At 37.7% G+C, this 60,948-nt stretch overlaps 4 protein-coding genes and 1 long non-coding RNA gene across 31 annotated transcripts; 3 read left to right on the top strand and 2 right to left on the bottom strand.

Annotated features, from left to right (window-relative positions):
- The first annotated feature begins 7,629 nt into the window (after positions 1–7,629).
- Positions 7,630–9,876, top strand: LOC112189570. The gene is made up of 6 exons (XR_005807513.1): positions 7,630–8,167; positions 8,356–8,425; positions 8,728–8,788; positions 8,909–9,014; positions 9,321–9,426; positions 9,523–9,876. It is a non-coding gene; the product is annotated as an uncharacterized LOC112189570 (long non-coding RNA).
- A 6,315-nt stretch (positions 9,877–16,191) lies between these two features.
- Positions 16,192–21,178, top strand: LOC112188398 (beta-galactosidase 15). The gene is made up of 15 exons (XM_024327507.2): positions 16,192–16,366; positions 16,445–16,720; positions 16,823–16,915; positions 17,021–17,164; positions 17,296–17,381; positions 17,462–17,567; positions 17,659–17,862; positions 17,957–18,118; positions 18,202–18,398; positions 19,509–19,612; positions 19,702–19,796; positions 19,904–20,125; positions 20,236–20,447; positions 20,541–20,817; positions 20,902–21,178. Exons 1-15 carry the CDS (start codon positions 16,193–16,195, stop codon positions 21,007–21,009), a joined length of 2,460 nt encoding a protein of 819 aa, XP_024183275.1. The 5' UTR covers position 16,192; the 3' UTR covers positions 21,010–21,178.
- Positions 21,179–22,063: 885 nt separating this feature from the next.
- Positions 22,064–23,116, bottom strand: LOC112187893 (ethylene-responsive transcription factor ERF017). The gene has a single exon (XM_024326856.2). The coding sequence runs from the start codon at positions 23,018–23,020 to the stop codon at positions 22,388–22,390; it is 633 nt and encodes a 210-aa protein (XP_024182624.1). The 5' UTR covers positions 23,021–23,116; the 3' UTR covers positions 22,064–22,387.
- Positions 23,117–36,826: 13,710 nt separating this feature from the next.
- On the top strand, positions 36,827–37,546 carry LOC112183617 (vegetative cell wall protein gp1-like). Its single transcript, XM_024321988.1, has one exon. It carries the CDS (start codon positions 36,827–36,829, stop codon positions 37,544–37,546), a length of 720 nt encoding a protein of 239 aa, XP_024177756.1.
- Positions 37,547–43,118: 5,572 nt separating this feature from the next.
- LOC112185232 lies at positions 43,119–47,086 on the bottom strand. 27 transcript variants are annotated; one of them, XM_040515731.1, is made up of 10 exons: positions 46,691–47,086; positions 46,474–46,551; positions 46,096–46,288; positions 45,918–46,014; positions 45,404–45,472; positions 45,066–45,184; positions 44,899–44,938; positions 44,330–44,442; positions 43,973–44,093; positions 43,119–43,509 (listed from the first exon to the last, which is right to left on the bottom strand). In XM_040515731.1, the coding sequence occupies exons 5-10, from the start codon at positions 45,424–45,426 to the stop codon at positions 43,311–43,313; spliced, it is 615 nt and encodes a 204-aa protein (XP_040371665.1). In that variant the 5' UTR covers positions 45,427–45,472; positions 45,918–46,014; positions 46,096–46,288; positions 46,474–46,551; positions 46,691–47,086; the 3' UTR covers positions 43,119–43,310. The 27 variants fall into 27 exon arrangements, 24 of the variants coding, with proteins under 24 accessions (XP_040371665.1, XP_040371670.1, XP_040371659.1 ...); XM_040515736.1 differs by having other exon boundaries at positions 45,391–45,472; positions 45,918–45,961; XM_040515725.1 differs by having other exon boundaries at positions 45,404–46,014; positions 46,096–46,154; positions 46,224–46,288.
- Between the last annotated feature and the right edge of the window lie 13,862 nt (positions 47,087–60,948).

The following is a 60,948-nucleotide window of genomic DNA, read 5'->3' as shown; positions in this document are numbered from 1 at the left end:
CTCTCTACTTCTCAAAGTCAATTGTGATATTGTGGCTCAACCAAAACCTTCATTGGTTGATTATAAGGCCAATCTTTCGTTCTGTAAAGCCTGTTTTTTAGGATCGAGACCATCCTATGCAAAAGACACTAAAGAAATAATTCCATTCTTACATAGAATCCAAGGGGATTCTGTGGATCGATTCAACCAACTTGCGGACTGCTTAGATGTTTTATGGTGTTGGTTGATGTGCGGACACGCTGGTCACGTGTCGCGCTATCGTCCACTCGTAATACTGTTTATGATAAACTCATGTCCCAGATCTGTTAATGCTTGGATCCGTTGGGGATCTAATTAACGTAAGTAAGAGAGAGAGGGAGAGAGTGACACGAGATGTATAGTGGTTCACCTCCCGCCTTAGCGGGAGACTACGTCCACTTGAAAGCTTATACTAGTGTGTCGAGCCTTGCGGCCTAACAAGATTACAAGAGATGTAATGGGATTATGTTGAATGGTGTTTAAGTGGGAGGAGACATTCCTTTTATAGGTGAAGGAATGCTTCTCCTTTACATTGTTTTTGATGTGGGACAAGCAACCATAACTATTCTAGTCTAGAGAGCCTATTTGTGAGGGCATGTTGGCAAGGCCGGGAAGGTGGCTTCCCGGCGACGGATTTGCGACTTCCGGATACCGTAGCGTAGCTTGAACATAGGGCTACAAGATGCATGTCTCTGTTGGGCCTCACCATGGCTTGTGGGTCTCTCAAAGAAGGTGTTACTTATGCTTGGTGATGTAGAGAACTAGCTTGCTAGTGTAGGTATAAACAAGTCCCCGAAGTTCCCGAGTAAGAGTAGCTTCTTGGTTGGGGAGTTCAAATCATGAAGTCATCAAGCATAAGTAATACCCGAGAGGCGCACGGCCCCTACAAGTCCCCGAGCTCCGCAAGCAAGAAGGGACTCGCTATCCTGTATCACAAAAGACAAAAATTCGTATATGTAGTTACATCGAAGGTGCACTAATGTATGAAGTGCATGAGATAATGGGGCGTCGTCCTGCCGCATGGCGGTAGGTCGCAGACCATAGACTCGTGGAGCCCGGAGGCTAGATCATATGTAAGAAGACATGAAAAAGTGTGGTGCCCGGAGGCTAGACCACATGTGTGAAGCATTGTGAACCGAGAGCGTAACTAAAGCATGTTGGATAAGTGGAGCGAGTTAGGTGTTCGAGCGAGTTGGGTGTAGGCGCTGTACGAGCGTGCGGGGCGTAGCCCAAGCGAGTCGCGGCCATGCTTTGATACCCAAGCGAGTCGTAACCGTTTCATAAGCGTTTATCCGAGCATGTTTAATTGAGCTATAAGTGTCACAAGGTTCTAGATGAATGTCACATGAAAGTGAATTTAAGCATGTATGTGTGTAGCATGTACTTGTAGGAAAGTTGCTAATTAATAACATGTTGTAGGCATGCTTGAGGGTTATAGAGACATGTATAGTCATGGCATCAGCGGTAGCTCAAATTGCAAGAGCGTAAAGATAAGAGGAAGGTACTTATCTGGCGGATGCGGGGTGTCGAGGACGTGCATCAACTCGTAGTGGAGGTGGAATGATTGAAGGAATTGATTTTCCGTGCATGCAGTAGGTATACCGCCCAGAGAATGCAGCGGAGGAGGTGCATCTTGTAGCGTTGACTGTGGTTCTGCAATGTTGACCATGCACCCAAGCGTTGACTTGGAGTGGATTGTTGACTTGGGAGCTTAGTTCGTAGCGTCGGTGCCCAGCGGCGTTTCCCATGGGAGGACCGAAGCTAGGATGGCGGAGCTGCAGTTGGAGGGTTCCCAGCGGTGCAGCCCAGCGAGCAACAGTCTAGCAGTGGCGGAGCGGAGCTGTGCAGTGGAACTGCAGCAGAGCCATGCAGATTGTGCAGCGGAGGAGGAGTTGGGCGGAGGATAGCCGGCGGAGATGGAGCTTTGCCGCTGGTGGTGCTTAGCGGAGGACGGCTGACACGAGCGGTGCCGCGGTTCGAAAGTTTGGCGGAGCGGAGTGGAGAAAACCAGTGGAGGATGCCGGCGGGGGTCCCCTGGCGGACGACTTTCCGGAGAGGACCTGGAGCTGCAACCTGGCGGAGGAGTAGGCCAGCGGAGCACGAAGCTAGTTGAAGCTGGTGGAGTCGGCGGAGTACCAGTTCGGCGGGGAACCGGTTCAGCGGAGAACCAGTTCGGCGGAGCGGAGGTTGTCCGGCTAGTGGTGGAGGTTTTGGTCAGCGGTGGTGCTCAGCGGTGACTCAGCGGAGTCGTATAGTTCAGCGGTGCCGCTGACCAAGTTCGGCGGAAGTGATGTCCGGAGCGGATGAATGCAGAGGGAGCGAAGATGGCTAGCGGAGGGGGCTGCATTCGGGTCCGGCAGAGCTGCAAAGCAGAGCGAAGGTTCCGAGCTCGCGTTCAGCGGAGCGGAGTCCGAGCTTGAGTCCGGCGGAGATGGAAGTTGGGCGGTGCAGCACTGGGCGGAGCAAGGCGCTGGGGATGCTGAGAAGGAGGGTTGGGCAGTCTGTCCGCTGATAAAGTACAGCGGAACAAGTCCGGCGGAGCTTTGCGGAGCGGAGGCTCGAGCTCGCTAGCGGAGACCGGATGCATGGACGCTGACCCAGCAGGTGGATGAAGCAACTTGGCCATGGCTGCTGGCATATCGAAGAAGGAGGAGCTCAGCGGAGTTTGGAGGCTCAGTGGGGGATCTGCAGCGGTGAAGGCTGCAGAGGTTTGCAGTTGCAGAGGAGAAGTGCAGCGAAGATGGTTCCCAGTGGCTGGGTGCCCAGAGCAAATCTCTGGGTGTCCAGAGAAGTTTGCCGCCAATTTTTCAAATTTTTTTTTTTATTATTTTTTTTTTATGTTTTGAAGTTCAGCGTTGACCAAGCTAGCCCGGCGTTGACCAGCCATGTTGGGCGTTGACTGGCCCCGCTGGGCGTTGACCGACCCCGCCGGGCGTTGACCGACCCGCGCGGGGGTTGACCGACCCGCGCGGGCGTTGACCGACTCCGATTTGATGTTGAATGAGTGTTGACTCGACACTTTCGGGTCAAAGTTCGTGGTAGGTGACGAAGCCTTTGTGTTGGCTTCCCACAGACGGCGCCAATGTTAATGCTTGGATCCGTTGGGGATCTAATTAACGTAAGTAAGAGAGAGAGGGAGAGAGTGACACGAGATGTATAGTGGTTCACCTCCCGCCTTAGCGGGAGACTACGTCCACTTGAAAGCTTATACTAGTGTGTCGAGCCTTGCGGCCTAACAAGATTACAAGAGATGTAATGGGATTATGTTGAATGGTGTTTAAGTGGGAGGAGGCATTCCTTTTATAGGTGAAGGAATGCTTCTCCTTTACATTGTTTTCGATGTGGGACAAGCAACCATAACTATTCTAGTCTAGAGAGCCTATTTGTGAGGGCATGTTGGCAAGGCCGGGAAGGTGGCTTCCCGGTGACGGATTTGCGACTTCCGGATACCGTAGCGTAGCTTGAACATAGGGCTACAAGATGCATGTCTCGGTTGGGCCTCACCATGGCTTGTGGGTGTCTCAAAGAGGGTGTTACTTATGCTTGGTGATGTAGAGAACTAGCTTGCTAGTGTAAGTATAAACAAGATCATATGGCTACGGGCTCACTACCCGGATCATCCCATTCAGTCAATTCAACTTGATAATGTTAGAGAGTTTACATCGAAATTTTTCAATGACTATTGTTGTATTGCATATCATTGGGAATTGATATTAGGCATCATATTCTCATGTGCACACCCTAATGGTCTCGCAAAACAGCCACCATTAAACAACTACAATGGTAGCCCAGACATTGGTAATGCGCACCAATATTTCGACTTGGGGTTATGCAATATCACATGCAGCTATGCTAATTCGTTTACGACCCATAGCCACTCAACCTTTATTTGCGTTACAACTAATGAATGGGTGTGAGTCTAATATCTCATATTTATGCATATTTGAGAGTGCGGTTTATGTGCCAATCTCGCCTCCACAACGCATCAAAATGGGTCATTACAACGAATGCATATTTGTGTTGGATATAAATCTCCAACTATAAGTCTATTATGTAGAACACCTAACAGGCGATCTCTTTACCGCTAGATTTGCAGATTGTCACTTTGATGAGACAGTCTTCCCCTCGTTAGGGGGAGATTAGAATGTCAACGTTCAACAGGAATGACAATCTGTCCCCATTATGTCTCATCTTGATCCCCTAAAAGTGAAGAGATCACATATACTTGCTGCAAACATGCTTACAAGGATTGATGTCCCCACAAGAGGACATGGTGCCACCAAGAGGAGATGGGTACGATACCACCACCATGGATGGTGGTATGGTGATGCCATAAGGTGGCATAATGGCGTCATAGGTCATGGGTTCCGCTAGAGAGCGTAGGAGACCCATAGGTTCGATGGATTCTCGCCTTAGGAAGAGAGCGAGTTTGACACAATTATTCATTGATCATCGATATTCAAAATCCATCTCATGAGAATATTCTGGATTGTGGTTATGTCCAAGAGACATCGTTGGGGAACGCCTCAATGTTAGAACTAATTCATGAGAATATAGAGATCTCTACAAACTACACTAGTGTACATGAGGACGTGGGATTATTGAAATCAATGGCATCGAACCTTACTCCGTTGAAGAATGTCAACGTAGAGAAAATTGGCCTAAATGGAACGATGCGATCTAGGTTGAATTGGATTCACTAACGAAGAGGAAGAATTTCGGGCCTGAGATGCCAACACCTCCTAACATAAAACTTGTTGACATTAATAGGTCTTTGTTAGATAGCATGATGAGAAAAAGAGATGGTAATCTCGCCTTATGGCGCAAGGCTTCTCATAAAACACCCTGGAATCGACTACGAGAAGACATGTTCTCTCGTAATGGATGTCATTACACTCCACTACCTTGTCAGTTTGGTAGTTTCTAAATAACTGAACATGCAGCTTATGAATGTGATCACTACTTATCTTTATGGGGATCTAGACACAGAATATAATGAAGGTTCTTATGGACTTCATTTACCTAAATCAAGTAGCTCTAGACCACGGAGTTTGCAATGAGGTTGAAACGCTCACTAAAGTGACTACTTGATTGGGAAGGGATATGGTGAACTATGCCCATGCGTTTCTATGATAAGTTCCGGATTTGCAATTTTTGTTGATGAATATAATTGAATCTTTGAGAGTTAAGGGAAACCGCTGAACACTTGAAATTCAAGTTTGAGATGAAGGACCTTGGGGGAACACAGTTTTGTCTAGATTTAGAACTTGTATACCGAGTCAATGAATGCTTTGGCATTTTGATAAAGTCAAGATGCACTCCCATGGCCATCCGTAGTCTTGACCCTAAAAGGGATACGTTTCATCCCAGAGATGATGACAAAGACATGTTAATTGACAGAAGTGTCTTACCGAAGTGCAATAGGCGCATTATTGTACTTAACACAATACAAGACCAGACACCTCATTTGTTATGAACTTATTGACTAGATGTAGCCCTGCGCCAACACGATGCCATTAAAATGGTGTAAAGACAATCTTTTGATACTTAAAGAGTACGATAGATATGAGCTTATTTTATCCCTACAAAGAGAAAAGGAATGACGGAAGAATGGGATCGGACCCCATTAGGCATAATGTCGCCGTCCCCACCACCATGACAGGCGAGATCGCCAGTGCCGGCACCACTAAGAGTGGCCAGCGTACCCTCCTCCCTTCCGTCAAAATGATGGTGATGTTTTGATGGATTTTGCTGATGCAGGGTATCTCTCTGACCCTCACAAATGTCGCTCCCAAATAGGTTATGTCTTTACCATGGGAAGCACCGCGATATCTTGGAGGTCTAGAAAGCTGACATTTGTCGCTACTTCCTTTAATCATGCAGACATTATTGCTCTACATGATGCCCTGCGTGAATGCATATGTTAAGGTATGTAATTAGACATATTTGAGGAATTTGTGGTTTGAACTTTGAAGTCTACCACAGATGAACCTACATGTATATATAAGGATAATGCAACTTGTATCGAACAAATGAAGTTAAGTTTCATCAAAGGCGACAACACCAAGCATATATCGCTTAAGTTCTTTCATTATCAGCAATAACATACACTTCTAAAGATTGAAGTGACTCAAATCTGATTAAAGGATAATGTAGATGACTTATTTACTAAGTCGTTTCCTACATCCACTTTCGAGAAACATGTAAAGAGTATCGAATTGAGAAAGTTATCCGAACTCCCATGATTGTAGCAATCAGGGGGAGATGTTGACATCAGGGGGAGGCATGATGTCTACATGTTCGATCTCGAAGAGTGAAGGACGTGTTGTACTCTTTTTCTCCTCCTCGAGCTTGTTTTTGTCCCACAGTGTTTTTCAGTTGAACAAGGTTTTTAATGAAGCAACGGATGAAGTGTCACCACCAAGTTTGAGCGGCCCAAGGGGGAGTGTTGAAGGATATTGATATTTGTGTGCCTTATCAAACTAGGATTAGTTCTATGATTGTAATAGGAGAGAATGTTCTAGAATTCCTAGTCCTATTCATAATAGTTTTCCTTGTATCATTAGAATGTGTACTTTGTAATCCCTATATATAGGGCTCCTATTATCAATAGTGGAATACACACAATTATCTCATCAATCTCTCTCAATTATCTCATATCCTAAAATAATCATCAATTTTACTGACTCTTAATTAAATTGAAATATTGAAGATATCATGTTCCACGATCCTTTTTGCAAGATGATGACAACACACTGATCTTGTTCGAGGAATTTGGAGGCAACCAATCTTATGTGAATTTTCAAACGATCAGAGTTGGAACTATTTGTGCAAATGCATATGAGAATCATATGTTGGAATTGGCATGCCAAGGTCGCCCCATTTCATCAGCAATCAAATTTGCTAGCTTTGGCGAACCTGAAGGGACTTGTGTATCATTTAGGAAAGGCCCAAGTGAAAGTGATGGCACAACTACTTTGTCCATCCTTGAAAAGGTAGTAATTTTCCCTCAAATTCTTCATTATTTTCTCTTTTTATATCATGTAGCTAATAGATCTTTATGATTGTAGGAATGTGTTGGAAAAGCGTCGTGCTCAATTGAGGTATCAGAAAGCATGTTTCACTACTAGAAATTTCCCCAATAGGGACCAACTAGTAGCCACCCAAAAACTTATCATTAGGAAATGGAAATAGTAAGCCACTGATGTGAATTATTGGTGGGATAAATTTTGTTCACACTGTAAACAGTGGGTAAGTGAGAAAATGTATACATGTATTTTTTTTTTGGTTACAAGAAAATGTATACATTTGTGATAACCGAAGCCACTGATATTGGTGTCAAACGTGGTAGTGGAGCTGACATGTGTGTCAGTTATCGATTTTGACAATCGTTTATAGCCGTCGGATTAGTGATGAAGAGCTGATCGAACGATGAGAGAAAGGCTTTTCTTCCTTCAAACTCTCACTCTACCCCCTTCAGATCGAGTTCAAACCTAAATTTAGATCTAGACCTGGAGGTTTCTACCCTCATCTCTCTCTCTGTTTCCAAACCTAAATAAATAAGATCTAATTTTTTCTCCCCTCCTTTTAATTTTGGATCTCTCTCCTCTATGGTGTTTTCAATCTACTGGGTGACTGTTGCAGTAAGGAAAAGATCGTCTCCCATCACTTGTCAGCCGTTTTCAATCTCAGAAAAGAACTCGAAGCCGCCATTGACGTGTTTCCAAGCTCTGCGTCGAGGTCCAAACGACATTATGGTCAAGCCAAGGAGGGATTCTCGAGAAGAACGACCCTCCTATTTGAAGCCTTCAACTTTGTTTCTTTTCTCTCTGGTTTTGACCCGTAGCCGCTTAATCTCCATGCCTCAACCGATCGTTAGTTGAAGTTAGAAGTTGCTTGGATTTTGATCAAATTAAAAACCCAAGCTTGGATTTGGCATTGTTTTGCTTATGAAAGTTTGGTAGAATTTTTTTGTTAATCTGCTTGTGAATGTGCATTGAGGGATTTTATTTTTGATTGAGATTGTGGAGGGGCAGTACCGAGCTCTATGGGAAGTAGAATATGTAGATTGCGGGTAATCTCAGACTGGTGGATTTGGGAGCGATCACTGATCCCAAATTCTTTCTCAATTTCATATATGTTCTTCTAGGTATTATTATCTTTTAATTTGTTTAGATTAACAATTATTTTCATGCTCTTTTTCAAATAGCATATCTTGGGGTTAAACAATTTCTTGGGCTTATGAAACAATATTTTTTTCCCCATAAAATTAGGATTTGTTTATGAATTTAGGGGTGCTAAAGTAATGAAAATTTTCTCTAAATATTTTGACGAAAGGCAGGCAAAGAGGGTCTTGTGCTGCCCACACCTACCTATGATTTTGGCAGGAGTTTAGCTTGCATGGAAGGTATGTTCCTATTTAGTTAATATGCTTGTATTATGTGATCGTTTAATTGGAAATTTAACTGCTCATTGGAGTCCGTAATAGAGTGAAATGTAAATGTGTTTCAGTGGATTCATATACAAAAGGTAAGGAAAGATCTATGCACTTAGTGCTTCATGAATAGTGTGTGTGTACTATGTTTCTAACCTCTCTCTGTTTATGTTAATCGGTAACTGTGATTGATTTTGAATTCGGGATCTCAGTTGACAGCTAGCATATCTCATCTGCTTTGGTTTCATTCTAATTGTTTTATTCTGGTTTTGCAGCCTCGGATGACCGTCTCTCTATCTTCTCTACTTATCATTTTCTCACCAATTCCACCTTTGAGTAAGAAGCTTTTAGTTTATTAGCAACTTGACTTACATCTATGTTTTAGTTTCTGCATTTTGTAGACATGTTGGACGCTATTCTGTCTAAATTTCTTGTTTGCATGCATTGCATGTATAGGTTTTGAAAGCACAGGTTAGTGCAATTCATTTGATAATTGGGGCTCTCCAGAGGATGCATTTATTTGGTGTTGAGAACAGAGATACTTTAATTCACAATGCCATGGGTAATCCTATTTTCATTACTTTATGAGCTTTCTGTTCTTTCTATTACCCTACTTACTACCTCGTATTTGAGCATTATGTGCATAAAACTAATGGGAACAATGATAAAAAATGAAACTCTAAACCTGATAACAACTCCAAAACTATTTTGAAGTGTGAAATAGCAAGAGTTTGGGAACTAAGATATTTTAACTCACAATATCACGGGTAATCCTATTTTCATTACGTTATGAGATTTCTGTTCTTTCATTAATTAATCAGTTAGCACAGTTACTCATTAGACAGTGCCTGCATTTCATATTTGTCAGGTTAAGGATGTTTAAGGCCATGACGCACCAATACAAGGGCTTGCTAATTCAATAGCTGGACCTTTTGTATACAGTATAATGACTCGGCTACAATATTTGCTTTTTGGTATGTGGTGATTTTTCTTTCACATAATACAAGTTGATAAAAATGTCATTAGACTGTAATGAACCTGAAGTTTTAGATAATTGTAAATGTCAATAGAAACAAAGGGAGTTGGAATCAGATCGCATAGAAAAGTTGCCGGAGGTAGCAGATGCAGCATGGAGAGGAACATGCAGAGATTTAGGTTTTTTGATGTTGTATTATATTTGAAATTGTATACGAATTGTACAATACATTCTATAAATACGTGGTTGTGGCTAGACCAAATTGTTATTTTTTTATATATATACTCCAAATTTTGCCACTGATGTTGGTGGCATTGAAAAAACACACTGATTCTGTAACAGTGGGAAAGAAAAAGGTTTATTGCTGCATTGGGTTTTGGTATGCCACTGATGTTTTATCAGTGTAGATTGCCCCAATAGCACCTGCAATAGAGGGGACTGATTCTTCATTAGTGGCTGCATAGTGGCTAAGCCACTGGTATCAGTGTGTATTGGGACAATAGGGACTAATTCGTATTGGTGTGGAATGGGGAAATTTCTAGTAGTGTTTGGCTCTGCAAATTGTGATGATATTGTAAAGAAGCTGGCCGTGGAGGCAGTTTGTTAGAGCAAGTTAGGATTTTTGTTAGTGTTTTTATGAGATTAGTTTGGTAGATTTTTTTTTTTTTTGAGAAAATGAAAATTCCATTAATAACCAAACAGATTACATAGCATTAGATCCATAGTTACGGGACTGTCAACATGAGTGACTTCCATGAGCCAAAAAATCCCAACCCCTAACCAAATTTTACACTCATACACGTGAGCTACAATGAGTAACAACCAAACCTGTACCGATACAACCCAGCCACCAACTTTACGATGAACTGTTTTCACCCGTTCGGACACCGCGACCCAAAACCGCCAGACCACGTGTAAGGGTGATTCACCATCACGTTGATAACCAAAAAGCACCGACAAAAGACCAGATCATGATACAGCAGACCGACCATGACACTATAACAATGTCATCGACATGACACAAGAATACCTAAACCCTCGCTCACAAGAGGAGAGACTTATTTTCAATAGAACACCAACTGGACTGAAACCCCAAAACCTAAAGAAACTAAAACCAAAACAAAACCAGTGAGGCCCAAGAAAAGAGGCCAGGCCCAAACACCCCTGTCCCCAACAGAGAGCAAGCACCCCAGACCGTCCTTCCCGACGCCGGCGAGCTCAGATGTCACCGCTCCGCCGCCACGCATTCCCACTCCATGCCGCCGCAACCCTACTCCACCGCACCGCATGGCCACACTGCAGACAGATCCGACAACCCACATACGACCGCAACCAGATCCCAAACTGCAACCTATCCTGGCCTCGCTTCGATCTTGTCTGCGCATCACAGATCGCCTGAATGGTGGCTCCAGATCCCACCACCGGAAAAGGCCATTGAGTCATTGCTCTACACCCACCTTCATCTCCGATCTGAGAGGGACAGAACATGAACTGTCTGTCCAGCCCAAGGTCGAAAACCCAGCCTTCTTCCCCAGACTGCGCCTCTTCTCAGACAACCCACCGCTACATAGAGGTGGCAAACGGGCCGGCCCGGCCTATTTTAAGCGGGCCTAGTCGTGCTTCGTTCCGTGCTTGGGCCGACCCGTTTATTATCGTGCCGGGCTCGTGCCGACCCATTTATTATCGTGCCGGGCTCGTGCCGACCCATTTACTTAAACATTAAGCCCGGTCCGGCCCATGGCCCTAGGCCATATCGTACTGGCCGTGCTCGTGCCGAGTCAATAACGGGCCGTGCTCGTGCCTACCCACTATAAAACACGATTTTAAAATCTTAATTTGAATAAATAAAAATTAATTTCATTTAACTATTTAGAAAATTAAAATAAATTAAGTTCTACAACGTTTTTCTTAATCTTAGCTTTTTAAGATTAGATTTCTAATAATTTTGTATATTCCACTATAAGAAAAAAAGAAAGAAAAAAAAAACTCAAAATATATTGTTTTTAGTATATTATTGTGAGATTAATCTTTATTAATATAATGAAGATTTAGTATCTATTATTCTTTCATTCATTCTATAGTTGTATTATTATGAGATTAGTCTTTATTAATAAACATATATTTAATATTTAGGAAAAATACTTATGTCAAAACAAGGATATAATGTTTTATTTCATTATTTTGACAATAAAAAAAAAAAAAAAACAATGGTGGAATTGTCATGAGATTTTAAATAAATAGGTCTCATATTCAAATCTCATCATTGTAGTTTTTTAATATTTTTTTTTAAAAATGAAATTTTGTATTTGTAACAGGCCTAGGCCTCATCAAAAAGCCCGCGGATCAAGTGGGCCGATGGAGGCCCGCCTGCCCGCAGGGCTTTTGGCCCGGCCCGGCCCGTCAAAAAACCCGCAAAAGCCCGCCTTGGTGGGCCGATGGAGGCCCGCGAAAAAGCCTGCAAAAACCCGGCCCGGCCCATAGGCCCTGCCAGCCAAAAGCCCGCTAGGCCCGGCCCATAAAAGCCTGCAAAATATTTTATATATATATATATATATATGTGTGTGTGTGTGTTTATATATATATATATATATATATATATATATATTAATATATATATATATATGTATGTATGTGTGTGTGTGTGTTATATATATAGATATATCTATATGTGTGTGTGTGTTTATAAATATATATATATATAGACACATATAGATATATATTTGTGTGTGTGTTTATATAGATATATATATAGTCATATAGATATATATATATATATATATATATATATATATATATCAATATATCATATATGTGTGTGTGTGTTTATATATATATATATATATATGTGTGTGTGTGTGTGTGTGTGTGTGTGTGTGTGTTCATATAGATATATATATATATATATATATATATATCAATATATCATATATGTGTGTGTGTGTTTATATATATATATATATATAGAGATATATGTGTGTGTGTTTATATATATATATATATATATATATATAGAGAGAGAGAGAGAGAGATAGATATATATATATATATATCAATATATCATATGTGTGTGTGTGTGTGTGTTTATATATATATATATATATATATATATTAATATATCTGTGTGTGTGTATATAGAGAGAGATATATATATATATATATATATATATATGTGTGTGTGTGTGTGTGTGGAAGTTCTTATACTATTATACTTCTATATAAAATATGTGCATATATATATTCTACATATCGGTTGACCAATCCGATCAGATTAGAAAATATGGTAAAATTGGCTAAATTTTTTACCACACTCATAATTTATTGTAATAAACTCATCCAACGGTCGGTTTTTCCATTTCCTTTGAATTGATAGGGGTTGCTCTTTGGAGTGTATGATATATAAATATAGGTTTATAAGAGTAACTACGTTTGACCTAGTTGATCGAATTCGAAACGAGAACCAAATTGGCTGGATTTTCTACAACCACCATAAAACATTACAATCTCTCCATCGAGCGGTTGGTTTCTCCGAATTCATTTTCTACTTCATGGTTGCTTTAGAATGAACCTAAACAATTTAAATGCAATGTATAAGTCATACAACTATAAGAATAAAATTGGTATAGACCAATGTGTTTGTAATTAAAATTAATTTTTTTTATCTTATGTCCACTCACATCCATTGATGGAATATATACAAACGTGATGTGAAAAAATAAGCACGTTTTGCAGTTGTCACGGCATCGGTCAACCAATAAAACATATAAGTGACTACGGTTGACCAATCCGATCGGATTCGAAAATATGGTGAAATTGGCTAAATTTTTTACCACACTCATAATTTATTGTAATAAACTCATCCAACGGTCGGTTTTTCCATTTTCTTTGAATTGATAGGGGTTGCTCTTTGGAGTGTATGATATATAAATATAGATTTATATGAGTAACTACGTTTGATCTAGTTGATCGAATTCGAAACGATAACCAAATTGGCTGGATTTTCTACAATCACCATAAAACATTACAATCTCTCCATCGAACGGTTGGTTTCTCCGAATTTATTTTCTACTTCATGGTTGCTTTAGAATGAACCTAAACAATTTAAATGCAATGTATAAGTCATACAACTTTAGGAATAAAATTGGTAGAGACCAATGTGTTTGTAATTAAAATTAATTTTTTTTTATCTCATGTCCACGCACATCCATTGATGGAATATATACAAACGTGATGTGAAAAAATAAGCACGTTTCGCTGTTGTCATGGCATCGGTCAACCAATAAAACATATAAGTGAATACGGTTGACCAATCCGATCGGATTCGAAAATATGGTGAAATTGGCTAAATTTTTTACCACACTCATAATTTATTGTAATAAACTCATCCAACGGTCGGTTTTTCCATTTTCTTTGAATTGATAGGGGTTGCTCTTTGGAGTGTATGATATATAAATATAGGTTTATAAGAGTAACTACGTTTGACCTAGTTGATCGAATTCGAAACGTGAACCAAATTGGTTGGATTTTCTACAACCACCATAAAACATTACAATCTCTCCATCAAGCGGTTGGTTTCTCCGAATTCATTTTCCACTTCATGGTTGCTTTAGAATGAACTCAAACAATTTAAATGCAATGTATAAGTCATATAACTTTAGGAATAAAATTGGTATAGTTCAATGTGTTTGTAATTAAAATTAATTTTTTTTATCTTATGTCCACGCACATCCATCGATGGAATATATACAAACGTGATGTGAAAAAATAAGCACGTTTCGCGGTTGCCACGCCATCGGTCAACCAATAAAACATATAAGTGACTACGGTTGAACAATCCGATCGGATTCAAAAATATGGTGAAATTGGCTAAATATTTTACCACACTCATAATTTATTGTAATAAACTCATCCAACGGTCGGTTTCTCATTTTCTTTGAATTGCTATATGTAGCTATTTGGAGTGTATGATGTATAAATATAGATTTATAAAAATTAGTGTCTTTAAAAATTTATTTATCAACAAATTAGTATCTATATATAAATATAGATTTTTTTGGTACAATATAGTTATATAGATTGTTATCTTTGGTTGTATTTGATCATTATCCATTGAATTTCCAAAGCTTGATTAAAAAAAAAAAAAACTTGTGTCTTTAAATATTTATTTATAAATAAAGTCCGCAAGGCCCGGCCCAAAAAAGCCCGCAAAGCCAAGCCTGGCCCGGCCCGAAAAAGCCCGCAAGGCCCGCTTTATATGGACGGGCTTGGATCCTTTGATTTTTAATAAAGCCCGGCCCGGCCCGGCCCAAGCCCACTATGAATGGGCCCGGCCCGTTGACGACCCCTAAACAGGCCGACCCACAATATGTCGTGCTCGGGCCGGGCCAATGGGCCAATATTCTTAGGCCCAGCCCGACCCATTATTCTAACGTGCTCAAGTCGTGCGGGGCCACTAACGGGCTTGGGCTGTGCCGGGCCGCTCGTGCTTAATGGCCCGTTTGCCACCTCTACCGCTACGCATCATCAGCAACCCCTCCCGGGCCGGAACGCCACGGCAGGGGCGCCGGCAGCGTTCGGCCGGGAAAGAACAGACCTTCGTGATTTTTTCCTTTTACTCCGCGTGTGGGGCGCGTTCTCTAGGTTTTTTCTTTTTCCTCTAGGTGTTTATTGAAGAGCATTGATTAGTTTGGTAGCTTAAGCTACAGTATAGCTAGGAGATTAATGTTGATTAGCGTTAATGGCCATTTTGTAGTATATGATTAGGGTCAATCGATTTTCAAATATGGAATTAGACATAACTTTTCTTCAATTTCCTAAATCAAATTAAAAATTTAGTGATGCGTAGTAATTGTTTATCTATGTAAATTATACGCATTCATATTGCTCAAAATCGCGTACTACCATATAGGCATGTAGCTACAATTCATACAAAGTTTGATTGATAGATGTACAATGTAATGAGAAACAATTAATCAATCTTTTAATACATGTAAATCAAATGATAAGCAGCCAACCTAACTCATTCACAAAGAAGTGAAGAACAAAGAATTAACGTGCATGTAAATCTCATGATATAGTTTCACATCTTGCATGTATATGTCGTTCTTATAATTTTTTTCCCCCATTTTTTTTTTTATTGTTTTTATTTTTTGGAATAGACTCAAATTATATCTCTCGATTCAAAAGCTTCTATTGATTTTGATATTTTAGGAACATAATGGGGACTTGGGGAGCATAGTTGGAATAAAACATAGGAGTATAGTGAAGATGCTCTTAGTTGTGACTTGTATGGAAAATGAAAACTCGGACTCACAGTGACTTGTGTAAGCGGTTTGATAAAAAAAAAAAATTATGAACAATCATATTTTACTCTTAAAGATCCGATCCGCCCTATGGTTCATGTCTCAGTTACTCTGGATCTATCCAACTCCCAAAGGAGAAAGCTCTCCGTTTTGGCTTCTAGATCCCGGCAGTTGCGGCAAAGTTGGCGGCTGTGTTGCTGGCAGCGTTATACTATTGGATAGTGTCTCTAATCAACTCAAACTAAGATACATATCTTTCAAACTTTTATTACTATATATCATCATCAAATTTCTAGCTCCATCCAAATCCAAATAAATTTGGATATATCATCAAATTAGTGGATAAGCCTTCAAAGTTCAAATTGATTAGGATTATCCTTTTTTACTTCTCAGAAGTGCCGTATATATACACATCAGTTAATCATTGTTGCTCTCGTAATTCCTGCTCTTGATTTGCTAGCTACAATGCCTCCCTCCAAAAAAATTACGCTTGCCCTTTTGTTTTGTTTTTCCGTGATTCTTCTCATCTCCTACGCAAGTGCCGTTAAAGTTTCTCATGATGGAAGATCCATCACCATCGATGGCAAACCAAGAATTCTGCTGTCCGGTTCCATTCACTATCCTCGAAGCACACCAGAGGTAATAAGAGCTTGAACTTTTAATTTCATATAATCTCATTCAATGTTTTTAAAACTAACCCGAACCCTATGTATGCAGATGTGGCCTGACTTGATTAAGAAGTCAAAGGAGGGTGGATTAGACGCAATTGAGACCTATGTGTTCTGGAATGCTCATGAACCAGTGCGTCGCCAATATGATTTTACTGGCAACCTAGACCTCATTAAGTTCATCAAAACCGTTCAAGATGCTGGACTATACGTCGTTCTTCGAATCGGTCCGTATGTTTGTGCTGAATGGAACTATGGAGGACTTCCTGTTTGGCTGCACAATTTGCCCGGCTGCAAAATTCGAACTGCAAATGATGTCTTCATGGTAATTGCAATGACTTAAGTTCAGTTTATGAAGAAACCCTATCTACTTGGAACTTCTAAAATCTAAACTCTACACCATTTTTATTTTTTATTTTTTTTGCAGAATGAGATGAAAAATTTCACTACCATGATTGTTGATATGGCCAAAAAAGAGAAGCTTTTTGCATCTCAAGGAGGCCCAATTATTATAGCTCAGGTACATATACATGCTGAACATACTGTTGTCATGGTTTCATTCATTCATATTTTCTACAAAAATATAACATGTTTATGGAAATTTTGTTCCAATTAATTATGGTAGATTGAAAATGAATATGGAGATGTGGAATGGTGGTATGGAGATGCTGGTAAAGCATATCGTGACTGGTGTGCAAATTTTGCTGAATCTCTTGATGTTGGTGTTCCATGGATTATGTGTCAACAAAACGATGCCCCAGATCCAATGGTACACACTTTTCTCTCTGTTTTTCTTTCGAAACGGCTCTCTCTGTTTTTCTTTCTCTTCTTAAATTGGGTATAACTATTTATGTTATTTTAAAATACACACTATTATCTAGTTACAATTTTTTGTTTTAGATAAACACTTGCAATGGCTTCTACTGCGACCAATTTACACCCAGACCCAATTATCCTAAAATGTGGACTGAAAATTGGACAGGATGGTAATTTACTTCATTTTATTTTTGAATTTGTTTCCTCACATTTATACAATAAATTAATGCATATGTATTATAATAATCAGGTTTAAGAGCTGGGGTGGCTCAGATCCATTCAGGACCGCTGAGGATCTTGCTTTCGCAGTTGCAAAATTTTTCCAATTTGGAGGCACATTTCAGAACTATTACATGGTAACTAGGTTAAACTAATTTGTACTTTAGTATAATTGTATATAATTTTGATACTAACATGTAAGTACATGAATATGTTCTTATTTTTTAGTATCATGGTGGTACAAACTTCGGTCGAACAGCTGCTGGATACATCACCACTTCTTATGATTACAATGCTCCTCTCGATGAATATGGTACTTTGAATCAACCAAAATGGGGGCATTTGAAGCAACTTCATGAGACTTTGAAATCCATGGAGTACACTCTTACCCATGGAAATATTACCACCACAGATTTGGGTAACTATGTTTCGGTAAGTCGAAAACTACCAACTTGATATTTTACACAATTTAACGTTATTTGACACTACTAATTGACGTTGGTTGCATTACTTTTATGTGTTTTAGACCACTGTGTATGTTGCAGAAGAGTCGTCGAGTTGCTTTCTGGGCAATTCAAATTACAAACTTGATGCAAACATCACTTTCCGAGGAACCCAATACACTGTTCCGGCGTGGTCTGTTAGTATTCTTCCTGATTGCAAAATTGAAGTATATAATACTGCTAAGGTACATGCAAACTGCGTTTTCATAAGAATCAATATTTATCAGTTTATATAGTTTTCTCACTTTTTGTTAATTTTATTTGCCAGGTTAATACCCAAACAACAGTAAAAGTAAAAAGGCCTAACAAGGCTGAAGATGAAACTGAGTCTCTTCAGTGGACATGGAGGCCTGAGAACATAGATGAGACTAAGATTCTTGGAAAAGGTGAAGTTGTGGTAAATCACCTGATGGAGCAAAAAGAGGCTGCAAATGATGATAGTGATTACCTTTGGTACATGACAAGGTAAATTAAAGCTTCTAAACTGACTTTATTTCCGCCTATATGTGTATCTATATATATATCTTATATAATTAAGTCAATTCTCAACGGAATTGTTAAATTTTTGAATTACCATCTTTGCCCTCACATAATATAGATATTAATAAGTAAATTATTTCTATATGAGGATAAAATCGCCAATTGACTATGTCATATTTCAAAATTTTGCAATACTTCCCATTAAAAAAGGAGAAACTTCCCCAACATAAAGAAAGAAATTGTTGTAACTTTTTAAATTTAAAAAAATAAAAGTAAAAGTCAATTGACATGTGCTTAAGGGGCTAGTATATACTAGATGGCCCCATACACTGTGTGTGAAAATTGAATTTTTTTTTTTTTTAATAGGGACTGGGAAGTTATTTACGGGAGTTGTTAGTTTTTCATGGAATGATAGAAGTGGGTAGTTTAATTATCTTTTTCTCATTTTCACTTTTTTTTATATTTTCTGTTTATTTTGTAATTTGACTATATCACCCCTATCTATTTCTATATGAGGATAAAATAGCCCATTGACTATGTCATATTTCAAAAATTTGCAATACTTCCCATTAAAAAAGGAGAAACTTCCCAACATAAAGAAAGAGATTGTTGTAACTTTTTAAATTTAAAAAAATAAAAATAAAAGTCAATTAACATGTGCTTAAGGGGCTAGTATATACTAGATGGCCCCATACACTATGTGTGAAAATTGAATTTTTTTTTTAATAGGGACTGGGAAGTTATTTACGAGAGTTGGTAGTTTTTCATGGAATGATAGAAGTGGGTAGTTTAATTATCTTTTTCTCATTTTCACCTTTTTTTTTATATTTTCTGTTTATTTTGTAATTTGACTATATCACCCCTATCTATTTTATGAGTTATATAGTTTTTTAATATTTCAGGGTTATTTTGGTACATTTTTTCTGTTTTGACTAACGTAATCTCTTCTCTTAATAATAATATATATATATATATATATATCAATTGTCTTGATTAATTCGATTGTATTGTCTTAATACTAATATATATATATATATATATATATATATCAATTATCTTGATTAATTCGATTGTATTGTCTTGGGTTTTGAGTAGTCTTGATCTCAAGAAAGATGATCCAATTTGGAGTAAGAGCATTACACTAAGGATCAATGGAACTGGTTGCATTCTTCATGCTTATGTGAATGGAGAGCATATTGGTAAGAAAATTGTTATTACATTACTTACTATATATTTCATTTATTTAGGCATTTTTTTGTCTCTAAACTCTTTTGCATGTATGAATTAGGTTCTGACAATGCTGCTCGTAATTTTGAGAGAAATGTTACACTAAATTATGGAAGAAACATTATTTCTTTGTTGAGTGTCACAACTGGATTTTCGGTACGGAGTACTTGCCCATATCATTCTTTTGAAAAGTCTCTAATGTGATTATGCTTATTAATTGCTTGTATAAGGGTTTTAATCAAACTTCGATTAATCATGTCCAGAACTACGGAGGTGGATATGATTTGCAACCTGCTGGAATACTTGGTCCTGTTGTTTTGATTGGACAGAATGGTGATGAAACTGTGATCAAGGATTTGTCAGCACACAAATGGTCATACAAGGTTGGATTACATGGCTTGATAAACAAGCTATTTAGCTCCGAGAAAGCAACGAAATGGTCGTCTGAAAATTTACCAGTAAACACGATGATGACATGGTACAAGGTATATCTAAACCTATGTCCTATCCAGGTTAAATTAATTGGATCTGGTTTGTTTATGAATTGTGAGAAAGATTATTGAAAACAACTTATGTGGTTGCTTGTGCTTTTCAGACAACTTTCAAAGCTCCTGTAGGAACTGACCCCGTTGTGGTAGATTTACAAGGGTTGGGGAAGGGTGATGCTTGGGTGAATGGTCATAGTATTGGTCGATATTGGCCAAGTTACTTGGCTAAGACCGACGGTTGTAGTGATGCTTGCGACTATCGTGGTAAATATGAGAGTAAAAAATGTACTTCAAACTGTGGCGAACCTACTCAAAGATGGTAACAACAGTTATTGTAATTTTGGTATCTTTACTTTGATTGATACTTGAGTTTACGAACTTTTATATGATTATTCTCTTAATGGTGTTGAAGGTATCACGTTCCGCGATCTTTCATGCGAGACGATGATGAGAACACGTTGATCTTGTTCGAAGAATTTGGTGGCAATCCATCTCTTGTAAATTTCCAAACCATCACAGTCGGAAGTGTTTGTGCGAATTCATATGAGAAGAATACCTTGGAATTGGCATGCCAAGGTCGCCCCATTTCAGCAATCAAATTTGCTAGTTTTGGCAACCCTCAAGGTACTTGTGGATCATTCAAGAAAGGCACCTGTGATGGCGCAAATGCACTGTCCATCATTGAAAAGGTACACTTAAAACTATTCTTTTGTGGTAGATTTTAGTTTCATCTATCTTGTAGTTACATGACTAAGTTATTTTTGATTTTATAGGAATGCATCGGTAAAGAAAAATGCTCGATCAACATCTCCAACGACAAATTTGACACAACAAATTGTGGAGATATTGTGAAAAGGCTTGCAGTGGAGGCTGTTTGTTAAATTTTTCTTTTTCGGAGATTAGGAAGCTAAGTAAGAGTTTTTTTTTTATTCTTTTTCTTTTTTAGGATGAGATCAGTTTATAGCTAGCTACATTTGCAAAATGTAAAGTACTCTAGCTAGGAGTAGATAAGGGCTTTTGGCATTTTGGATTGACTGTTTAAAGGCACTATTTGGCAATAAAAGTGAAACATCTTGTTTCAATATGCTATCCTTGTTATAATCAATCTACTCATCTTGCCTCTTTCCTTTTTATGAGAGAATTATCCTACTATTGAAACTATGATATAAATTTTGTCAAACTTAAACCCTAACGGTGTGAGTGCTTTAGCAAACCTTGGTCATGATTGTGACAAAACTAGGTTTTAAGTTTGATATAATCATTCCTCGGGTCTCCTAACTGTGATCAATTTGCTAGATCTTAGTTGTAGTGGTCACTTTTTTATAACTAGAAAATAAAACGATATTAATTTTACTATTTTAGTCGTGCTTATCATGTATTTGCATTCAAACAAAGTACCTATATTTTGTTAATATTGGTGTTTACATGACATAACTTTAGGTAGAGCGAGAATATATGTATTTTATAGGTAATAAGTTACTTAACATATTCCTTCTGGAAGGACATACAAAAAGTCACACCGTTAGGGTTTAAGTTTAGGCAAATAATGTCAAATTAATACAAAAGTCAAATAATTGTTGAGTCGTCCGTGACAACAAAAATACCCATCTCCTTCTGGAAGGACATACAGTAGTAGTTCGCTAGTAATGAAACGAGAGTGACTCTCGCGCTTGAGAATTGAGATAAGAGTACGATTTGGACTGGTGGGCATCGTGGGCCTTTGCATATGGATTGAAGCATGCACGTGGTTGATAGAAGTGGGTTCTTGTGGACCTGTGGATCTTGATCAAGATATATTCTGTGAAAAAGCCATGGATGTTTAACACGTGAAGAATGTACTACTAAGCCTATAGTTTTCTTTCTTCAGTTCAGAGTTGCTCAGAAAGTGCTTCTGGAATTCAAAAGCCATTGGCTCTGTAACTATGAACATAATAAACTGGGTTAATTAATATAAAGATGAATTATTTCCACTCTATAAATTCAAAGAATAACTATATGGTTACAACGTGTGTACGTGAGATAATTCTTTGTACCCAAGATACAATAAGGAATGATGCATGGTAATTAGGATGGCCGCACAAAAATCTGGTCCATCCATAACCGGAATTTGGTAAAGCATTGGAAACTAAAACTGTCCAAAGCTCGTCTCCGGTGAAAAAATAAATGAAGAATTTAATTTAATTTTAATTAGCCAGCTTAATTTAGCTAATTAATTGATTAAATTAAAGTGTTGTGTATTGTAGTAAAAACTTGGGTCCTTTAGAAATTCCATAGGAACGACTCCTGAGCTAAATTCTCCTCGGCGTAATCAACGGCTGGCGTTTGAGGTGCCGGACTGAAAAACTGACCGTTAAGATCGTCAAAACCCGGGAACAATCCATACTCCGTCGCGTAGTTACCCGACCCGAACGTTCTAAACAAGTCCGAAAACGACTCGTCGTTTTGGTTCAGCGTCACGCTAAAGTCACTAGCGGCACTGTCCATGACGAGGGTCCCACTCCCCTCCGAGACAGACGGGGACTCCGTCTGCTGCTCCGACATGGAAAGATCGGAGTGGCTCCTGGGGACCTGCGGCGGCGGAGGGTTCTCCTCGTTATTGGCGAACCTGGCGGCCTCGGCCTGGATCTCGGCGGGGGAGAGGGAGCGGCCGCCGGAGATGTCTGGAGGGTTGTCGGGGAAGTTGAACTTGGCGGTGCGGCCGCGGAGGCAGAACAGAGCCGCGTCGAAGGCACGCGCCGCTTTCTCGGGGGTGTCGTAGGAGCCCAACCAGATGCGTTCGCGGCTGTTGGGTAGGCGGATCTCGGAGACCCATTTGCCCCACTTGCGCTTCCGAACACCTTTGTACTTGGCGTCGCTTCGCTCCGATGGCTTCCCGATCGTCTGCTTCACCATAAATTGTGCTGAGTTACTGACTTTGTTTGAGGACGTAAAGAAGAGTTTTGTTTAATTTGTTGGGTGTGTGATCTGAGTTAGGCTTTTGGTGTTTGCGGCTCTGAGGTATATATATGTGCGTGTTTCAGTGTTTTTAGGTAGCTCGGGACTGTGGAGGGTCAACACTGTGTAGGCGCGTAAGAGAAGTCGGGTCTCGGAGGACACGTGGCGAGTCGAGGGAAGCTAGGAATTGTGATTACGCGGGGAGGGAGGGAGATGGACTTGGGAGAGTGACTCTAAATTTGGAACCACGTGTATGTTATATTTTTCCTCATGCTTCAATGTTCAATTTGGTGGGGAAGCCTTTTTTTTCCTTTTTTTTTTTGTCCTGAACTAATTTGAACTCTAAAAGGGATTGAATTGTCTATTTCAATTGGGAAATGAGCAGCAACTTGCACCTTTTGGTCCTTTTCAATCAAACTATCCGAAGTGTGTGGCATTGCTTGTGTTTGATCTAAGATGATTCATATATAGGTTCAATTTTAGGTGTGGAAACAATTTCTAGTTCTTTTTTTAGACCAGATATATATATATATATATATATATATATATATATGTATAGATTATGTATTGAATCCACCTAGGAAAAGACTGAACATGAATATGTTCAATGTACATGTACCTATGCATGTTTAACCATTTTTCATGCAATAAACAAGGCAAAACTAGTGACATCGGCAAAATAAGTAACATCACCAAAAATAGAGTGATGAGAAGTTAATGTCAAGTCTCAATGACATGTTCTAATGATGAGGAAGCATCAAAATGCTTAGCATGGTAGCGAGTAATGAAAAGTTATCTATGAGAGCCTATTTGGTAGACCAAGGATCGAAGCAGCAATTATAAGGATTTTTATGCCTAATTTGATAGCTTTAAAGATGCAGAATTTTCAGTGAATTTTACACAAGAAATGAAAGAAAAGCAAAACATGGAGTGGAAAGATGAACAAAGCCAATAGGATGGCAAGTGAGGCCGATTGAGAATTACATCTCAATAAAAAGACTAAAAAAATGTCATCGACTTTCGAAATAGTTTCTCATTAGGAGAAAATATTCTAGATACAATGAGAAGCGTCTCAATATCTTAAAGTTGGTTTAGATATATAGTTACTTCTTCAATATAAGAGAAAATTATATACAGAACGAGAAACATCTCTATTTTAAAGTTGGGTTAGATATTCTCCGCTATTTCAAGTGCTTAACTTGAGTATCTAATTTCATTCTCAAAAAAAACTCGAGCATCTAATTAAATAATTCAAGACTAATTGACCATGTATCACATAAAACGTACTCCACTCATTGTCGACGTGGAATACTCTTATTATAAATTGCCACAGCTAATTAAACAAAGAAAATGACATTCGCTTCACACCAAATAATATCATAACATCCAGAGCATATGAAATAGTTTATCCGAGAAAACAAAAGACATGCCTGTACATCACAAATTATAAACGAAAAGTAATGAAGTAAAGTATACTAGGAACAAATTGCCAAAAGAAAACAAAGTATACTAAGAACAAGGATTCTGCAAGTCCCCGGCCACTAAGAAACCAAATAGATCGATTTTTAATGTAACTACGTTAGAAAGGCTGCAGGCATTATTAAAACACAATATATATTATGCAAGACATTAGACATGTGTTTCTTACTTCCCATACTATAAACAAATGCTATGTTGAAGTCCAAAACCGTGATCTAAGACCATATCTTCCATCACCTGTGGTTAGCTACTTAGCTTAGCTGCTTCCAGTGAGATACCACATTCTTTTTCACCCAGAAATGCACGCATGGCAATTCAAATTCAAAAACGTCGTGGACCGAGCACTGTCAACAGTCAACTCGATCATCTACTTCCTACGTAGAAATTACTGGAAAAGCCAGTATGCAAATGGTTTTTCCTGATGCTAATTAATTCATATTTTAGTTAAGTTGATAATTTTTTTTCAAGTCATAATTAACGAGCTAGGTAGCTTTCTGAGCAGCAGCCATGGATGACATATACGCACGCGTCAGCTCAAACATAAGCACGTATACGCAGTAAACACATTACCGATCAAAAAGTGTCAACTCGAAATGATACTGGGTAGAGTCAGCGAAAGAGAACGAAGAACATCAAACAAATATTCAACTACGCGTCAAGTTAGTACTACAGTGATAACAGCGGGGAATGAATTTGATTGCACCACTCACGCTGACGCAATCTCATGAGATAACAACGATTGAATCATCTACCGGCGGCCTGTCTGATCGGTCCATTACCGTCTGGCCTGTCTAATCCATCTCTTAATCTATTGGCAAATATAAGGGTAATCGATTTGATGAGGGGGAGGAGGATGATGATGATGGCTCGCCCACTTGCTCTATTGGCGTTGCATATCGATCGGTACATAGATGATTAATCTGCAGACACCGGATAATGCAATCTCCATGATAATAGTGTGAGCACAGCATGAGAGTAAATCCTGCAACAAATAACACACAACGGCGTCTGTCCAATAATGGCACTGTCAAGTCCCACTGTTTCCAAACTCTATTGCTGACTTAGCTGTAGGAGTAAAATTTGGAGATGTCACTATACCCGCGGAAAGTGTTGTCGAATACACCCACAGCAATAGGCAGCTCAGCGGAGACGGCCGCCTTGACCACCTGGAAGAACTTTTCGAAGATTGTTGGATGTTGAGTTTCTGGGACACCCATGCTCGACAGAGTGTCCTTGATAATATGTGTGCAATCAAAATGCATGCTTGTGCTTGATGCAAGAGAAATCTAGCCAAATATCTGTTTCAGCTACTATGGTGTTGCTTTCATAAATAATTGGATCAGCCGGCGACTTGCGTGCTCTGTAAAAATTTAATATGATTATAAGAGATCGTCTTTTCCCAGCTGGCTGCCCATGCAGAGGGGTTCGGGTACCTGAAGTACATCGACCTCGTAAAAATATATCACCACAGGCATGCTTGCTCTCAAACTAATTAGTGAGACTGAATATGGGAAGGCCTTGTACAAATGTGGAGGCTAACTTATATATAAATAGTTCAGGAACCCTAATATAAACTCAACTAGGAGGAGGAGTACTTTTTTCTTTTTCTTTGGCAGGAAAAACACTTCCCCATGGCGCTATAATAATCTATCTACCATACAAGCTAGATCAGGGATCTGCTGGGGGATCGGAAGACCATGTTTCCAAAATTCTCTAGGGTCTTAACAAAACCTTAGACCGAACCAGTCCATGATTGGATGACAAAATATAAAGGAGTGTTATATATGAATAGGTGTCTTCATTATCTCAAAACTCGCTTGCAACGTCCAAATTAGGGTTTTCTCTTCCGCACTCTAATCTAGAATCTTAATTTCTTGCAATTTGCAAACAATATCAAGATATCAAGAGTAGCAAGTCTAATTTGGAATGTGACCATCAAAATTAACAAAAGGTTATTTCCTTATTATATTACTACAACAATGTAAAGTGTCCTATATCTCATATAGAAGCAAACAATTTGAGTGTGACAATGGATCACTTCCATTAAACAGAGGACAAATCTAGGGTGAAAGCATAAACTAGTTCGTGAGATATATCTTTCATACGTTTGATACCTCCCATATCATAACAATCAAATGGTATTTAGTAATTAGTATATACATATACGAGGAATGTTAGTAATTTTCTCTTTATAACATCTTTTAAATTTTAGCTAAAATATATAGTTAAATAATTTCATGACTAAAACCGTTCAATCTTTAGATTGGGGTTGAGAGATCATTTTTGCAAAAAAGAAAAAAATGGTAATTTAGTCATCGAAAACAATTTGGATCGAAATTGCTTTAGGTATCAAAAACATTGGAGAGGATTGTATGCACCGACATTTGCACTGTCGGTTATTTTAATCTCTAAAAAAATAACAGTCACTCATCTAATCCACTCATTTATATATTTTAATATAAAAAAAATTACATCCATTCATATTACAAGTACCCATTCACTGATGGTGCATGGAATACACTTCCCGAAAACATAAATTGCTTTATGATTTTAGCTAACACATGAAAAAAGTTAGAAAGAAAAGTCACTATTTCATCATATTTACGTAGATTCACTACTTCACCAAGTCAATATTGCACGCATGGCAATGACATGCAATTCTAAGTACGTCGTGAACTAAAAGGTGGGCAAGTAGTCAATACATCCATCGATGGAGACATTAATCGCTGGAAAGCATGCATGAAAATGGTAATTTTTCTCGTTTAATGCTAATTCAAACTTTAATTCATTAATATTTTTCCAAGTCATAATTAACGAGTTAAACGGAGCTTTTTGAATATTTGATAGCTTTATATGCAACTAGGGGAGAGAATGGCGGTGCGGCTGACCAATCAACCCCCAATAAGGGGTCTTTTGGGTATTATGCTTTTAAAAAGAAGGGGCAGTTTTGAAAATAAGGAAAAAAATTCTGATATCTAATTGGCTGCCCTATATCCACGTGGTGCGGAAGCCCCTACCTAAGAATTTCCCATGCTGCTATTGACTTGTTGAATAGCAGCCATACATATGTGCATGCGTCAGCTCAAAGCGCAGAAGTAGACAAAACACTCCCCATCGAAAATTGTCAACTCGCAATGATCAAACTCCCTGGGTAGAGTCAATCCAAGAGAACGAAGAACATCAACAAATATTTCAAAAACGCGTCCAGGCAAAGCACACTAGCGACGGTCGTCGCCGTCGAGATTTGAATATTAGATCACCCACGCTGACGCAAATTTGTGAGATAACTTACATTGCGTCATCCACCGGTCCTCGGTATATCTCATCGGTCTAGTCTCCTCTCTCATTAGCAAGTTACTGGTTCTTCTGCCCGACCCGAGGACCCGGATAACAGCATGGATGCTCGACCAAAACATAATAGAGAAGCCAGCCCCTAATACTCTTCATTGCTATCAAACCTCTAATTTTACCCTGCCCCTTTTTTTTCTTTGCCTACACAAATTCCAATCCAAACCACCTGCAGCGCTGTCGATCTCGAACAACTCGAATATTTGGTAATTCAAAACCGCCAAGTTCAAGTCAGGGGCAGACCCGTCATTCGGTCTGACGGAATCTGGACCCCCCTCAGCTTTTTAGCAGATATATAATATTTTATGTCTATTATTAATTAAATTATTGATTTATGTGTATGTGCAACGGCGGCTGGACCCCCTTCTAAATTGAATTATACACATAAATATATAATATTCTAACCCCCACCTCCCCTACTCTCTAACCCACGTGATTGTCACTTTGTCAGATTAAAAATAAAATATTAATATTCATATAATTAGGAATTTAGGATAAGAGAAAAAAGTCAAAACAGAAATTAATAAATATTCATATATCATTAAGATTTCGACAGTTTTTATTCTATATATTGGAGTTGGCGGTTTGTAAATTCTGTAACATAATTTTTTTCTCTCTCGCACAGGGCAAAGCAAAAAGGTCCGATGCCTTTATTTATTTTTTGTTATATTATATTTTTTTCCATTCTTTCATTTTGCTTTGTTAGATTGATTTTAATTTTTTTTTTTGGCTTATTTTTTCACGATTGATTTTGTTGAATACTCATTGTTTATATCTAATTTTTTTTCTTTTGATTTGTAAGTCATCCACACAAAAGACACTTGATATATGGTTTACTAAAGCAAAACGCCCGAAAACTCTGAATTTAGTGCTACCTTACTACAATCTGATGTTAAGACTCAAGATTTTTAAATTATTTTTATACTATTGTTTTTTTTTTTTTTTGACTTTCAACTTACGTTATGTCTGGACCCCCCTTAAGATCAAATTCTGGTTCCGCCACTGGTTCAAGTCATTACCGAGGACCCGCATACAGCATCATGACAAACATAGAATCATTCAAAGTGTGTAAATGAAAGTTACTAAGTTAGGAATGAGTAGTAAATTAGTAACACAGACATATATATAAAGTTAGTTCGACAAATGATTGTAAACCAACCACGGAAAAAATGACTGTGAATTAAATCACTCGAATTTTCTGATATTATCATTATTATTATTCTTATTAATTATTATTGTTATTATTTTTTTGCAAAAGGTAAAATCAATAGCAAGTTCTCCGTGAATTGAGGCGTATTAGCTTAAGACACTTAGAAAGCTGCTTCATTAATTATGAGATCTATGAGATAAATTTCTTTTTTCTTTCTCATTTTCACCCCAAATTTCCCTACGCCCAATTAGTTAAAAACTTCTCAGAATGTAAATGTAAGTATCTAGGTGAAGAAGCGTACAACTAGTTTCTCTTGTCTCCAATAGGGAGTGTATTCCATGCACCGTCAGTGCATGGGTATTTGCAATATGAATGGATGTAAATTTTTTGATATTAAAATATATAAAAGAGTGGATTAGATGAGTGGCTGTTATTTTTTTAGAGATTAAAATAACCTACAGTGCACTTGCACTGTCGGTGCATACAATCCTTTCCAGTCTCCAATAAGAAGGAGATCTCCTATCTTTATTACTACCAATCTATTTCATCCCAAAACCATGGTCTCTATCATGTTTTGGTTTGCCAAGCAAATAAGACAGAATAATAAAATTAATTACAATTCATTATCATGTGGTTTGCCAAGCACATGATAACATCCCAAAATGCATGTTGAAAGAAATGAAACTTGTGTCCATAAAACACACTTTTATACACGATATATTGGATATTATTTTATGCACCAATAGTACAAATGACCCAACACTTAGAAGATTATCTCAATTCTTGATATTTATAATTAATATTTTTATTAATAATCTAAGAGTGTATTTAATATAATCTAATCATCCATTTATGTCAGTGCAAGCTAGTGCACGTCGATGCACTAAATCCTCCCCCACGATATATATAATCATTGATTATGTATTTATTACTTTTCATTTTGTCAAGAATGTCTCAAAATCATCTATAAAAATAGGGGGTCTCTAATGAAAATTTTACAATAAGCACCAAGTAAGGACTTTCAAATAAACAGTTAGATAAATGTCATATATTGTAGTTGATTTTTTTGAAAAAAAAAAAATTAATTTCAAAAAAATCAACGTACAAATCATCTATTAAAATAGTGGGTCTCTAGAAGACTCTCTCGTTCATCTACTTCCTACGTAGAAATTACTGGAAAAGCTAGCATGCAAATGTTTTTCTTGATGCTAATTCATATTTTAGCTAAGCTGATAATTAATTTTTCCAAGTCATATTTAACGAGCTAGGTAGTTTTATAAGCAGCAGCCATGGATGACATATATGCATGCGTCAGCTCAAACTTGACAAAACATTCCCGATCAAGTGTCAACTCGAAATGATATACTAGAGTCAGCGAAAGAGAACGAAGAACATCAAACAAATATTCAACTACGCGTGCGTCAAGTTAGTACTACAGTGATAACCGCGGGGAATGAATTAGATTGCATCACCCACGCTGACACAATCTCAAGAGATAACAACGACGACACAATCTCAAGAGATAACAACGATTGCGTCATCTACCGGCGGCCTTTTTGATTGGTCCATTACCGTCCGGCCAGTCCAATACATCTCTTAATAATCTCATGGCAAATATTAGGGTAACCGATTTGATGAGGAGGAGGAGGATGATGATGAAGGCTAGCCACCTGCTCTATTGGCATTGCATATCGGCACATGGGACATAGATGATTGATCTGCAATCACCGGACAATGCAATCTCCATGATATATAATAGCTTGGTTAGAATTTTTGACTTTGATACCACTATTGGAATTTAGTGCGGAAGCTGGAAGTTGGGAGAAAATGTTATTAGAACAACTATGCTAGGAGGATATGATTTGGAGAAAAAGCAATATTGAAATAGAGGAGGGAATGATTGCAATACTTTGAAACTTTCAATTGTATTGCTTAACTTGCTTCTTGTTCTTTTCATTCCTTGATTGCTTGATTACATTACATATTTATAGACCTTAATGGATCATTCTAGACCTTGATAGACTTGTTAGATTCTTCTAGATCTTAATTACACTTGCAAAATTCATCTAGAGCCTTACCATTCTTTTATGATAGTTCTAGAGACTTCCTATACTTATACTTATGATAAGTCTAGAAACTTCTTGCACTAGCTATCATGATCATACTAGATCATATTCTAGATTATCTAGCAACTCTTAAACTTCTCTTCATTGCTCTAGACTTCTCTAAATTGATATAGATTATCGTAAATGTTTCAATGTGCATTAACTTTCAAAAGTTTGAACACGGCATGAGAGTAAACTAAAAGGATCATGCTCCTCTAAAGTGAGAAACCTGTAAATTTAATTCAATTTCATAAAATCTGGACTCTCTGTCTAATCTAAGGGTTATGAAAACTGACACATCACTCTTTCATCAATTTTTTTGTTTTTTTAGTCTAAACCACAATTAACTCTTATGCTAACTATCGTTAACTCCAGCAAAAAAAAAAGGTTGTACCTGATACACCTAAAATAGGCGTAATAATTTAACCCTGCAATCACAAATATTAGTCAATTGTAATATAGGAAAGAAGGGGTCTCCCGCAGAGGTGTGCTTAATATGCAAATCTAGACTCGAAAACAGACAAAACACTAAAACTGACCTCTAATAAAGACGAAATAAAAAACCCTATCTATACTCAACGAAAAATTATGAAAATTTACAGACACGAACTAGACATGCTAAGAACGACTCACACAAAATTTCAGGGGAATTAGAGTTGATTTACTATACTAAATAAATAAAACAAAAAAGAGAACAGAAAGTGACGAAAATAAAGAATTGTTTTTGGTTTTTTTGAAACAAATGAGATTAACAATAGCTAGGAACAACCATACACCACTTGACCATGTTTCACCTAAGATTTGCTAACCTATATGCTTCTTTTCAATTGAATGTCTTTACTCAAGCTAAGCCAATGATGTGTTGAACTTAACCTATTAACATTTCATACTTGATATGTTAAGTGCATGATGTATGCATCCTAACCTAGCTTCTAACATGGAACCTAGAGTGATGTTCTCGCACAGCTCTCAAGTCAAAAGTCATTAAGAACAAAAAGATTGTGAGTAAAGCTAGGCAATTTCGGTATTGATGTTATCCTAATCTACCTAGATGCTAAATCATATGAATGGGGCTCAGATCACTCATGTGCTACTCTAGATAACATACTTGACATGATGATCTAAACACGAAATCATAGCTATAAAATCCTAGCATGCTTACTACGTTTGCAACCATAATAAACAAAACCAGAATTTATCAATGAGAAACCAATGAATTAACAAACATTCAATATCCAAGAAACTATAAAATTAACGCCAAAATCTTAGTTTACACATGTCTAGGGCTTAGGCAGCCCCTAACTATCAAAAACTATTAGCAATACATAAAAGAAATAAAATAAAACATAAAAAGAGATGGAGGAATGGCGGCGATGGACTGATGTTGTGCGTCCAAAGATGTCTACAATGATGCCCTAGACTCCTTTTTATATAGTTATTGTGTCAAGACTTGTTCTCCTCCAAGAACTAAGGAATTTGATCTCTAATTAAAGAAGGACTTTTAATTCTTCTTCCCTTATAGCTCTAGAAGACAATTTTTCCTTGTTTGGACTCAGATTCACGTGCATCCTGACCTCCTTGTACTAAATCGGTCATAACTTCTTCTAGAGAAATCATATTCATGAACCGTAAAAAGCTTTGGAAACTAGACATCTGAGGCTTTCCATAAATATAAAGATCATTATCTGGATCATCATGAGCTGCTCTCAGTACTCTGTCGAAGTTAACTGATCTGCACAGACAGATTTGCTGGTTTTGGCTTTCAATCCCTCTTTTGCTTCTTTTCTTCTTCTTTGCTCTAAAATACCTACAAAACATATAAACAAAGTAAATAACTAGAAAATATCAAGAACTAACAATGAAAATATAAAGGAATTTGATATAAATAATGTACAATTACGCTGCTATCAAATATCCCCACACTTAGACTTTGCTAGTCCCTAGCAAACAAAAGAAACTAAACTAAACCAAACCAAGGACACGGACCTAATGTCTTCCAAACATCCTAAAGAACATATAATGCCCACACATATGGTCAACAAGAATCAACAATCATATATTAAATCACAACTTCACTTAAAAGATAATTTATTTTGATAACCATTATGCTCAAAATTTAATGCAAGGATAATCAAACCAATGCAACAAAAGAAACCCAACCTCCTCATGGGTCGAACAAGTGTCAACTCAATTTCTCACAAGGATGCACTGAATTTCTTTTCTCTCATGATTTTCTGACTATAGCATAAGCTTATATTTTCACTCAAGTTATATGTGAGAGGAATGATATATAAAGGCAAACAAATTGCTCACATATGATAACAAGAAAGAAAAGCTTTTTCTGAAAATATTTTTCAAATAAGGATCTCATGAAAGACACCAACTACTTGCACAAATGGACCTAAACCATATGCTCACTCCCACACACAAATCTCCACAGATCAATCGTCGTCTCCAATGATCATATAGGTCTTCGATTAAGGTTGTAATGGGGCCATGGGTGTAGTTTTAAAGAAAGAAAGGATAGGAAATAACAAAGACTCTAAAAACCTAGTGAAGCATGTAGTGAAGTAAGAGATAAAATCTTTGAAGTCCTCAAGGAATAACGTCTAAAACATTTGTGAAGTAGGACAAAGACCATATTCTTCATGTTAGGCCTTCACTTCTAAACAAACTCCTTTTTTCACTTAGGGAATCATATCCGAACTTTGTATTTTTTATTTTTTTTAATGCCGAATACTTGCATCTTCTTCTTCTTCTTCTTTTTTTTCTTGTTCTTGTTCTCTTTTTCTTTTTCTTTTATCGCGGCAATATATCTTTTTTCTTTTCTTTGGATCATGAATATGATTCCCCCACACTTGCTCTTTACAACAATCACCTTGAAAGAAAACATCTCATGAATGTAGCTCCATTAAATCTTTAGAATAAGGGTAAAGGAAAAACTATACTAGGCTCAAGGTTAAGGATTATGTGGGTGATGAAAGAAAATGCTAAATGTAGGCTCGAATGGGTTAACTAGGGGGTTGCACATCTTGTGTGCATAAAAGGGACACAGGTTAATTTGGCTATGGTGGTGATTCCTAGTACCTTCTTCCCTTCAAAGGTTCAAGCTTAAATTGATAAAAGTTTCGATAGGCATAAGAGTGAGTTCTAGTAATCTCTATAGTCCATTAAAGAGCTATGGTAAGTAGTCAATCAAGATGAAAGAATAATGAGATCAACAAATTCCACGCCAAGAAAATAAGATATTTAAACGGTCAGAAAAAATAGCACATATATAGGCTCAAAAGCTCACCAAGGTTCAAATTAAATCTAGCTCATCCTAGCATGCATCAATTGAATTTCAATCGTTACACCAATCTAACTATCAGTGCAAGACAAGTTAAGCATAATAATCATGAAAATCTATTAACAATTACTTGAAATCATGAAGCAATACATGCTTGCAATCATCTTTTGACCATAATATTTGTACGTAAAATTTCATGATCATCATAGAGTTGGAAGAGTTTTTTTTTATATTTATCAAAAACACAAAACTAACAACCTAAAAATAGCAAAAAGTTTCAATTTTCTTCCCCCCACACTTAAACCAAATATTGTCCTCAATGTTTGACAAATAATCACATGCAATGAAAAGATTTAATTATAGAAAGAGAGAGAAAAGAAAACAACAAAATAAAGTATACTTAAGAAAAGTAGAGAATGCTCCCTCTTGTAGACCTCCCAATGCACACGACCTTTGGAGACGAACTAAAGACACCAACCTCAAGGCTAATTAAGCCTTGACTACCTAACATAAGCTCCATGCCAAACATGCTCCAAAGGTACTCCAATAATGCTCAACCTTGTCTCTCGTGCAACGAATTTTCTTCTCATTCCATTGTACTCTATATCTCGTACAACAATCCTTGATCTCGTCTTCATGGGAAATCAAAATTTCAAATCATTTTTCATTGATCATTCTGATCATCCGACCTTGGTAATTGTGTTCAATCAACATAATCGACCAGATCAATCCAATCGGCAAAACGGTTCCTCCTGTTTCAATCCTCTCTCCGAGCAACAAATTCAACAAGTTTTGGCTATTTTGAATCACAAAGGATATGATGATTCTTCTAGTCCTCAATCACATTAAGCTGCCATGGCTGTTAGGAGCAACAAGCCTAATCAGTCCTATTCTTCAGGTTTATCGAAGATCACTTCCCGCAGCTAGATCATTGACAGTGGGGCAACGGATCACATCTCTTCATTACCTCCTGTGTTATTACCTAGTGGAGAGAAGGCTAATATTTTTGCAAAAGGATCATTGCCTCTAAATTCTGTGTATTATCTGCATGATGTATTGTGTGTGCCTACATTCAAAGTTGATCTTTTATCGATCAGTCGTCTGACAAGAGGCTTGAATTGTTCTGTGACATTTTTCCCATACTGGTGTATTTTGCAGGATCTAGTTTCGAAGAGAATGATTGGTTTGGGTAAGCAACGTGACAGTCTCTACTATTTGGTGGCATTAGCAACTAAGAAAACCACGTCCAAACCACATCACTCATCACCCATTCAACCTGCCTGTTACCTCACCATGTCCTCTACCAACCTTTGGCATCGTCGTTTGGGCCATGTTTCAGCTCCTCGTCTAGACTATATTGCTAAATATTTCTTAAATATTTCTCTTAATTCGAATCATGCTTGCGATGTTTGTCCATTAGCAAAGCAGAGTCGTCTTTCTTTTGGTACTAGTTCTATCTCATCTGTTAAACCTTTTGATCTTATTCATTGTGATATTTGGGGTCCTTATAAACATTCTTCTCTTTTTTGTGCCCATTATTTTCTTACTATTGTGGATGATTATTCTCGTTTTACTTGGGTCTTTTTAATGCAACATAAACATGAAACTCAATCTTTAGTAAAACGTTTTTTTTGCTTTTGCATCTACTCAATTCTCATCTTAGATATAAAGTTTTCGCAGTGATAATGGGGCTGAGTTTCTTTCTCTTCAAAATTTTTTCCAAGATAATGGAGTCCTTTTCCAACATTCTTGTGTTTATACGCCCCCAACAAAATGGGGTAGTGGAACGCAAGCATCGCCATATTTTTTAGGTTGCACGCGCTTTTAAATTTCAGGCTAATCTTCCTCCAAAATTTTGGGGAGAAAGTGTACTTACTGCTGTGCATGTTATTAATCGTTTACCCACTCCACTTCTCTCTTTTAAAACACCTTTTGAGCATCTTTATTCCAAACCTCCTTCCTTTCATCACCTTCGTGTTTTTGGTTGTCTAGCCTATGCTACTAATGTCAATATCACACATAAATTTGCTCCTAGAGCCATCAAGTGCATCTTCATCGGTTATCCCATTAGTCAGAAGGCCTATAAACTCTACGATCTCTCTAGTCACAAAGTTTTTGCTAGTCGTGCTGTAGTTTTTCATGAAACTATTTTTCCATATAAGTCTATTGATCTCGAGCCTAATTCCCATCACATTCATCCTTCTGGCCAAATCACAGCTTCAATGTCTGCACCCCAGTCAACCCATACAGCCTAACAACCCACCAGCCCACAACCCAGTCAACCTGCACAGTTTGTTGATTCCATTCCCAATTTTTCCACTGATCCCTCCAGTTCCTCTGCCATCCTGTGCGCGACTCAATCCGAGCGCCACCTCCAAACCACGAACCCAGATATGTCCGCCCAGCTCTGTCGATCTGATAACCTAGAAACAATGAACCCAGATGTGTCCACCCAGCTTCGTCGACCTGACAACCCAGAAACGACGAACCAGCCTTCCACCACGCGCACACCTCCACCTCAATCACTTATTCCACCACCACAACCATCGATTCCTTCACCTGGTTCGCCCCACTTCAATCCGAGTCAATTTGGACCCAATCTGCCTGGTTCGCCTCCGTCACAGATTCATGATTCTGATGCTCCATTCCAGGCGCAACCACCGTCCTCCATTGTACCTCAGCCGGAACCTCAGCCACCCATCCCAAAACCACCGTCGCCCAACCTAGAACCCCAACCTCTCCGTCGCTCTGCCCGATCCACGCTACCTTCTGTTCGACTCTGGGATTACATCTGTTCACATGTCACAACCTTCCCAACCTCGTCATCTTCTTCGTCTCCAAGTTCTGTTAAAATCAAAGGTACACGATATCCATTGTGCAATTATCTTTCCTATCATCGTTATACTCCTTCGCATCGCACTTTTACTGCACAGATTACCCAGGCTATTGAGCCACACACCTATGCCGAATCTGCTCCTTATCCAGAGTGGCAAGCAGCGATGCGTTATGAGTTGCAAGCTTTAGAGGACAATAACACATGGATTCTCACCCCCTTACCGGCTGGAAAGACTCTTATCGGTTGTCGGCGGGTTTACAAGATCAAGCATCGATAAGATGGCTCAATTGAACGGTATAAAGCTCGTTTGGTTGCCAAGGGTTTCACTCAAATGGAGGGTGTCGATTATCATGACACTTTCTCACCTACTGCAAAAATTACTTCTGTTCGATGCTTGTTATCTTTAGCTGCTGCTCAAAATTGGTCCATTCATCAGTTAGATGTCCATAATTCTTTCTTACATAGTGATCTTGATGAGGAAATTTTCATGTCTCCTCCTCCTGGTCTTCGGCGACAGGGGGAGAACTTAGTTTGTCGCCTCAACAAGTCTTTATATGGTTTAAAACAAGCTTCGCGTCAATAGTTTGAAAAATTCTCTAATGCTATTCGATCAACTGGGTATATTCAATCTAAGGCAAATTACTCATTATTCGCTCGAAAATAGGGGAAGTCATTCACTGCTTTATTGATATATGTTGATGATATATTAATCACTGGTAACGACCCCATCACCATTTCTGCTTTAAAGAATTTTCTTAACAACCGATTTCGTATCAAGGATCTTGGTGATTTAAAATATTTCCTTGGTATAGAAGTTTCCGGTTCCAAAAATGAAATCTATATTTCTCGGCGAAAGTATGCATTGGAGATTATCAGTGATGCAGGTCTGTTGGGAGAAGCTCCCATTGATACTCTCATGGAGCGTGGTTTGAAATTGTCAAATAAGGGAGATTTGCTTAAGGATGCTTCACGATACAGGAGATTAGTTGGCAGATTGATATATCTCACCATCTCAAGACCTGATATAACCTACTCAATCCATGTATTGAGCAGGTTTATGCATGAGCCACGCAAACCACATTTGGAGGCAGCTTTGCGAGTCGTTCGCTATCTCAAGAATGCTCCAGGTCAAGGTCTATTTTTTTCTTCATAAAGTGATTTCAGACTTCGTGCTTACTGTGATTCTGATTGGGCTGGTTGTCCCTTGACTCGAAGATCCACTACGGGTTATTGTGTCTTTTTTGGTTCTTCACTAATTTCTTGGAGGTCAAAGAGACAAAAGACAGTTTCACTTTCTTCAGCTGAGGCAGAATATAGAGCAATGACAGGAGCTTGTTGTGAATTGACGTGGCTAAGAAGTCTTCTCAGAGATTTAAATATTCTTCATTCAAAGCTAGCTAGGCAGCTTTGCATATTGCAGCCAATCCTGTCTTTCATGAACGGACCAGACATATAGAGATGGATTGTCACTATATCAGGGACAAGATTCAAGATGGTTCAGTAGCTACAAAGTATGTAAGCTCTTCATATCAGTTAGCTGATGTTTTCACAAAAGCTTTGGGAAAGGAAGTCTTCATTCCTCTGGTTCGCAAGTTGGGAGCTCGAGATATTCACTCTCCAACTTGAGGGGGAGTGTAGGATGTAGAATCGCTGTAAATCTGTATGTAATTATGATTTTATTTAATTAGGATATCCTGTAATTATGGAAAGATTGTTTCCTATTAGAGTTAGACTACTCCTTTGTACTTGTATATATATACCATCATTGTGGGATGAATATAATCATCGAATTAACCTGAATTGAAGTATTATTTTCTACTTGGTATCAAAGCCAAAGCTAAATACCCTATAGCTAATTTTATGTCTAACCATAGGATTTCTGAGTCACATGCACTTGTCGTTGATCAATTATCTACTGTATCTATTCCTAGTAACGTGCAAGATGCATTGACGGATCCAAAATGGACAAAGGCGATGAATGAAGAATTGGAAGCTCGATCTTCAAAAGAATGCAAAATGGGAGCTAGTACCTATGCCGGTTGGAAAGAAGACTGTAGGATGTCGTTGGGTATTTACTGTGAAGCTTAATGCAGATGGAACTATTAATAGATACAAGGCGAGGTTGGTTGCCAAAGGATATACACAACGCTATAGGATTGATTATGAGGAGACTTTTTCACCTATGGCAAAGATTAATACAGTCCGGATTCTAATCTCACTTGCAGCAAACAAAGATTGGCCTTTGCACCAATTTGATGTGAAGAATGCGTTTCTTAATGGGAGTTTGGAGGAAGAAGTGTACATGGATATGCCCCCAGGTGTTAAGAATTACCCAAGTGACGTTGGCAAAGTGTGTAAATTGAAGAAGTCGTTGTATGGCCTGAAGCAGTCTCCAAGAGCTTGGTTTGGAAGATTTTCAAAGTCCATGAAAGTCTTTGGATACAGACAGAGAAATTCTGACATATCTTGTTCATCAAGCGCAAGAATGGTAAGATTACAGCTCTTATTGTGTATGTTGATGACATGATTGTTATAGGGGATGATTCGAAAGAGATAAATGAATTGCAAAAGTATTTGTCAAAGGAGTTTGAAATGAAGGATCTGGAACAACTAAAGTATTTTTTGGGTATTGAAGTTGCAAGGTCTAAGAAGGGGATTTCACTTTCACAGAGGAAATATGTTCTTGATTTACTTGCTGAAACGGGGATGCTGGACTGCAGACCCATTGAGACACCCATTGAGATGAATCACGGACTTGCTATCTATCCTGATCAAGTTCCAACTGATGAAGGAAGGTATCAATGTCTTATAGGAAGGTTGATTTATCTTTCACATACTAGACCTGATATTGCTTATGCTGTGAGTGTTGTTAGTCAATTTATGCATTGTCCTAGTGAAGAACATATGGATGCAGTCTTTCGTATTTTGAGGTACTTGAAGATGGCACCAGGTAAAGGGTTACTATTTCAGAAAAAAGATGAATTGGAAGTTGTTGGATACATAGATGCAGATTGGGCTGGTGATAAAACTGACAGACGTTCTACATCTAGGTACTTCACTTTTGTTGGAGGGAACCTTGTCACTTGGCGTAGCAAAAAGCAGAAAGTTGTTGCCAGATCAAGTGCAGAAGCTGAGTTCCGAGGTATGGCACACGGAGTCTGTGAAATGTTGTGGATTCGTAATGTCTTGAAATACTTGGGTTACAAGCTTAAAAAGCCTATGGATTTGCATTGTGATAATACAGCTGCCATTGAGATTGCACATAATCCAGTTCAGCATGATAAAACAAAGCATGTGGAGGTTGACCGTTATTTTATTAAAGAAAATCTTGACAGAAAGGTTATTCATTTTCCATTTGTAAACTCATATGAGCAATTAGCTGATGTTCTTACTAAAGGAGTGTCCAGAAAGGTATTTGACAGCTCAGTCGACAAGGGGGAGTGTAGAATCGTTGTAAATCTGTATGTAATTAGGATTTTACACTACTACAAAAATTGAATCAGACGACGGCTAAAAACTGTCATCTGATATGGAGGCAAAGCGTCGTCTATCGAGGTGCCATCTGATGAAGATCGATTGTAGGGAATCGTCGTGTGAAGGGCTCGGCAGCATGGCGCGCAGCATGTCGGCAGCATTAGCTGTTGCGTGACTATTCTTCAGACGACATGCGACTTTAGAAACTGTTGTGTGAAGGCAATTCAGAAGTCGCTTTATTTTATGCCCGTTGTGTGACTTTCATTCAGACGACAGTTTTTCAAAGTATCCATTATCTATTACATTCAGACAACAATTTTTATTTTTGGGTCATTGGTCCACATACGACATTTTTTGTGTGGTTATTGTTGTCCTAATATAATGATTCAATGCATTATATTTGCTGGATGTGGAATCAAAAAAGACCAAATTAACTGATCAATATATATATAGAAGAAATTGTTATAATTTACATCATGCACCAAAATGGATTGTGCAAAGTTAATCTTTTATCCCCAAAAGGAGTACATCTAATAGTACTAGTAACTTTATCTTCATATTATGAAACCACATCTTCCTTCTCATTTTTGTTCCTTGTTGCTTGAAATCTTTAGCCTACAGCACAGCATTAAAGCACCGGTCAACATTAGAAAACACATGAAATGTGGCACAAGGGTAATTGTTTTTAAGAGAAGGCTTTAATGGGGGAGGAAGGGGTCCTGCATTCAGAGTACTAATGGAGCTTATTGAACTAACCTGCGTTATCAGACTTATCCACCAATAGCTCAATCTTCTCACCACGGTCAAGAACTTGCATAATAGATGAATCTTCATGACCTAAATACCTAATGAATCATTGCTATATACGGAAAAAAAAAAAAAAAAAAAAAAAAAAGACAATAAAGAGATGTAAGCCACAGCAGTATAAAGAAAATTAGTCAAAGATAACAACAGAGCTAAAAAATCATTTTGGAAAGCCTAGTAAAAATCAGATAGAAGTATGCAAATCAGGTTGTAACAGAATCAGTCATCAACTTCCAGATTTGTTATTTGTGAGCCTTAAATATCACATTTCATGAGGTTAATGATAAAAAATGTGACTCCGTAAATATAAGGATATATTGAATTGTTCTAATTTTAAAGTACCTTTCTTAACCATTTCATTAAAGGACAAAGGAAATAATTTGTCATATCCAACTTTCTTGATCTATGATCTAACACAGTCAGTGGTTATATTACCTTACAATTCCTTGAGGTTCAAAAGGAGCACCATTTCGGAAAGGTCCTTCATATGGGGAATTCTCAGTGCAAGCCTGGCAATTCAGAGTACATACACAAGTTAAATATGTAAACCTGACAGTGTTATAAAATCTTGATGATCAGAAAGTGATTAAATGAAAGAAAGAAAGATAAAGTACATACTTTTGATCTTTTCCAAGCTGGATGCTGATACACATGATTGATTCCTAACACTTGTCTATCAATGTATCCCACGTACTGCATTACAAGGAGGATCCAGTTCTCCTCTTACGCCACAAGATACCTGAAATTGAAATGGACGTTTTCACTGATATAATTTAATATTTTAAACTCCAATCACATACAAAGTTTCCCAACTCAAATAATTTTCTAATGATTTTCAGACATGCCAATTATCACTACTAGGATAAAGTTCATAGAAATCAGTCCACAACTGATGTTAAAAAAAAAAAATCTGATGTCTTAGTGGGCGATGTTAAAGATCGCCAAAACTAAGACATCGGTTCATAACTGATGTCTATTTTGCAACGAGACATCGGTTTAAGGTTCAGAACCGATGTAAAAACGTTAATGTGATCACCATTTTAGTGTGTTTAGCTATTGTCAAACCTTCATATTTTAGCATTAGATGCTTAATGAAATATAGGTCTAACAACACAATTATCCATTTTAACATCGTTATTGATTTAGAAACGATGTCTAATAATATTTTACACATCGGTTCCTGAAGAAGAACGATGTCCAATGCTATGTTGGACATCGGTTCCTTGGTCTATATCGATGTCCATATTTATGCTAGACATCGGTTTTTATTTAGTAACTGATGTATTTTTTCTTTCTTGACATCGGTTTTTGTTTAGTAACTGATGTATTATCTCTTTCTTGACATCGGTTTTTGTTTCCAAACTGATGTATTTTCTCTTTTCTAACATCGGTTTTTATTTTCAAACTGTTGTAATTTCTATTTTTTGACATCAGTTCTTCATTAGTAACTGATGTTTTTTCCTTTTCTTGACATCAGTTTGTGAATTCAAACTACTGTTATATCCCTTTCGTGCTGTATTTGGTACTAGAAAGTTGATCCACAAATAACATGAAATTCAAATATTGGGGAATTGCATTAATTTCTATCCAAAATTAGAGCTTGAGGTAGCTTTAAAAGTTTTGCACAATAAACCCTAACCCTAACCTGCTTTAAGGCTAGTCTAGAAAATACCACTACTGCAATAACTACATGCAGTATAATTTGTTCACAATTCATCCTGATATCACTACATCTATTACAAAATGGTCAGCAAAATCTTGCCTTACTCAAAATCATATTGCTCTGCAGCATTGACATGACTGTGAACTAAAGAAACAAGTTCATGAAGAGCATCGACAGCAACCAACTCCAGTTCATGCAAAGTAGTTTCTTGCTTTAGCTCCTTTCCTTCAAGATCCTGCCTCTCACTCGCCCGATCCAAATCCTTGTCCCTTTGGTTTGTATAGGACTGCGACATACCACTGTCCAGAATAGACTCAGGTCTCAGGTTTGGATAGAAAATGAAATAAACAAAAACAGAAAAACTCGCATGTTATAAACAAAAATAATGTCTTTCTGAATATAGAGATCCATGCTTTGCTATGTCAGTGGAGATTCGTGCTTTGCTATGTCATTGAAGTACTGGACTTTACTTCATGACAGGAAGACTGATGATTGTTTAGATAAGAGGAGAAGGAACCAAAAAATCCTTACTGACATTGCAAAGCATTTATCTCCTGTGAAGCAAATAAAACCTGAAATTCCATTTAACATATTGACATACTATCACTTTCAAAATGCTGGACTGAAGCTTATGTTGCCAACTGAGCCACTCAAACAATGTCCACTGACCATAAACAGTGCAGTCCTAAACACCTCCCCCCCAACAAAAAACAAAAAGTCCAATATACAAAGAATTATGTATAGGTGGATTGAAAATCAAACCTCTTGAGATGCTTATTTCTCATGACAGCTGCAGAGACTTTAGAAAGTGCGTCTCTGGGGCTCAAAACAAGCCAAGCTGCTCTGCAACACATCTTACAACTACTCGATCTTTTCCCTGCACCTGTACCAAATATGCAGAAAATTCAAGTTATCATAAAAGACATAAGAAACAACAAATGAAATTAGAAAATATGAACCATAAGGTTTATGTTTTATCAATCCCTTCTCAATCCCTGCAAATTGAAGTGACGAAAAACAAAAACAAATCATAAAATCATACTCATGCAAGATAACATAGGCATGCAACAAGATGGCACTAAAGAAAAAAAAATCATATAAATCAAGTCAGATTATTGCCTTGGAAATGGTCAGGGACTCGGGGCAGGGCTCCATTGCTCTTTAAGCATGTCAAGGCAGATACTACCATTGCTATTAATGTTTGGATGGTACACTTTTGTCCAGAAAACAACCTGCTCAGTGCATGAAGATGTAAGCAAACTTTTGCCAGAGGACGACCAAGATAATGTGGATGAGGTGGAGCTGGGTCCTTTCTGAAGTTTACATTATTGTCGCATAGTATTCCTACACTAAAATTAATAATGAATGTTGCAAAGGGTGAAAGACACAATTGAAGATAAGGATCAGTAATTTACTTGGGGGAACTAAACTGACAGTAAACAAAAGTACCAAAATCCGAACAACTTGTAGGTACACAACAGCGATTTTATCCTAATAGATATGGCAAAAAGCCTAAAGTTACTAAAAATGGAATCTACAAGAAGTCTACAAGTGTTCCAGTGAGAGGAATCTGCAAACAATAATGTAAACTTCAGAAAAGTGGAAATGAAATTCAAAGAGAGGCCGAGCATAAAATTATTTACAGGAAAATGTAAACTGAAAATAAATAGGAATGTTAAACTACAAACCTGCTTATCAACAATTGTGAAGTGTGGTCCTGCAAGTAGACTAATCATGAGAAACAAATACAACACAGCAAGTTATTAAAAAGATAGTGGGGAGTAGGTTTAGTTCCCTAGCTTTGCCCCAATTGCGTCAGATCATAAAGGAAAAACTTTTAGTCAATGGTTCATACCAGTTGACATGCAACTGTTTGTTGTGTCACCAAGAGCATGAACATGGAAACCATGAAGCCCAGGCCTGAGGCCAGAAATGTTTCCAGTCAGATCTTTAAACATCACCATCAAATTCAAGCTATAATTACAATATTAAACATAGTCAAAATACAAAATTGAATTGGAACCATTGCAAATTCCAGCTAAAATATCAAACCCAAAACATCAAATCATATAAAGCTAGAAACTTTCTAAGTTCTAGAAAAGAAAGATAAAAGAAAAAAACTTTCTGTAATTTTCTATTTAAGAGAGGAAAAAAAAAAAAAAAGGGAATTATATGTGCACCTGGAGCTGCTACCTTGAGCTGGTAAACATGGGCATCAATTTTTTTGAGGTCTACACTTAGCTGCTCTTTGTGCAATGAAAACTGAAAAGGAAAACATCATGAACAACAAAATCAAAGTATCCAAAAGAAAAGCATGAGCACAAAACCAAGCAACCCAATCCAAAAGAGAAAAAGACAAATTGAAAGAGATGATATGTAGCTTCTCATGAATTATCAAATATGAACTACACATCACAACATGAAAAAACCGGTGATTTGTCATTTGTTTATACTCAATCTATGTTATTCTTAGTCAAGCATTCTCTAATCAACGTTGGCCTTTTTCATCTCTATAGACTCTAATTATGTTAGAGTTCCTTCCCTGCACTCTCAATTACAACTTTACAAGTCCTAGACATAAATAAAGGCTGAATTTAGTGCACTCTAATATGCTGTCTCGTGAGTAGTTAGCTGTGATCAGACTGAGCAAAATTTACAATTAACCAATTCATCGAAATCATTGTTTCAAAAAGCTGTACTTCCTTACAAAATGTCATAACCCCGGTGCTTCTGACTTAGGACGTCTGCCGCCTGTCAACAAACACATCAAAGCTCATGAAAGCCTCTTCATCATGCTCTGTGATCTATTCAAGGAAACAGATGATCATATAACCCCACAATACATTCAAAAAGGTGAGTACAGAGATATGGCATATAATCAGTACCTCCTTAGCAAGCACTTCATTATTTTTCAGTGTATAAAGCCTAAAGTTATGCCTATCTTCTGCATTAAAGACACACAATGCTCAAGTATAGTTCATGAGCTATTAAGATTCGACTTTGGAGGAGGTACCTTGGAAACGCTTCTGTTTAGCTCTCTCCTCAAAAAGATTTTGTTTCTAGGTCCTTGAGTTGGCCCTGTAAAAAGAACAATGGGAATGGGTACTCCTAAGCTGTATGGATGAACACAATGCCAGTAGTGCTGATCCACCAGTTTATTCTCAAAGGTGTTATATAAATTACACTTTCAAATTTAGAATTAGGCTCAGAAAGTTCAGAATAAACTTAAAGCTAAGAAAGATAAATCTTAAAAGAAGACCAACCCGTATTTCTGTCAAAGCCTCAATACGGGTCTTCAGCTCAGGTGATTCCAATTTGTTAGAATGCAATCCAACCAAGGTCTGAAGCATATGCACACAAAAGAAAAACACCATTAAACATTTTCAACAAGAGCATACAACCCGATAAAACTTAATCGACAAATTGGGAAACATAACGAAACCCAGAAACTACATAGAATCAAAATTAAAGAAAATCAACCTCCTTTCCATAGGGAGAGATGGAGGAGAGAGAAACTGGATCTGGAAGACTCTTTCCTCCGTCATCGATCTCCGACCACCAAGGTAGACTCACCGCAGCCACCATCTTCTACGCCTTCCTCCGACGAGTCAACGGCAGACTGCACGTCCTCCGGCCATGACTAGAAGCAAGGTCACATAGTTTCGTTCAGTCCACCTTCGAGATGAGCCCCAAAGAAAATGGGTCAGTGGGTGAAAGGGGGGGGAAGAGAGAGAGAGAGAGAGGGTTTCGGGGAAGAGAGAGGATGGAACGATGGGGGGAAGAGAGAGAGACAGTGGGTTTCGGGGAAGAGCAGAGAAAATGGGTCAGTAGGTGAGGTAAAGTGGGAAACTGATTATGTTCAATTTTGTTCCCCGCCTACGCGAAATTTTTTAACATGGTCTCTCCGCCCTTTTAAAAAATTTTGAATGAAAGTACAGACATCAGTCACCAGTAATAACTGATGTTAAATATACAAATAGAAATCAGATTTTCAAAAACTGATGTTAGAATTATTTTTTACATCGCGTGAAATCTAGACCGATTTAAATGACGCGATGTCTATTAGCATTATTCTAGTAGTGTATTTATAAGTATGTGATTTGAAAACCAGAAGCTTACAGTGAAACTCTTCCCTTAATCACTATTCTCTCTGTCAAAGACGGTAAATTTCCAATCAGGAACATCTGTCCCATAAATAACAGCAAAGTAAGTAGTGAGAACACATGCTGCAATCAGCCTGCTAGGTGGCACATCTTTGGTTTGTGCAGTTCTCAAGAAAATTTCTATCAGTGCCACTACCAGATTTGCAAGAGCAATTCTCTACAGAGAGTGACTATAATTACTACGTTCTGCCATGCATCTTTAAACTGAATTATGTAATCAAATACTAACAGATACCTATGCATATCAATAATCAATCTTACCTAGCGAATCCCGCACCATCTTATTTCTTTCATGTCAACACCATATGTTAGTTTGTCAGGAGCATGTGAAAAACCTCCTTCCCAACATATTGAAGGCATGTTAACAACACTTCCAGTCCTTGAAAAATGACAGTATCAAGAAAAAAAAAAGAATTGAAATGTATACATTTGCCTTTAACTTCCAAGTGACCTCTAGGCCTAACAGAAGAAACTCCAGTTTCACCATCTAAACAAATATCTGAAGAGTACAGCAATAACTCGGAAGGAAAAAAAGAACAAACAAAAAAAAACCATAAGAGAAATTGCTAATTCTGTAAATCAACTAAGGAAGAAAAATTCCACAGATGCAACAAAAGCACTGTCAGCATTTGCATTTGTCAAATTTGACGAACACAATTTTCAGTCACAAAGAGATGTAATGTGAAATACAGCTTGTACTAGACATGTTTCAAAACAGATCCAGGTCTCGACATTTTATACTTTCCTTGTTTTTTCAATGTTCATGTCAATGGTATTTGACATGTAAATACATGAATTAGGATTGTGGATGGTAGTACAAGCACATTTTGTGTTCATATATATGATGCAGAGAAGAAAATAAAATACAAATGCTTTTTAAAATGAAGATGGCTTTACCTTACAGAGGCATATTCCCATAACTCTGTTGGTATGATTCAGAAACCGAAGTCCAAAAGTATGTTGGTGGCTTACATATCTCGGTGGAATGGAGATAAAGAAGTCATTTGGCTGAACCCAATACCCAAGCAACACGTAAACTCATACTGAAGTCCAGGCTTTGTGACTCATATCAAAGTAAGTAAACAGAATTAGCTAGATGAAACTCCAGCCAGAAAGGCATCGTATGGGAGGAGCCACTTAAAAAACTTCAAATGTTGCAAAGTCCGTATCGCACAGCCAGTCACATTAGGTACCATTACCATTAGGCATGAACTCATAAACCAACATATGCAGAAGTAGTAATAACACAATTCGATTAATGATATATCATGTAGTCATAATACATTGAACCATTCAACAATACCAGCATGCCACACACATTTATGTTACATAGAAACAACTATGTTTAAGTGAAGAGTCACTCTGCGGAACAGCAAAGTGGATCCATTATGAGTTCAACTTCCAATTGATAAGGTTCAGACTAAACTAACCTTGTTCAGAATGAGAAGGAAGAAAGATATGTATCTGTAACACACAAAACTTACCCTATGGTTCGCTCAATTGCTAAACAAAACAATATGAAACTCTCTACATTTAATTGCTGCTTATGTCAAGAACATATGATTTATAGATTTAGACAATAAGTGCAAGTTGCAAGTAATGATTAATTATTCAGGAGTGCAAGCTTCATACCTGGTCCCCTTCTTCTTCACAGTATCCTACCAAAGAGACTGATTTTGATGGTGTGGCCTTCATCTCAGTTATCGGTCAAGAATTCTTCTTCACCTTATAGGACTCCTCTTTCTGCACGTTTTATGGCAATAGTAGAGAGATGGATTCCATGCACATCCAAGCTAGGGGAGAAAGAGAGAGAGATTAGAGATAGCAGAGAGGGAAAAATGCAACCAAACCAATCAAAACGCAAATTCTCAAGACGGATTGAAGAAAACCAGACCATAAAAATGGGATTTTGAAACTGAATAGATTAGGGGAAATCGAAAATTGAGAGAAAGATGAAGTAGATAACCTAGTCGGAGACCTCAGAGAGCACCTCTGTTTCGAGGAATTGAGCCAAGCTTTCGATTGAGATGACACGGGTTTCTCTGGTGCGTTTCTGGAGTGCTTGTAGTGCTGAAATCCCTCCTTGTCCCTTACTACAACAAAGAATACAATCGCTCAGAATCCCTAGAATTCAAAACCCCAAACCCATAAGTTCACACAAAAAACACAATTCAATTCCTAGGTCTTAGAAACGAAACAAGAAGACGGCGATGAAGAACAGGCGTCGAAAATTGCAAGAGAGAGGTCGTTGTTACCGGAGATTGTTGGATTTGATGTTGGCCTTAGCGCGGTCGGACTAGAGCTCGGAGTTGTTCGGGTCAACAACGATTGCCTGGGTAGAGGTCAACGACAACGACGAACTCAAAGTGGTTATCGATGAAGGCCTTTGCTATTTCCCAGATCGAATAACCCATTAGGTTTTGGTCTGGGTTTGTCGAGAAGAGAGAGAGAGAGAGAGAGCTTTGGTTGGGGTTTGTAGAAGAAGAGATAGGGTTTGCCGAGAAAGGGTTTGTCGATGGGAGAGAGAGGTCGGGGTTTGTCAAGCAGAGAGAGTGTCGGGGTTGCCAGTGAGTGCCTAGTGTGATGCAAGTCGAGAGAGGGTTTTGGTTTTGAGTTTGGGTTGTCGTGAAGCCTCAGTCGAGACTCGAGAGTAGTTTTATTGTTTTTCGTCGAATGTTTAATACATGTTTGGGGGAAATGTGGAGTTTGAGATGAGATTTGGCACCATAGACATGGTGGAAAATTTGCCGCTCAATATTTTTATGGTCATACAACGGTTCTGTCCTTAAATGTCTTCTGAACTCATTCACAATTTCTTATCAGACGACAGATTTTATAAAAACGACATCCAAAAAAAAAAAAACAATCAGACGGCGGAAAACTAGGATGCGTTGTCTGAGAGGTGTCGTCTGATTCAATTTGTGTAGTAGTGTTATTTAATTAGAATATCCTGTAATTATGGAAAGATTGTTTCCTATTATAGTTAGACTACTCATTTGTACTTGTATATATACCCTCATTGTGGGATAAATAGAATCATCGAATTAACCCTGAATTGAAGTATTATTTCCTACTTAGGAAAGTATCATGTAATATAATTGTATTTGATTTAGGAGATTATGTAGGATTCCTTTTCCTATTTTAATTCCTAGATTATAGTAATTGTTGTCTTACAAGCTAAGACATCTCTTGTATAAACCTCCTTTGTACGTATGAATGAAAAGATATCTTTAACCAATATTCTTTTCTTTCAATAATTAACGAGCTAAAACGTGGCTTTTGATAGCTATACATGTCCATTATTGAGTAGCAGCCATACATATGTGCATGCACCGGCTTAAAGCCCAGAAGTAGACAAAACGCTCCCCATCGAAAAGTCTCAACTCGCATGATCGAACGCCATACTGTGTAGAGAGTGTTGAGAACACAGTAATAGAATCACTACTACAAAAATTGAATCAGACGACGGCTAAAAACCGTCGTCTGATATGGAGGTAAGGCGTCGTCTATCGAGGCGTCGTCTGATGAAGATCGATTGTAGGGAACCGTTGTGTGAAGGGCTCGGCAGCATGGCGCGCAGCATGTTGGCAGCATGTCGACAGCATGTAGGTAGCCTGTCGACAGCATTAGCTATTGTGTGAGTGTTATTCAGACAACGGGCAACTTTAGCAGCCGTTGTGTGATTGCAATTAAGAAGTCTTTTTTTTTTCTATAACCGTTGTGTGACTTTTATTCACACAACTGGTTTCAACACATCTGTTTTCTACTTTGAATTCAGACGACACATTTAGCTTTTGCATTGTGCTATAACATATTGAACAATGCTTTTCATTTGTTCTTGTTGTCTAGTTGTTACACAATTTAGAACAATCAAATTAACTCAAATCCCACCATATATATAAAATGAATTCAATAAGATATAAACCAAGTAGTATTTCCCAAATCCATACATAAAAATATCATAGGCATTTGTTTCTGCCATGTCTCAAAACTAAGGAAGAGCCTCAAATCTACATATAATAACTTTCTTCCATTCAGCCATACTACATTAAATTGAACAAGCTGACATAAAGTTATAATCATCTTCTTGTACGATGGTTTCATATTACATCTTTTGCTGGCAGCTCCACTTAAACTAGCCTTGTTTTGCTTCTCTCTATATTCACAAGTTCGGCCTGCATCATAACAGAATTACTCAACTGATGATTGGCAACCTCTATATATTTTCCAAGACATTGCAGACTTTAGTGTCTAGAATTAACACACAAACTGAATCTTCTCCACCCCACAATAATTATATCAAACAACACCATTTCAGACATGTTTCTTTTCTATGGATAAAGAAACAGACATGAAAATAAGGCGGAATGTGCTCAATGACAGCAGTGATAAGATAACAAGGGATCTGCTATATGTACCATAGATAACGGAACATCAACTGACAAAGCTTCAATAAGATCCCTGGCCTTACATATAACATCAGAATCCTTAGTCATTCTGGTTGTTGAGACAGTCATCAAACGCTCAGCCTGATCAAGTTTTGAATACACAAATTCTTATGTGCATAAAATCAAGATAATATGAAATAATCCAGTAATAACTTAATGTTATATGCTAGCTAACAAGCTCAGCATCTTTTCTTAAATAATTATCATGGCATACCAGATTCAGTGTCAATGAAATGCCATAGCTCTCTAAAGAAGATTCCACTACCGGCCAACCTTCTTGCAACTTTTTTTCTGCACAGAACAATGCGGAGGCACATAGGTAAGGTCTTTAAACTGATAACAGTAATAACCATAAATGTTAAAAACTCTTATCACGGAAATTGGTATGCCATAAACAAAGGAAGGACTGCAGGACCACGAAACAGACACCAACAAAGACATTCAGCTCTCTATTGTATTTTGTGGACATAAGATGGTAAATTAATTCTTACATCAGTCCCATAGCAAACCAGTAGCACATGCCAAACTTAAGAGGGATATGAACTCTACCAAAAAAAACTGAGAAAATGGGACTAAAATGCATTCAGTAACTCATGATTAACCAATAATAATTTGACTTCTTCCATAGGAGCAAACTTATGTGTGACCTAACATAATAATCAGAATTTGATATAATTGGTACCGCATGTTTAAAGGATAGTTATGATGATCATCCTAGGCCAGTAGAACTTCAATGCAAGGAAAAAGCAACCTGCATGTAGACAGACCCCGACTGCAATTACCTAATGCATAATGTAATCAGTAAATATAGTACATGCTTTTGTCAAAATAGCCGAAGTGTTCATTTTCGTTCAACAAGAGAGCAACCTTGAGACAAAAAAAAAAAAAAAACACTAGAGAGCAATCTAACAAATAAGAAAGGATAGGAACAGCAAAAGAAGATACTTTGGCGTTCATGAAAGCACACACAGAAACATGCAGCTCCAAGCATGCTATGTTCATTCAAGAAAGAGCTTAACCCCATCTCCTCCACATGCTTAACCTGTGGGTCCTCAAGGTCACCCATCACTAGAGACCTTTGTAAATTCTTTGAAATCCTCTTGATAATAGTTGCAGGACACAGATTTTCAACAATGGAGCCTTCCACAACTGTCCTGATCAACCTTAATCCTATAGGTGAGATCCCCACAGCAGCAATAGTATCTTCCTATTCAACCATAAGCATATTAAACATCACAAATTCTATAATCTCACTTAGACTGGAGGGGGATGAGAAAATGAAATGTACATATAATCATGATAAGTGCAAAGAAACTGAATCCCTTACGTTAAGAAAGATATTACAAAGTGTCAATTCCGTAAGTTCCTGCATCCAAAAATATGTTGTGAAAATATTAGGTAAACAGGTAGACAAAAGTAAACATGTAGGCACTTATCAAAGTGTAAAGCTATGAATACCTAAAATTCTCATTTATCTTTTTGTTTGTTATCCTTTCAGCTGGCCCAACATTAAGTATATTATTTGGATCACTATATGCACCAGCCTGTAGGGAGAAGAACAAAAATTTCCATTTTTGAACAATTTCCTCCTGCAAAAGTGAGAGTATACCTTCAAGGAAGCACCACCAACTAGAAATTTCACGGATATGCAAACCTACATCCAAAGTATAGCAACACATAATCCAATTACACACAAAGTCAAGCCATTACTCATCAGGAAGCACACCCATAACAAGAATGTGATACCTGAAGATCAAGAAAAGAAGCAGCAGCTAGAACACGAAAAGCATTGGTATCACTGAGCATGGGGTGGTGGCCGTACAAGTATGCCAAAGCAGTTGCAAATACCAATGCTCTGCATTGCCAATTCTCACTGTTCAAAACAAAAACATTGAACAATCAATCCAATAACTCAGTTACGTAATGCACTAAATTAATATACTAAATAAACCAAAAAAATGCAGATAAAGTGATAAACAAAGATCACAAAAGGTTCCAACATCTTCTCGAACAAGTCTAGTGCACTTGATTACTCATCTTATTCAGCAAGATATAAATTTTACCCCAGAAATCAGTAACCCAACCTAAACTAAACAAACAAACATTCAATGGAGAACCCACTACCAGTCGAAACAAACCCCAGAACAGTCGAATTGAAATTTCCAGAACCAATTAATTGGGTTAGGGTTAGGGATTCAAAAAATTGAACTTTCAATTAGAAATAGAAGCGCACCTCTGGAATCGAGCTCGATCCACTAGGCCTCGAGTCGATTGAGATTGTGGATCTTCTAGCGGAACTAGAGCTGGAGCTCATGAATGTATACCAATCAAAGGCCTTCTTCTCTAGCTTGTCATAATCAATGACCCAGTGGAGGAACTCACCTTATAGGGCAAACTCTCGAAGTAGATCGAGGTGGCCGAGATCTTCTTCCCGTCGGAGGTGTAGTAACTGTGGGTCAAGTGACCGCCGGAGGGGAGCCCATGATGCGGTCGCGGGGCTGGAACACGGTGTAGTAGCGGTTGCTAGACATGCCCTCAGATCGATGGAGAGGATGACGACCGCTTGGATTATAGCCGGTGATGGCCTTGAGGGGCTGGTACCGGAGATGGTGAGGGAGAACAGCCTCTGTCATGACGATATCAAGCCATCAATTGGTTAGAGAGACTGGTTTTGGTTTGAATGTAAGGCGTGAACGAGGAGTGAGGGTTTGGGAGAGTGAAGTTTTGGTTTTGGGGAGACGCAGTCGAGAGAGTAAGGAGATTTGGGTTTTGGTTTTGGGTTTGTGTCGAGAGAGTGATGAATGAGCTTTGAGTATTTTGTTAGTTTTGAGTTTCGGGTTCTTCTGCTCATATATAGAGAAAGAGGACGAACAATTGGAGAAGAGAGGGATTCCAATCTAGGGCCATCTCCGGTTGTTTGAAGCGAGAGTGATGGGATGAATTCACCATCAATTAATCCTATGAGGCGGAGACTGGTTTGGTTGTCGGAGAGAGGTCCAAGGTTTAAAATGAAGGATTTGGGGTCTAGGAGTAGAAGATAGAGGGAGAGATGAGAGAGGTCTAGGTTTTAGATAAGATGGATTTCGACACCGTGTAGAAAAGAGAGATATGTTGTGGGTTTTGGTTATGGGTCAGTGTCTGTGTCGAGAGAGAGTGGGGGCTGTCGAGAGATTAAGGAGCTGTGAGTATTTTTGTTATTCTTTTGCTCAAGTGTTGGGGCTTTAAGCCCGACTATATCGATTTTGATAAAGACTCACACAACATAGTTTTATAAAAATGTGGTCTGAATGCAGCCATTTTAAATTTGAGATTTGTCTTCTATCAATTTGACTTCCCTCTTTGGGGAGGTAGAGAAAAATGGTGGTGGGAAATCTCCTCCTTCAGCCAAACATATTGATCAGACCATAGTTTTATTATTTTCCGTCGTATGATTAATACATGTTGGGGGGGAAATTTGGGGTTTGAGATGGGGTTTGGTACCACTTACATGGTGGGAAACTTGCCGCTCAATTTTTTAAGCGTCACACAACAGTTTTATCCTTAAACGTCTTCTAAACTAATTCATAAGTCCGTATCAGACGACAAAATTTGTAAAAACGACGTCTGAAAAAATAAAAATCAATCAGACGACGGAAAAGTATGATGCGTCGTGTGAGAGGCGTCGTCTGATTCAATTTTTGTAATAGTGAATTGCAAACACACAGTTTTGAGAGAATGCTTTCTTATTCAATTCAACGCAAACTTTTGGCTAATATAGCCTTACAAGAAGATCAAATCAAATCACTAACAACCCACGTTTTACGAGCCCTAGAAAGTGGTAACTTAATTGAAAAGAAACAGTCAAAAACCCCATCTGCTAGTCCCTAAATAGGGTTTATTAACAAACTATTAGATGAAACTTAAATAACAAGAAACAGCAAACTCTAACGACCTTTGGCGAACGGCCGCGAACCAACAGAGAGTCGGTCCAAGAGAACGAAGAACATCAACAAAGATTCAAAAACGCGTCCAACCAAAGTACAGTAGCTAAGGTCGTCGCCGTCGAGATTTGAATTAGATCACCCACGCTGACGCAATTTTGTGAGATAACTAACATTGCGTCATCTACCGGTGGGTATATCTCATCGATCTAGTCCCATCGATTCTCTCAATAACAAGTTACTGGTTCTGCCCGACCCGAGGATCCGGATCAGCATATGTAATAGCATCCATCTCGACGAAAACATAACAGAGAAGGCGGAGGAGCCGCGTTCAAGTCATTACCTGAGGACCTGCATATGTACTGGCCGGAAAACACTTATACTCTCAAGTTGCTATCGAACTTCTAATTTTACCATGTCCTTTCTGTTCTTTGCCTACACATATTCCCCTCCAAACCGCCAAGTTCAAGTCATTACCTGAGGACCCGCATATATACTGGAAAACAGCTTCGTCATCACAGACATATAGTAGCATCGATCCGATCATTCATATTGTGTAAATGAAACTATGAAAGTTAGGAATGAGTAATGAAGTAGTAAGTAGTAACACGTACAAACATGTAGATAAAGTTACTAAGAGCAACTCCAACAGATTCCCTATATTTTTATTTTTCTCTACTTTAGGGAAAAATAAGTCTCTTTTGCTCCAACAGATTTCCTATAACTATCTCTATTTTAAAGAAAGTGAAGAGAGAGAAAACCAAATTCCCTATATTTACAGCAAACTCCAAAATTTTAAAGAAGAATATGGAGATTTTATAGATTATTGTAAACTAGGGAATCTGTTGGAGTTGGAGAAGAAAAATAGGCTAAAGGTTTGACTTTTGCTTCTCTATAATACAAAAATTATAGAGAAGCTGTTGGAGTTGCTCTAAGACAAATGAATGTAAACCAACTACGCCAAATGACTGAATTAAATCACTCTGATTTTTCTTATATTATTAGTATTTTTTCTTACGGGTAAAACTAATAGCAGGTTATTTGAGAATTGAGTCAATTAATTTAGGTTAAGCCACTTAGAAAGCCACCTCATTAATTACGAGATCTATGAGATAACATTCTTTTTCTTTCTCATTTCCACCCCAAATAATCATACAAGTTAAAACTGGTTCTACTCACACCACCTCTATTAGTATTTAGACCTCCCTCAATACTTTTTACCATAAAACTTTCAATTCAGTCCTTTATTATTTCTCTCTACAGCTCCTCTTCTTCCTCTTTCTTCCAGAAAAATAAGGGAATCCAGATACACAACAGGATTCAATGATTTCTTTAAATAGGTGAAGACAAAATTGCAATCAGAATAAACAATGAATTGGCTCATCCATTTTGTTTGATAAACACATCGACTTTTATGATTAGGTAGCTTACATTCAGATTGCTTTTGCTCCAGTATGACTTAATAGGTTAAGGGGGGTTGGTTTGATTGGAGAGACTGCATTGGAGTTTGATAATTTAAATAAAATGACCAGAGGAATAAGATGTTAGGAAGAAAGAGTTCCAACAATCATCCAATACCATATCAATTCAAGCATGCCGCAAAAAAAAAAATTAAATTAATTTTTAGGTTAGAGAGAAATAATTTTATATAAGCTACAAATAAGAAACACCTTTCTGGGTTGAAAGAAACGAGAGGTTATAGAGAAAGAGGGTAGAAGAGAGGCGCGCATGCAACCAGGAATGAAGAAACGGGAAAAGAATGAATTTTTTTGTTTTTAACTTAGAGGGGCAAAATAGGATTCCTTTTGACAGGAGGTCTAACTGCCAATTTAGAAGGTTTGAATAGAAGCACTCAAAACCAATTAGTTAAAATATCCTCAACAATGTAAATGCGGTGCACCGAATACGCTCTCATCTAAGTATCTAGCTAGCTGAAGAAACGTAAAACTAGTATCTCTTGTCTCCGATAAGAATGTGACTCTTCCATTCCAGTTAGTGGTTATCAATCTCATCCCAAAACTATTGCTTTCATCATGTTTTGGTTTGCTAGGCAAATAAGACCGAATTAAAAAAATTAATTACCATCTTCCATATTTTATTTTAAACCTGATGCAATTACTTTTTAGTTCATAAAATTCTCTTCTTCTCGTCTATTCGATAGTTCAATATTATGCATATTTTGAGTACCTATGCGTTTTTCGAAATGGAAAATGCTTAAGACACCAAATATTTATACCAAAATTGATTACCAAATGATGTGGCATACACCACCTCATCAATATCATTCTAAAAAATTCAATGACATGGATTTATTTATTTTCAATTTCAAAACACAATGTTTTTGAGAAAATATTATTTTTGTAAATATCAAAACCCTAATATTTTACAAAAATCAAAACAATTCCAAATCATGTACTGTAACAGAGAAATTGTGATGGAGGTATCCAAGTTTTCGTCTCAGGGGCTAACACTTTCATTTTTCCTTGGGGAGAAGCAACAATTATCTCTCTTGAAGAATTTGTAGTTCTTGGTTGATGTTCAGCTCTTAGAAAACCTGCAATAAGTTGGCTTATTAATGAACTTTGGAGGAAACAGAGGAAAAGACAGAGAAGAAGATCGAGGACAGAGATGTGACTTACAACCAAGGCGAAGAAAGCTTGGCATCTAAATAGGTGAAGCATTTCATGGAGAAAAATATAGCATTCTTTTTAGCACTCCTCAATGGCACCAGAAATGGGATCTTGAACACTATTCAACAATTGGGATCAGCAAACAATCAGAGATCAGTTAAACCAGATCGAAGGACGACAACTCTGTGAGTCTCGATGTCCCTAAGAAAGGAACCTAGTAGCACTTGTATTATATAAGTAAAGCATTACATTAGTGTCGGAGTACTGCTGCAACTTTCTTTACAACTCATTTGCCTCTCTCATGTAATTCCTCTTGCTCTATTGGTCTAGACTCAGTCTCACATATTTGAAAACCTTTTGATATTTCACAAAAAACTCAAAAGTAATTCATCCATGAAAATAACAAATAAACTTGTAGTATTTAGGAAAGAAGGTTGAGAGTTTAATTTCCATGTTGTTATTCTTAAATCATAATCTTATGAAGAGAAACAAAATCAAGACACTAATCATGGATCAATCTGCTTGTTTCATAAAAACTCAAACATCAAAGATCCATTTATAATCTTTCATGCGTCTCTCATTATTATTCATTGCTTTTGTTCTAATATTTTGATATAGACATCAAGGTTGCAGAGAGGCAGAACGCCAGAACAACAGCATCTATTTCTAATCTAGATTAATTTGGTATTTTGTTTAATTGTGATTTTTATCAATATAAAAGTTTTTTTTTTTAATTCCTAAAAAACATGAAATTTATTTTATATCAAACAAGGAAATCCATGTCAACGGAAATTTCAAAAAAAACCGATGATATGGCATGTGCCATGTCATTTGGTAAGTAATTTTGGTACAAAGTTTTGGGATCCCTAGCACTGCTATTTTGAAATGGACGTTGAAAGAAATGAAAAAACACACTTTTATACACACAATATATCATCATTGATGATGCAGTTACTTTTCATTTTGTTAATGTCTCAAATTTCATTTTATTGTAAACATCATCTATTAAAATAGGAGGTTTCTATTGAGGATTTTACAATAAGCATCAGGTAAGGATTTTCAAATAAACGGTTGGATGAGTGTTATATATTTTAGTTGAATTTTTTTAAAAAACTTTTTACTTACAAGTCATCTAACCGTTTATTTAAAAGTTCTTACTGGATCCTTATTGTAAAGGTTTTTACTAGCCACTCTCCCGTTATTAAAATAGTATCAGTATCAAATATTCAAATTAATGTTTGATGTTACCATCAAAAATTTTGACCGTTGTCACCTTGCATTTCATATCAGTTCTATATATTGCAGCAATGTCAAGTATCAAGAAACCTAAAGACTGTTCAAACTTCAGAGTCGTTAGTCGAAAAAGAACAATGGTGTCACTATGATCATTCAGTTTAAATCTTGTTTGTTTCGTATGACAAAAACATATGTTATAAGCTCAATTGATTATATAATGACCAAAATGAATATTGTTCCATAATAAGATAGGTACGTATTCCATGAATCTATGTATGAATATTCTCCAAGAAAAAAATTTGTTTTTTATTTTTTAATTAGGGGTAGTGAATGGTCAAAATCGATACCTGTACGTTATAACAAAGAGAGAAGGAGTACGGGAGGAGAAGATGCAAAGGGCAAAAATGGAGAAATCGTATGGTACATACAAATATATATACATATTTATAAATGTGACAGCAAATTCATTATCAATGTGGTAATTAATGTGAATTCTTTTTGGTAATTATATTAGAGGTAATTACTCCATCTACACCCTTATTATAAGTTTGTGAACAAATTTTTCTTTTTCAATATTGTATCTATGTTCAATTATATGCATATAGTGAAAAATGAATGCGGTAAAGTTGTTTCAATGCAGTAATTAAATTGTAGTTTTGGTTTTTTTTTTTTTGAGAATTGATAAAACTTTATTAATGAAAATCAAAATTACATAATTCGGGAATGACCCGGTGTAGCCTCAGTATCACCCAACACACTAGGGATACAAACACTACTCATTTCCCTCCCTTCTACCTCGGTTAAAGGCCTCTCACTCTCAGTGATGGACATGAGCCAAGAAGGCCCATCCTCTAACCATAATACTCGCCCTTCCTCTCGGGCTACAAAGCTTGCAATTGCATGGGCTGCCTTATTATTGTCCCGCGACGTGTGCTTAACCACAGAGATCTGGAGGTCTCTTAACAGAGTCTGAATCTCCTCCACGATAATACCTTCCGCCGCAAAACATTTTTCCTGTTTGTTAATAAGCTGCACAGCTCCCAGGCAATCAGTCTCGACTTCCACCTCACGTAAACCTCTTTCCTTCACTATCTCCAATCCTCCTTTAATAGCTAGCAACTCCGACACCAAAGCTGAAACTGGATACACAATCCTTTGCCCAGCAGCCACCATGATACTCCCCAATTCGCACCTCACAACAAAACCAACACCATATCGGTTTAAACTATCAGATGCTGCACCATCACAGTTCAGTTTTAAACAACCCCTCCTTGGAGCCTGCCACCCATACTCTCCGGCCCCACTTCCCATACTTTCCCTCTCATTCACACTCCCCCTTCC

This window comes from Rosa chinensis, chromosome 2 (genome assembly GCF_002994745.2).
Source record: "Rosa chinensis cultivar Old Blush chromosome 2, RchiOBHm-V2, whole genome shotgun sequence".
Taxonomy (NCBI): Eukaryota; Viridiplantae; Streptophyta; class Magnoliopsida; order Rosales; family Rosaceae; genus Rosa; species Rosa chinensis.
This window is presented reverse-complemented; position numbering and strand designations above follow the sequence as displayed.

Coding starts and splice junctions, on each gene's coding strand:
- LOC112187893 (XM_024326856.2), bottom strand. CDS start 23,020: ATGGTGAAGCAGACGATCGGGAAGCCATCGGAGCGAAGCGACGCCAAG.
- LOC112188398 (XM_024327507.2), top strand. CDS start 16,193: ATGCCTCCCTCCAAAAAAATTACGCTTGCCCTTTTGTTTTGTTTTTCC. Junction 16,916..17,020: donor GCCCAATTATTATAGCTCAG/GTACATATACAT, acceptor TAATTATGGTAG/ATTGAAAATGAATATGGAGA. Junction 17,568..17,658: donor CATTTCAGAACTATTACATG/GTAACTAGGTTA, acceptor CTTATTTTTTAG/TATCATGGTGGTACAAACTT.
- LOC112183617 (XM_024321988.1), top strand. CDS start 36,827: ATGTCCGCCCAGCTCTGTCGATCTGATAACCTAGAAACAATGAACCCA.
- LOC112185232 (XM_040515729.1), bottom strand. CDS start 45,426: ATGCCCATGTTTACCAGCTCAAG. Junction 44,443..44,898: donor TCACAATTGTTGATAAGCAG/GTTTGTAGTTTA, acceptor TGCACTGAGCAG/GTTGTTTTCTGGACAAAAGT. Junction 44,094..44,329: donor AGTCCCTGACCATTTCCAAG/GCAATAATCTGA, acceptor TATTTGGTACAG/GTGCAGGGAAAAGATCGAGT.